Genomic DNA, 72,089 nt, shown 5'->3' with positions numbered 1-72,089 from the left:
AATCCACCACAACTTGTGATAAATTGTTCCAGTGGATAATTACTCTGACCATTAAAAATGTATGCTTTTTTTTCTAGTCTGAATTTGTCTAGCTTCAACTTCCAGCCATTGGATCATGTTATATCCTTCTCTGCTAAATTGAAGATTCCATGAGTCCTTGAATTTTGCATTTAGTTCTGAAAATGTTCAGGTCCATGGTCAATCAAATCTCCTGAGGAGATGGATTCCATAGCTCATCTTTAAATCCGGTAAAAGTTCTGTCTTCTGCACTCTGTCTTCTGTCTTCTGCACAACACCCTCTGGGTGGTTGCTAGTTTCATCATTCTAATGGACCATAACTGTCATGCAAAACTGATCTACAAATTTGGAGAATTTTTTGATGTTGAAAAAATAGACATCAGCCTCCACAAAAGGCATGTTAATGTTATGATAAAGATGATCAGAGTAGTTTCCAATATTATATGAAAATTGCCCTACTAATCCAGTCTGAAGGCAGAATTTAAATTCTGTGATCACTCAAGTCCCCTCCTAAAGCATACAGTTAAATAGGATGGTGAGCATTTCCAATCCTGGTTATTTTGCTACCGTGGTCAGTAAAGAATAAAAGGAAAATGGCTTTTGGCAGCCTACCCAAATTGAAGATTAATTAAGCTGTTTGGGGAAACCTGATCGGTGACTTTCCATAGTTACTAAAGAACAGAAGTTGATCAAGCAGCCTGTTTTGCCAGCTAGAGCCCAATCTTACCAGTGTTGAGCACCCTCATATTCTATTGATACAATACCATATAGTAGAGGCTAGACATCATGCAGGATCAAGCCCTCAAATTAACAGGTACCTTCATGATCACATGGCCTGGCTACATCATTTGCTGATCAAACTGCATATTTTAGGTTTCTCAGCGTTACTTTCTTTATAGGTCAAAGTGTATGATTTGCTGAATAAGTTGCATTGCTTAATAATTGTTATTATAACTTCTGGCATATTTCATTACTGAAAAATTCTATTATTCATGCTGATCTGCTTTCATATTTTAATACCAGGGTACTGTGCAACCTGGCTACTTCAGTCTGCATGTCATGATGATTAGCTACTGTGCTTCTAAGTCTAGCACATTACTGATCAAGTAGCATATTTCAGCAGATGGATGATTTTCATAGATTTCAAGGCCAGAAGGGACCATTGTGTTCATCTAGTCTGACCACCTGTATAATACAGGCCATAAAACTTCCCCAAATTGATTCCTAGAGCAGATATTTCAGAAAGACATCCAATCCTGATTTAAAGATCACCAATGATGGTAAATCCTCCACAACTCTTGGCAAATTGTTCCAATGGTTAAGTACCTTCACTGTTAAAAATGTGTGCCTTATTTTCTAGTCTGATTTTGAGCAGCTTCAACTTTCAGCCATTGTATCATGTTATAACTTTCTCTGCTAGATTGAAGGGACCATTATCAAACATTTGCTCCCCATGTAGTTACTTATAAACTAAATCAAGTCACCTCTTAACCACTTCTTTGTTGCGCTAAATAGATTGAGCTCTTTGAGCCTATCACTTGAAGCATGTTTTTAAGATCTTTAATCATTCTCATGGCTCTTCTCAGAACCCTCTCCAGTTTTCCAACAGCCTTCTTGAATTGCAGACATCAGAGCTGGACACAGTATTCCAGCAAAGTCACACCTGTGCACAATACAGATGTGAAATAACCTCTCTAATACTTGAAATTCCCCTGTTTATACATACCAGGATCACATTAGTCCTTTTGATCACAGAGTTGCACTGGGAGCTTATGTTCAGTTGATATCCACCACAACACCCAAATCATTTTCAATCACTGCTTCTCATGATAGAGGCCCCCATCCTGTAAGTATGGCCTGAATTCTTTATTCCAGATGTATACATTTACATTTAAACGCATATTGTTCACTTGCGCTCAGTTTCCGAAATGATCCAGATCACTCTGCATCAGTGACCTCTTCCTTATTTATCACTCCCCAAATCTGTGTCACCTGCAAACTTTATCAGTGATGATTTTATGCTTTCCTCCAGGTCGCTGACAAAAAATGTTAAATAGGTCCAAGAACCAATCCCTGCAGGACTCCTCTAGAAAACACCCCTGCTCAATAAAGATAAACTTTTCTTTTTAAGATTTGTACTTTACACATTAAACTGCAGCAATACTATAGTATCGGGACAATTTAAGTCAAGAGTTGTAGAATTCTACGAATAAAACTACTTTATTTAGTAGTTTATCTTTTATAGTACACACTTGTGTTTATACAATGTCATTCATTAGTTGGTCTATTAAAGAGCCACTGCATAAGTATCAGCAGCAAGTTATTTTAAATATTCTTTCTTGATGAAACTACTTTCTCTATCCTCTGAACATATGAGTATTTTTATTCCAATTGCATATTTTAACTAGTGAGCTATATACTTGAGTGGATGAGCCTTCAAATGCTTTTTGATGAAAGAACAATTTGGCTATTGATTCCATACTTGGCTAACAAGTTATGATTATTTGTCCTCCTACATATATTACAAATACGAAGTCAGAGCTATAGTTTACGATTTTGTTTTAAGTCTGTTTTTCATTTTAAAAGCAAATGATGGGAGAATTTGCTTCTTTAATAATCCTTAATAGGTGTTCAGAGGAAATAAAACACACTGGTCCAAACAATATCAATCATTTACTTTTATAATTGTAAGGATCTTATTATAGTTAGCAACAAGAATTTCAGGAATTAGGGTAGATAAGATATATCTAGATGAGACAGAGAAATAAGTTTTCTAGAGTTTAGAGCACTGGCCTAGGAATCAGGTGACGTGCATTCTATTTTTCCTTCTACCACTGACTTGTCATGTTACCACAGGCAAGGCACTAAAGCAATCTGCCACAGTTTCTTTATCTTACCAACTTCACAAGGATTTTGTAAGGCTTAACTAAACAACATTTGTAAAGCACTCAGTCTCTGATGAAAGGTGCTAGACAAGCCAAATAATTTAGCACTGTGTAGGTGTTATGTACTTCCGTTAAAATTTTTAAACATGGGTGTCTAAAATTAGGCACCTAAATACATATTTAGATATCTATATTAAAATAGCTTGACTTTCAAAGCTGTTAAGCACTGATAGATCCCACAAAACCTTGAAAACATCAGCTTTTGTATTTATGCTCTCTTTTCTTTATATAAAATTTTGTTTGTAGCCATTGGATGAAATTCTCTGCTGGTGTAAATTGCTGCAGCTCTACTGACTTCAGTGACTGTGAATTTGGCCCTGTGTTGTTGGTTTTTTTTTTTTAAGAAAAATATTCACTGATGATTATTAAATATTTATATAGGACCAAATTCTATTCTCACATATACCCATGTATTGCTGCACTACACATAGGTTGCACATAGGTGCAAGAGTGAAATTTCACTAACAATACGTTAGCAACTCAGATTGCAAACTCTTCTGGGAAGGGACTGTGGCTTAGTGTAACACATGTCATCAAACTGGGTCAATAGGTCAGATGTGAGAGGGTGTGGAAATATCTTTGCTGAGAAGGTGCCATAAAAGAAATAGGTCTGAAGGAGCGAGTTGAAGGAGGAGAGAGAGAAATTTATGAATAATTATCACCTCCCCACCTTTAAAAATTGCTTTAAAATACTTTGTAGGAGACACATTATGATTCATTGTAGTTTACAGAGTTTCTTTCCCCAATGAAAACTTCAAGTAGCAAATATTTTATTACTTATTGTGAATAAACATTTAGGGCTGAATTCTTCCATTGGATACACACATGCATCTCCTATGATATCCGTACAGGTTGCATGCTACTATCTGAGGACAGTGCTAAATCCTGCCCTTGGTCCCAGTGCAATGAGGATGACATGCTCCCCTTACTGCTCCGCTCATCTGCCACCAACTAGCCCACGCTGCTGATCACAGGATATATGCTAGTTGTCCAAAAGGCTGGGTACACCCCTTTTCCAGTGGGTCACATTCCCTCAGGTATACAGAGGCACATCAGCCTGGTGAATCTCCCAGGACACTATGGACATATTCTACCAGTCTGCTTGCATGTGAAGTAAAGAGACTCCTTCTGTCCCCTCCACCCTTATTCACAAGCGAAGCAGAGAACAGGACATATCCCTTAGTGGAAGATTACATACAAATCAAATAAGAGAGCACTCAGCTATTATGAGCCGACCATATTGCGGAGGTGTGTATTAAGACTAAAAGCTAGAAGACAAGTGTCTCCAGCATTCAAGAAGTATAATGATCTGATGTACTCTGTTCCATTTTTAAAATACCCTAATTAGTATTCTAAGATATGTGATAGTTTACTCATAGCAACCCAATTATTCCCTTTACCCACTGTAATTTTATGTATCTAGCCATTTTACATTGTTGGATGAATAGCAGGGTGACTTGATCATTCATTTGAAGAATACAGTTCAATTTAGTGAGTGAATTACTGAGGCCATCATCTTTACTGCACTATTTTTTTCAGTCCATTTTAGAAAGTACAAAAAGGACAACAAAACAGTTTGTGGTATTAGCAGGTACACGTGATATATTACTGGCACAAAATGTGACTGTTAGTACAGATATTAAAGTGTTAAGATAACGATTAGATACAATACTTCAGTGAAAATAATTACTCTTCGGTGGATCTGAAATTTGCTCTCTCAAATGTACGTTAGGAACAACTCAGAAGATAAATTAATCATAGAACTGCATTAATGTTTCCATTAGGAATTTTATGTGCTTATGTCTAACTTGCTGTTGCAGTACTCTGAAGAAACCTATCATTATTATTATATTATTTTTGTTTGTTGTTAAACATCAGGAATGTGCCTGTTATTGCAGAAGACAGACGATAAGCAATCTCTGCACCAAAAGCACTGCAATCTAACTGCAGAACACACACACACAAAAAAAAGACCACAGAAGGAAATAGTGAGATTATATGACCAAAATTTTCAAAAATGTCTAATGATTTTGGGGTGCCTCTTTTGAGATGCCTGAAAGGGGACTGACTTTCAGAAATGTTGAGTGACTCCACCCTCTGAAAAGTGATGGAGAAAATGGCAAACAATTTGTTAGGAACAATGTTGCATAACCAAATATTCTATGTGAAGTTTCTTTAGTTTCACCACATTTTCATGATGTGAAAGAGTAGGTAACATCTAAAATGTTCCATGCTGACTGAATTGCCTTCACATTGCACTGGTTCGATAACACTGGAAACTGAATCCTTGATCCAACAAATAACTTAAGGAAAGGGAATAGACTAATCAGGTGCCTGAAATTAAGCATGTGCTTTGCTGGATCAGAGCCTCTCATTATCCACCAAAGAGATAGATTGGGATTCTGCTAGCACTATATTTTCCTTATTCGTACTCTGGAGGGATCACCTCTAAGGACGATCTATTCTCTGTTGTCATTTGACTACAGACCGCTCTGCTGAGATTGCCAAGGATACTAATGGGCATCAGTAATGATGTGGACACTTGTCCAAAAGAAACTGGACATAGTTGCTGGACAGATAGCAGTTGGTAAGAGCTTTTGTCCACTGACTATGTGTATTGGATCTGAACTAGTGTTGAAAAAATCCATATCCCATTACCAGTCACTTGAAAACTTGCAGTCCTCCTCAAGTACCAATGTAAGAGGCTGAAGGGATGAAAGTACAGTATATATTCCGTTTATGCTATATTATTTTCCTGGAAGATCAGCTATTGAACATATATGAAACATATAGCTATTTTTAATTCCTTATTTGATTCCTTGTAATGACATTTTCTTATTGCCAATAAGTAGCCCCTGAAAACCTTAAACCTCTGCATTATGGATTAAAACAAATGAAAAAAAAAAAGCAGCAGCTTTATAATCCTAAAATCTATTCATCCAGTTACTTACATGGCCCGATCAAGACAGTACTTAAGTGCCTGATGCTGAATTTCTGACAAGTACAGAACCGCTGTCGCCTTCTAGTGACTTTAGGCCACTTTGCTTAATAAAGTGCAAGAAAATGACTAATGGCCTTGAACTCATTTCCAGTCACTGTATTCCTTTAGGAAAGAACAGAATAGACTGAAGACAGTTCATCAAGGTGGGAAGGTAATGAGACCTAATTATTTAGTTATCTTTAATAAAGAGATACTGCCAGATTTTTTTCAGAGAGCTTTTTTCCCCTTTTACTTTGGAGTCTTTGCAATATCTTCTCTGCACTGAAAGAAAAAGTATAGTTGTAGTTTTTACAACCCTTATCTAATATTTCCCTGAAGTAGCCATTTGTCAACGGGTGAAACTGCTGACAGGCTGGCTAAATGCATGTGTACCTCAAGAATTCTTCCCCTCATGTGTGCTACCTGTTGCCAAACTTCCTTTTTTTCCCTTTATCACAAGCCTTTCCTGCTTCCCCAATGTAAGTTCTCCTCCCTCAAGACTATTCTGTGCACATCTCCCTGACATTCCACCATTACTGCCCTTACAGTTGCCCTCCTCTTGCTAGTTATCTTGGTTGGTCACTGTGATAGTCTGTACCCTTATGTTCACTTTTTTGACAAGACTGATACATTTTGTACGAAGTATGTCTTGTGAGGAATCATTTGAAAACTCATAATCTGCTGAACATTATTGTACTGGTAAATATGTATGGTGACATTGTATGTAAAGTTATACCTTTACTGATACATCCTCCAAGTTTAGAAAAGCAAGCACAAATCAGTTCCTCAGACACAAAAGGCAAACTGACATCTCAGTCAGTTGTAACAAAATGAAATCTATCACCTGATTAAGTAGCCATTCTTTGGCAGGAAGAAGGGTATGAGCAAGAAATTTACATCTTGGCAATGGAACAGCTGTCACTTGAACCCCAACTGTAGATGATTCTCAAAGAGGAGGAAAAGATATAAAAATGAGGAACAGAGCCCCAAATCACCTCTCTCCCCTCGTCTCTACTCATGACGTCAACAACATTTGAAAGACAAAGGAAGCATCATTAATTGGGAGGGAGATCCTGGCTGGAAAGCATCCAGCCAGTCAGGCTGCAAAAATCACATGTGGTGAGAGAAACCCTTTTGCTTCAAGTTTACTGAGCTTGTTAAATTGGGTATTCGTTTGCATTTTATCTTTTATTTCTTTGTAACCAATTCTGAGTTTTATGCTTCTTACTTGTAATCACTCAAAATCTATCTTTCTATAGTTAATAAACTTGTTTTATTGTTTTATCTAAGCCACTGAATTTGGATTGAAGTGTTTGGGAGCTCCATTTGAGATAAGGTTTGTGCATATCATTTTCTATTAATGAAATTATGGACTTTATATGAGCTTATATTGTCCAGGAGGGCACTAGGCAGTACTAGGCGCACATTTCAGGGGGAAAGTCTGGGACTGGGAAGTTGCTGGTGTTGCTCTGCAGTATAATTCAAGGGTGGCAGGCTGGCTGGCTGAAGTACTCTTGCAGTATAGCTGGGGGTAATTTATATGTTGAAGGCTATGTAAGAGTAAGCCAGGAGTGGTTGCTCTCACAGCGAAGCAGTGTAATAGGCACCCCAAGTTGGAGAACCAAGGGGACACACCTATCCAACAGTCCAGATTGCACCCGAGGGAATGTCACTGTCACGTTGAAAGTTGGTCACCCTAGACACGATGCACACACACATACATCCATCAAGGCAGAAATAAATTTATCAACTTAGTTTTATTTTAGCTAAGAACACTAATGAGGATAAGGTTGCATAGGAGAATAAATAAGAAATAAGATTGTTTGTGCAGGAGACTCAACCTTTTCACTTATTTCAGTTTCTACCAGAGGAAAAATTAAAAGAGCCACCATGCATTCTTTGGCCAGTTGAATGATAGAACATTATTAATGTGCCTAAAACAAGGTTAGAAGCCAATGGGATTATTTATGTGCTAAGGTTCTTTGCTGGATTGGGGTCTGAGTACTCACCACCTTGCAGGTAACAAGCCCTTATTCACTGTTTACGGAGAGAACATACAGTCATCATGATTATTAACAGAGAAGGGAATTGAGGGATAAAGTGGGCCACCCCTCAGAGAAGCAGCAGCATTGCCCATATTCACATATCCCAGGATCACCCGCTGACAAACATCTACACTGACTCCTGGGATAAAATCCTGGCTCCACTGAAATCAATAGGAGTTCACTGTTGAGTTTAATAGGGCCAGGATTTCACTCTTGGTCTTTAGAAACCATCTCTGATGGGCAGATCCTTGTTCTAAGCAACCACTTGAAACACTGGGGATACTTTAAAATATAATTTTGTTTGGCCTTTAGTTAAAATCCAACCTCTACTAGGCAACTGACTGTTACTGATCCCTTTCGATTGCTTAAGAAACGTTTCATTGTATGTATAGGCAATGGTCAAAAATAAATTACTAGGGGACAGATTCTGATACCCTTACTCATGGGGAATAGTTCGTTATTCTACAAGTAGTACTTCTAACTTCAAGTGGTTCTACCAGAGTCAGGGTAGTAGAATCTGGTATTTTCTACCAGACTAAGTAGTAAAATACATTAAAAAGTTTGAAAGATGAGACAAATAGGATGATGTGATTTCTAAAATATGTATAGAACATCTACAAAAACAGTATGTATTCCCACTATAAATTAGATTTTATATATAGTCTATCAATTCTCTTGTGTTCCCTTACTTTTTGTATTAGTCATCTTCTTTTATAACACATACATGAGAAAATAATTTCCTGTTATTATTCCTGCATTGTGTTTAATAAAAATATAGCAACTAAAAATGTAGGTAACTTCATAAGTCAAAATCCATCTGGAGTGTTCAGACAATGATGTTTAGCTACTTTGCTTGTTTGAAAAAGCATGACAATTATTATTTTAATCCCACTGTTAATTATTTTCAGTTTGGTGAATGGATGTGTCTGCAGGAGCCCACAGGACAGCCCAAAGCTGATAAAGTAATTTGAAAGAGATATGCCTGGCAAGCTACAGCATGAGCGTCAGAATGCGAGAGTAAAAACCCCCCGTGTGTGCACATGCACTGGTTCACAAATAAAATCAAACCATTCCAGAACAGACTGGAGAACAAGTTCTAAGAAACTCGTAGAAAGGAGGATATTACGTTGTAAACAGAATGTGAATATTAATTATTTAATAAATTTGTCATAAGAACACCTTTTATATTACAAGGAATGTCATAGAAAATGGCAATGCTTCTGTGTGTGTCTCAGTTCCAGGAGATCATCTCTTCACTTTGCCTTCCTAATCCTTTGTTATGTTTGCACAAAGAGAATCATCTGCTTTCAACCAGAATTACTTTAATCTTAAATCAAAAAAAGAAACCACAACAAGAAGGAGCAGACATACAATTTCCATGTGTGCTTTGCTTCTATCACCTCTCAGTTATTTTACTAACATACAGTGAGGCACATGTGGACTGGTACCACCATTCTACCAGCCTCACTGTCTGAGGACTGGGTCGAGTGACTGGTGCAGAGAACACCACAAGGAGATGGAGTGCCTATTTCCCCTATCACAAACTTCCGAGGCCATTCATTTACGCTCCTGGTTTGGAATGAGCTTTGCAGTCAGCTGGATTTTCCTTACACTTAGAAGAAAGCCTTAAAACACTCATGTTACTCAAATTATGGTGTTGGGCCAGATGTTAATTCTTCCATTTGCTGCATCCCTGCCTGAAGAGCTAGATAGTGGATTCTTTTGCATTCCAAGCACTGGAGGGGGAAGGGCGGTCACAGCATGAGCTAGGCCAGCTTACTCCCATTCACTCTGCCTACAGTTGGAGACCTGGGGGCAGATTCACCACTGCGATGTACTGGTGTCTGTCAGAGAAACTCAGGGCTATGGCTACCCAAGCAGCGGAAAGGCTGCACAAAGTGAGGCTCTAGCTGTACAAATCACCTACAACCACTGCTTTACCCACATCAGCCAGTGCAGCCCCCAAAGTGCAGCATTTGTTGGAGAATGGCATAGCTAGGAGTCTGGGGAATGCATTGATTCATTACTTCCCCAGGCAAGGTTCTGTGGATTCCCAGCCATAAGCTAGAGCAGTTTCCTCTGTTATACTTCCAGGGAAGGGAGAAGCAAGGACCCGACCTGCTCACTCTCCCTGGCACATCTTCACCTGCAAAAGGTGCAAGTGGCACAAATATTGTGAACCAGCAGGAGTGAAGCAAGACTCAGGGCTGCAGCAGCACAATCTAAAAGCAGCAATGAACTTACGCATGCTGTGACGTGCATTTGAGGATACTTCCTTACCTGTCTCTTTAGGGTTTTATATCGTGCTTTTGTTCTCTGCTTGGAAGCACAAGGAACTTGCTGGCTGCTCAAAGCACGTAGCATCATCCAAGTAGTTCATATGATTATCCTAGAATGTACAGAAAAGGGGAGGACTATGGAGTATCTAAAACCAAACAGATGCTGGTTTTTGGTTTTTAAATTACAGCCCTTGACAAACACATTTTGAGGTTAATTGACTTCCTATGAATGTACAGTATGGGTTAAAATTTTAATATTATTAAGTTGTGAATATTTTGGAAAAAAATAGACCTAGTGGTAACTAGATGCTTATAGCCACAAAATGAGAGTCTAAGATTATAATTCTCAGAGTGAAATCCACAGGATGCACTGAAACAACTGAATGAGTATATAATTAGCTGTCCACAGGCAGGTTATTTATAAGCAATACTTTGTATCACTTCCAAAAAGGGGTAAAAATATGGTGAGATTCTAAATCACTGGTGTGTAGTTAGCATCCCAGAAATTTAATGATGCCTCTTTAATTTCTTGACATTTTCAAATGAATGCAAAGAGTCAGGTTGGTGACTCATCAGTCCTGATAGGATATCAGATCCTGTTGGCAGCAGCAGCAGCTGCTGCTGCTCCATTAGTCATTCACAAGAAAATTACTGAGAGAACTCAGGGGAAATGGTGGTGTAAACTGTCATTCAATTTCCAGTTTCATTATCAGCATTCATCTGCTTTGCTTTTTCTGTCTGGTGTTTGTGTGTGTCTCCCAATCCTGATGCTGAAAGGGATTTTTCTGCCATGATGATCTCTTTCTACAGAGCTATCTGCCTATCTAATGTAGATTGCATGAGGGGAAATTAAATTTTGTGGATCTGATTCATTAAAAGTAGATCAGTAGATGTGAATTATATATTTTTGTCCTCCTTATATTATTAAATTCATACTTCCTTATGCTACTATAGTCTCACACAAGGATACATATTAAAAATAAAACAACAAAGAATGGTATTTGTGTGAAAACTCGTACAATTCCTTTATAATTACTACACCATATAACAAAGTACTGGTAATTAGAACAGACATCTTATTGTTTCCTATAGGTTTCTGTTACTGTACAATCAGAAGTATTTTTTCTAGCTGCTCATAGGGATTTAGATTCATGACTCTTGTTGATTTATATGGCTGTTGTGCCGCTAAATAAAAGCAAAAATCTGGAGGAGTGCTAAGCATTTATATCTCAGGATTTCCATAGCTTCACATACAGCTTTGTAAATGTATCCTGAACGAATGCTTAGAAATATATTTCTATATACGCATAATATTGGCTAGTGTCATTGGTAAAACAATCATGACACAGTAGAGTTCTTTCTTTCATGATGCTATACTCAGTATCCTTCCCCTGTATTTTTATTTCACAAAGATATTTATAACATGGATTCTAAATAATAATGGATTCTACTTAAAGCACTTTATACACTTTTGGCCAAATTCTGTTCATTTGAATACAAGTGGAATTTGGCCCATTAATCAAACCTCACTATGTTATTTTGATGTTGATTAGGATTTGAACTGCTTGAATTATTCATTGTGAATGACATTCAATGCAAATTTAAACCCTGTTTTCCATTCACAAAATCTTCATGGATGGATTCTAATTTATGACAGTGTGTTAGTTATTCTGATCCATTATGGCAATTCTCATATGAAATAGAATATTATGTCACTTATTGCTATTTAACCATTGCTTTTTGTTCTGCTCTCGCAGAACTGGATTTAAGAAGAGACAGAACAAAAGTAAGGTCCCCTAGGAGAGCACAAAGTGTGTCTGTCTCTTCTATAGCTGGCTGCACAGGAATACTATCTTGAGACAGACATCTCTCCGTTTTGATTAAAAAATTAGAATGATATAAAATTAATGTGGCACACATTAAATAGATTAAAAACTGGCTAACTGATAGGTCTCAAAATGTAACTGTTAATGGAGAAGTGTCATCAATGGGGTGTCTCTCCAGTGGGATCCTGCAGGAATTGGTTCTTGGCCCTATGCTATTTACCATTTTTATCAGTGATTGGGAATAAAACAAAATGGTCACTGATAAAGTTTGCAGTGGTAAATAATAAAGAGAACATGTCACTGATTAAGAGCAATGTGGATCACTTGTCAAACTGAGCGGATGCAAACAATATGCATTTTAATACGACTAAATTTAAATGTATACATCTAGGCACAAAGAATGCAGGCCATGCTTACATGATGGTGGACTCTATCCTGGGAAGCAGTGACTCTGAAAAAGATTTGGGGGTCATGGTGGATAATCAGTTGAACATGAGCCCCTACTGCGATGCTGTGGCCAAAGGAACAAATGCAACCCTAGGATGCATAAAAAGGGGAATTTGGAGTAGAAAGAGAGAGCACTGTGCAACTGCTGCTGGCATATTGTGGGCGCCAGAACTGGACACAGTTCAAGAAGGAAGTTGATATATTGGAGAGGGTTCACAGAAAAGCCATGAGAATGATTAAAGGATTAGAAAACATGCTTTAGTTATAGATTCAAAGAGCTCAATCTATTTAGCTTAACAAAGAGAAGTTTCAGAGTAACTTAATTACAGTCTATAAGTATCTATATAGGGAACAAATATTTTTAATATATTTAATATATTTAATAATTCAGTCTAGCAAAGAATGGTATAACATGATCCAATGGCTGGAAACTGAAGCTAGACAAATTCAGACGGCAAATAAGGCATACATTTTTAACAGTGACAGTAATTAACAATTGGGGAATTTACCCAGGGTTATGATGGATTCTCCATCACTGGCTATTTTTAGACAAGACTGGATATTTTTCTAAGAGACATGCTCTAGGAATTATTTTGGGGAAGTTTTATGGCCTGTGTTATACAGGAAGTTGGACTAGATGATCACATTGGTACCCTGTGGCCTTAGAATCTATGAATTTACAGTGCAGTCCACAGACAAAAAGTCTTAACAGATACAAACTCCTTAGACTTTCTAGATAATGAAGAAAAATAGACACTGCTGGTTTTGGAAGCGGGTTTGTGAGTGAAAGCAAATCAGATGTTGGAGCACTTAGAATGATATTTAGCAATTATATTTCATTAGATTGTACACAACATTATTTGCAGCCAGAGCACACAAGATTATTTATGAAAGGAATTTACTGTTAGAGATAATGAGGTAGTTTTCACCAAATTATAAATCTGCAGGCTGTTTGTTGAGTCTTCTGCACAGTGTGAACACAGATCATTGTTATTGTGAGAGCTCTGTTAATAATGTAAACAGTGGTGACATTTAGAATACTTGTTTAACTGAAGGAGGAGATTTATGCCACTTTTGGAATATTATCTAATAGGAAAATAAATCTCTGCAGATGTTTCATCACAACTCTGCCAACTTTTTTTGATATTGTCAAATTATGAATAATGTCTAAGAAAATTATAGTACCAGTGTTTGATAAGCTTCTAAAAGAAAAGACAGTGAAATAACCAGTCAAGCGCAGCTCCTGGTTGCAGGGACTACCACCAAGGAACAGTTTACAGGACTGGGGTATAAGTTGTATTGGTTTATAGAAATAAAGAAATATAGAAATAATAGCGCATTCACAGTGATCCAAATGAGTGACGTCATGGTTGCCATATACATCTGCACCTTATATGTATTCATGCTACTGTGATACATCTCAGAAATGGTCACTGAGGTATTGGGGAACGAATGCTTGGGGGCTTCACTAAAGGCCAATCACAGCCAAGTAACAGGAGTCCTCAACTCCTCAACATAGTCAAGTAACAGGAGTCCTTAACTCCTATAGTCATCTTGAAGAATGCTAGGATGCAAGTGGCAAATCAGATAGCACCCATTATAAGTAGCCACTCAGCAAAACAGCCCTTAGGCAGGAAGGCTTAAAATAATGTTTTTGTTATAATTTTCAGCTGATTTGGGACCTAGAAGATGATAACTAAAGTCTCAACCCAAAACATGTGAAGCTGCGCCATGACCTGGTTGACCTTTCAAAGAGTTGTGAACAACTGGTGCCATTCTTGAGTGAAATAGCCAACACATAATTCACAGAAAGAATCTTCCCTTCTGTCTTCAAAAGGCACAACAAGTCAAACAACTCTGAAGAAACCAACTCTGGCTACATCTATTTTAGCCAACTACTACCCAGGGTCAAATCTCTCATTCCTGGGCAGGCTCATAGAGTAGCTAGCCAAAGGCCAACAACTAATTCATCTAATTGAAGTTAACATTCTAGACCTGGCACAATCTGGATTCAGGCCAGGAAATGGAATTGAAACCACTTTAAAGGCACTCGTGGATGATCTCCTACTGTCAATGGATAGTTGACAGACATCCATTCAGGACCCCCCAGTGGCATTAAGCACTGTTGACCATAAGATACTGCTGTCTCGCTTGAGAGAGGTTGCAGGGGTCTAGGATAATGTACTAAAATGGTTTGTGTCCTCCCTGGAGGGACAAACCCAACAAGTAGTGTTGGGAAACTGCACCTTCATCACTAGACCACTGGTGGGGATCTACAAGGATCAGTTCCCTCTCCAGTCTTTTTCAACATCTACATCCAACCACTAGGTTAACTGGTCAGATAATTGGACTCAAGTGCCAATCATAGGCAGATGACACACAGCTCTACTTATTCTTCACCACATATAGCCACACTACTGTGCCAAGGTGGCACAGTGCTTGGATGCGATCAGCTCATATATGAAGAACAGCTGACTGAAGCTGAACCCAAGCAAGACAGAAGTGATGCTGGTGGACAGAGGGAAGGACGTTGAAGATTGTGCCCTCTCCTTTGGTTGAAAGTACAATTGGTCCATTTGGTCAGTAGTTTAGGAGTACTCCTGGATTTCTTGCTGATGCTAAGCTTTCCCATAGCAGCATCTTCACTTTCTATCTTCTCTGGTTGGCTAGGAGACTCCGTCCCATCTTGACAAAGGATGACCTGGACTCATGACTGTCATTTCTCAGCTGGACTACAGAAATGTGATGTACCTGGGCATGAAGCCTTCAGTGCTTGGGAAACTTCAGCTAGCACAGAACACTTCAGCACATTTCCTCAGCAACACAGACTACCATGAAATCATCACACCTGTCCTCTGCTCTCTATAATGGCTTCCCATAGAATTTCAAATCAAGTCTTGGTTTTTATCTTCAAGGCACTCCATGATCTAGGCCCAGCATATCTAAAAGACTGCCTAAAGCTCCAGAGCAAAGACCAGGGTTGATAATTCCACTCCTCTGTCACAACAGAACTCTCTACAATAAGGATAAATCTCACCTGTGCAGGAGACAGAACTTTCTCAGGGGCAGTCCAAGACTATGGAATAAACTCCCCTGGAAAACAAAGGGCCATCACAAACCAGAGCACTTTCTATTCCAAGTGCAAGGTGCATTTCTCTGACCTTGCCTTCTATAATGTAAATACATAGCGGCATGTACATTTAAACAAACAAAAATAAAACCACCCCATTTCTGAAAAAAAATCTTCCTCTATAAACAACCCAAAAGAACAGCTCCTAACCCCGCCAACAAGCCATTCCACTGCACACACTTCTGACCCTGAGGAAAGAATGAGAGACCAAACAACGTGTGACAGATAATATAGTCATGTTGCTTACTGCACCACTGGAATGGGGCTCAGATACTATGGTGGAAAGTGTTGTTTAAGAAGCTGAATAGAAGAGATGAGGAGAAGTAAATAAAGCTTCTTGGAAGTTGTTTAGCCCCTTTAACAGTCACTGAAGTCAATGGTACTGAAGGATCCTCAGCACTCCACAGAAGCCATTCAGCACCTTGCAAGATGACACTTTTAATGAGGTTACATTATCACTTAATATTTTATTTCAATGTCACATTTGACCAGAAATGACAGATATTAAAAAATTATCAATATAACAATTGCCTTTGCAGACAAAACATCACTCTCTGCAGTGTTTTCTAAGAGGGTAGCCTTTCTTTCCTTCAATCCGATTCCATCTGAAGAAGCCAGCTGATATATCAAATTCATCTGTTTTGAACATTTACTCTATCTAATCCTCACTTACTTGATGGGCCTTTGCCATAGTAACCTGCCTTAGCAACAGAGAAGCCCAGTAACAAGAAGAGCAACAAATAGATTTTAAAAGACATCCTCATCACCTCTGCATGGTGGGCATGTGCTGAAAGGAGCACCCTGTCTCTTATCTTAGCAATGTATTACTAATAGAACAGGTGTTTATAGAAGAAGGGGTGGGGAGCAACGAAACATTGGTGTCTGCAAACGACTCAGCAACACTTTGAAATCATGCGCATTTAGTGCAAATAATCCAATTCCATATGCAATTCAATAGAGGGAAATTTTTGCAACTCTACAGTTTGAAATAAATATAGTGATATTTTCTGGCTTTTGTTTCCATGGGCATACTGAGGAGTCACAGGGTGAGGGGAACAGGAGGGAGGGGAACAGAGGTCTCTGGAGATATTGTGCCTACATAGGAAGGATGCAACGTGGATGGTGCAGGACAGCTGGAGGCTGCTTTTTGGAGGTGGGAAAAAACCAAAAAAACAAAAACAAAATACAAATCACATACACTGCTCCCAGTGTTGCCAGATACCAACAGGCATCCTAGTACGAAGAGAGGGATAAGATTCTGGTCATTTCAGAATGAAATACTCTTTGAATTTTCCTTTCCAAAGGCATTTTGTTTTGTATACTATAGCATAAAACAAAGGAGTCAAAATCAAAACAAACAAAATGTTGAAATGATTGTGTCACATGCAACATTTTGATTGACCCAAAGTGGAATATTTTTCAGAATTTTCTTTTGAAGCATTTCAAGATGTTTGGCTTTCATTCCTAACTGCAATCAAAACAAATTTTGAATCTTCTGTGAAATGGAATTTCCACTCTCCGCACAGCTCTAAGCACTACCACTTCTGAGGCTGCAATATCTTGGCACGACAGACTCTAGTCTCAGAAATACAAGAAAATATATATTTCAAGATAACAATAAAATGTGGCTCAATTCCTTAAAAAAAAGGGTAAAGGCTCAAGGAAAAGATTCTTATTTTTCCAGAATCATTTGTCCTTTTGGGACTGTGTCTCACTCTTCCTATCTGATTACCAGCTTTTGATGCCTTTACTCACAGTGGATAGTGTGTTACTCCTTGAACAGTACCATTGATTTCAGTGTGGAGTAAGCCACAACTGAAAGCCAGTAAGGATATCGGGAGCAGGCCCTAAATATCTTTGTAAGCAATAAACTTGGAAAATTGTAACTCTGTTTCCATCATCTGACTCATCCAGAAAGTCATAAACATGCCATGCACTGAACTCACTGGTACCAGTGAGATGACTCACTTGTAAACCTGCACATTTCTCCTATTAAATCCTCTCTGCCAGCTTTCTCATTATCAGCCTGCTGTCTGTGGAATAATCATCCACAAAAAGAGCACAGCCAGCCTAGGCTGCATTTCCAATCATCTTTACTTTGCTACCCTGACAACATCAGGCCTTAATTAATTGCTAGTACAGGGGTTGAATCTGCAAACCTTCCTTGCAAGGAGTAGTGTTTACGCATATGCATAGTTCCATTCAGTGTAAGTATTACTTATCATAAAGGGTCCCAGAATCAGCCCCATATTTATCATATCCAAAAAATACAACTAGGAAAAGAAAACCCTTCTTTGAATTTTATTGTTTTTTAAGTATTATTCAGAAACAAATTCCTTTCACAAGATTAACAGATATTTGCTTGTGGTTATGACCCCAGGTCTTGACCAAAGAGTATATAGATTACAATCCGTACCCTTTAACACAAAGGGGAAAGGCATAGTGTTAACATATGATTTGTTGTATAGTTCTGAACATGAAAACATTTTGAAACTTGAAATAGCTATCAAAGGGTAGAATTTATCAAGTTAACTATTTTTTCCCTTTAAAATGCTGGCCTCACAGTTTTGAAATAAATATTTATTGAATTTCAAACAAAGATACATACAATTATTTATATATACATATGCACAAACAGGAGATGTTTGTGCAAATATTAATAGGAAAGTCTATAGAACAAGAAAACACAAGCTATTAACTGTAAAGCTGTCTGTCATTTAAAAAAATCTGGCTACAACATTTATGAGATAAATGCAAAAAAGCATATTTCCCCTTAAGAAACAAATCATGCCCTAGGCAATAAAGATGAGAAGTTCAAACTTGCCATGTTTCGCAGGTCAGGGGGAATGCACAATTCCCAAGTATTTTATACCAGCGGGTGCCTATGTAGCTCCATTCAGGAACAATTAAGAGAATTTATTTGGCTTTGAATTCTGACATAATCCCTTGTGTCTTCTACATGCATCCTAGGTAACACCAGACCTTTGTTTACGCTGAAGAAAATGATGCTATTATGCTGGATGTTGGAAGTGACTAAGGACCAGATTTTTAAGCACCTAAAGATGCAGAGAGGCACTGAATAGGATTTTCAAACACAGCTAGGCTTCTAACTTCCATTAATTCTGATGGGATTTAGGCCCCTCTCTGCATCTTTAGGCACCTAAATACCTTTAAACATTTGTCCCCAAAGTTCACCGACACGACAGCAATGTGAGCCACACAAATACCTAGATAGAATTCTCCCTAGTTCCTGTAAGAAACATTAGCTCCAAAACAGCCCAAATGTGCTGATCTCAGGGCATGCTGCAAAGCCTTTCCCGGTCATGCGGAGAGGGTGGAGGCTTAGAGGGAACAGAGCTCTGAGGCACAGTGGGGAATCTCGCTGTTTATTCTATTCCTCTCCTTGACCTGGTGGATTTTGTGAGGCAGGCAGTCTGGCTTTTTTTGCATGAGATATGTGGACCATTGTACAGGATTGAACGTTCCCCCTCCCCCTTTTATTTTAGAAATTGCAATAATTACAGCCAAAAAAAAAAAAAAAGAAAGAAAGAAAGAAAGAAAGAAAGAAAGAAAGAAAGAAAGAAATCAAACCCAACTCAAATCTCAGGAAAAATATAATAATCAATAATCTATTTGGCAAACTCCTTTCAAGTGTCTTTTAGGGACACAAATACCAGCTCAGCTGTTTATTAGTATGCTGCTCCCCCTTTCACCTTGTGCCATTCCTTAAGCAGGCTGTTGACCTGGAGGCTGTCTAGACGGTGAAAACTATAACCCCAAAGAACACTTCAAAGTTGGGTCTGACTTTAAAGAGCCAGATCTTGGTTCTCTTGTACCTTTTAACTTTTTATTGTATGTTTGAGTATTCATCATTTTACTGTTAATTTAGCCATTGAAGAACTGACAGCTCTGCACATTAAAATCTTTTATGGATTCTCTGCCCAGTACTGCTCAGCCCACAGACAGAGAACATAATTTGTCTTTTCCAAAAAGAGCTTTATTGTATCTTAAAGGTACCATCTTTCCTGAGAAATCAGGTAGTTCAATATTTAACTTTTCCCCTCCCTTGGGCTTTTCAAGAGCTAACTTCACAGCACACTGCTGAAATTACACTCAATCCACTAGGATCTATTGCATTGGGCCCCTAAGAATGGTGTGGTGGGGGGAGGGCTTTTGGACTTGGATCTCTCACCTCATGGACTTGAACAAAAAAGAGGTGTAATTGTGTAATTGTTGGGGTTACGCTGTACCACAAACCCTTAGGGTGCCGTGTCTTGGAGGCAAGCACTGTAGCTCTTCAAGCAGTTAGGTTTTGTAGCGCTAAACTTGGTGAATTCCAATAACCACCCAAACATGTGGCAAAGGGAAAGGTTCTTACTAGGGTTGGCAGGAAGGGCAAAGGTTGCAAACATCCTAGATAGCAGTGGCTTAAACAGTTTTAGTTCAAAGTGACCCAATGTTGGGGTCTCTGGAACAGTCCAACAGAGTCAGGATTCTTCAGACCTGGTGCCTAGGTTGCCCTCTTCAGTCTAGTCTCTGTCCAAGCAAATAAGCATATGAAGGTTTCCAAGCCAGGCTCAGTCAGGCTCTCACATTGTGACCGCTTTGCACTGGTTCCCTGTCTAGCTGCTGTTGTTCCCCCATAAGTCGCACACAAACCTATGCACAGCTGTAATATCTAGCAGTCACAGCCTCTTCCACATACAACTTTGTTCACAGTTCCTGAGGCCTCTCTTCAGCTCCCACTCCCAAACAGAGCCCAGCCACTTTCTGGTTCAGGACCTTTCCCTGGCCAGGGGAAGGGGAAGTGCCATGGGAAACATAGACTCTCTACTGACCCAGGAAGAAGGGAATGTGCAATAGGGAGGGGGCTGATGGGAGCTGTAGTCCCCGGTTTTGCAGATCTATCACAGTGGTATTTGTAACACTTAACAGACCAGATGCTCATTGAAGTCAACAAACCCCGAGGTCACATAAAATCTGTAGAAGAGGAGGACTTGAAGCTAGATTTCTCAAATCCTAGACTAGTGCCCCAACCTCCTTAGAAGTGATTAAAGGGTACCAGGGTCTGACACTACTAAGAAGAAATTTAAAAGTTCAGAAATATGAAAAGCAGTCAACTCAAAGCATCCTGCTTTGGATAAAATGGCAGATCCAAGATCTTTATTATACTGAAAAGACCCAATCCAGACCACAAGAAAGTTGGTGTTTTTCAATTTACTTCAATGGAGGCTCAATAGACAGACCATCAAGAATAATATTTTAACACTGACTTACCGCTTCAGACATTGGGTAGGCATAAATAACCGGAAGTTACAGATGAAAGGGAAATTATGTGGTTGAAGTGGAATTTGTAGGACTGTCACATAATGGAACATTTTCTCCAAGTAACTGCACAAAAAGTAATTTTGTGGGTTTTTTTGAACATCACACAATAATTTAAGTAATCATAAAAGAATAATAAAAATAAAAAATAACTGAAAGAGGCATCCATGCACAAAGTATATTAGAGGCACTATGGATTATAAGCATGATTAATTTTTAATTTTATTTATGATTTATTATAAAAAATCATCATTGGTGTATGTGCAATGTGCCCGGCCATTTAATGGCATCATCATTAGCCAGGTGGAGAGCTGGTAGCCTGCCGTCAAAATAAGTCAGTGAGCACTCGACAATAATATGCGACAAAGTCTGAAGTTGACTGCAGCTGCAACATGGGCCATTAGAAAAACCCCATTTAAAGAGATTGGCCACACAGTTGCCCTGTCCTGTTCAAAACCAGTTCAGAGATGACCATAGCAGTCTTGGCAGATCAAAACCAGGTGAACAGATGTTTGGGTCAATGACAAGAGAGTGATTAACAATTGTCATTGTTGACTGCTCGTTGCACCAAGCAGATTCCACCATCATGACCTGTGGTGGCATAAAAGACCAGAAAAGGCATCTAAGATGACAGGCAAACTGGTGAGTGGTCGAAGAGATCGGTGTACAACAGCAGACCACTATTCTCGCAGATCTTAGCCAGTATTGAGATAGAGGCCTCTTCATTGTGATATGGGGTGGTGCTATGTTGCTAAGTATCGGTAGCCATGGCAACAGAGTTGCCCATAAAATCCTGGTAACAATATGCATAGCTTTGTTAAGCTGCCTCTACTAGTCTTGTGTGAGATGAGTGACACCAGAAATCCTCAAATGGTAAGGGACAAATTCTGTTTGGCATGATTATTATTAGCTATTTGTATCACAGTAGTTCCAACAAAGATCAGAGTCCCATTATGCTAGATGCTGCATACTATACATTGTCAGAGCCACCCTTTGCCCCCAAAAGCTTGCAACTGAAGACAAGACAACCAAAAAGTGGTAGAAGTGAAGAACTATTATTCAATTTTTAAGAGAAGGAACAAAAGATATTAAATGATTTGCCCAAGGTTACACAGGAAATGTGGCAAAGCTGGAAATTGAATGTGGATCTCCTGACTACCAGTCCTTTACCTTAACCAAGCAAGATCCTTTGGAAACCCCACAATGAACAAAATACTTGTAAAGTCAATAAAAATTAGTAAAACTCTGGAAACAAGCCAGAACTGCAGTATTCTGATTTAGGGATTGTTTGGATCTGGGGTTTAGTCTGGGACCATTTTTAGAAGGAAACTGCAACATCACATTATTTTTCAAGGTGAAGATTGTATCAGCAGTGTTAGAGCACTATAATTAGGAAAGAACTTTAATTAGATCACTTCTAGGAAAAAACTCAGCCTTACGCAATGACAGGGAGCCAGTTTCTGATCTCAGTTACTTTGGTGTAAAGTCAGAATAATCCATGTTGCTTTCCAGGGAGGTAGAGTCCTCTAGCTCATCAGTAACCCTGACGTAAATGAGGGCAGAATGTGGCTCATTGTCTCTTAGAACAGTTTCAGTGCTGGGTATACCTGCTCTCTTGGGAAAAGAGAAAGAGCTGGTTTCAATAAACAGTGATACTTCGTGCATTTTCAATAGGTTATTTTTTGCCTACAATTTAATAGCTTTGTGGACGTCATGTTAAGCTTTTCAAGCAAATCATATAACATCTGGGTAAATATTTTGATTCACTGTAACACCTTATCTTTTGTCCTATTAGAAGATATCACAAGTTTGTTCCCAGTGTCTATTATGCAAACAGTCCCTTATTCAGCAAGGCACTCATGTTCACACACAGCCTTAAATCAATGGCAATTTGGGAGTCACAAGGTATCTAGGCTGACATCAATCTATCATACGCAGCATAGCTGCTAGAAAGAAATAGTTACATTTATCAGGCCAAGAAACCAGGATTCATACGGTTGCTTTTAGATTCAGGGTGTCATGACTTCAACATTACTTTATGTCATATAGCAGAATTTAAAGTCAAATCACACATAGCTCTTGGGAATAAGACAATGAAGAATTCTGAATCATATTCTAAGACTGAGAAGGGAAAAGAATGAATGAACCAATATGAATGAAAGCATATTCTTTCACCCTTATTTTCCATTGTCTTCAGACTAAAAGAGAAAACTCTCTTTACACCTCTCCAGATGGCAGTTCAAAAAGGTTTTAATAAATTAATATTTCAAAGCACTGCTTTTTCTTCTTGGCCTTTTTATTATGGCAATTTCATTCTTTGTTTTATAAGACTGCGCTCACCATTTGTGGCAGCAACATCAAGAACAAAGAGCCACTGGAAAAAGTTTTAGCTGTAAAATAAAACCTTCCTTGGTGGGTGATGAGGCTGGTTGGTTGTAAGAAAAGTGAAGAATTACCAGGATACTTCTGATTATAAAGTTTGTTAAAGACACTATCTGCAAACAAAATACAAGACCAAAAGATTAAAACAAACAGAAAAAAGAAAGTGAAAGGATTTCTATGTGGAAAAAAAAATGCGTAGCCTATGACATGAGCTCAGTCCTAAGCCTACCTAAAATAGCTGTACCAACATATATTGAACATACTATCATATCGAGGTGGGATATCAATCTGGCATCATTTCTTCTTCCATTGTCAACTCTGGGGTGAAAATTCTCTCACCCAACTGCTGATGATCAAGCTTAGACTGAGCATTAGAGATGTGTGAAACATTTGATGCCAATGTAGGACAACACAATTAAGATAGGCCCACAAGCATCAATTCAAATTGGGTCACAACCATAAAACAGGGAGTTTGTGGATTCCGAAATCAGAAATCCAACGGGGTTTGTGTTGTTTCAGGCATTCATTTCATGGAGTCACATTTGACTCAACAGATCTGCCTAACAATGTTAATATATTTAGTACCAATGAAAAGATTAGCTCTAAGAACACAGTATTCTGGAGTGTGAGCTGATATTTTATCAGCTTCTTCATCCCTCGGTCCTTTTGAGCAAAGCCTGCCAATTGGCCTCAACTCATCATCTGAGGACATAATAAATGTTTCTAAGTGACCTGTGGGGAGATCATCAAAATTGTTTTATTCCTGTTCATTTACAGACCAAAATGATTTTCAGTTGCTCTTTTGAAGAGTAAATCTAAACCATGGCTCCAAAGGTAAAAAGCATCTGGCTAATTTGTGAGCTAACTGCATGCAGTTACCTTATTTTACAATTTCAAGCACAAAGAAGCAGCACTCAGTTATAAATAGAGCTTGCTGAGATATGGAGTGCACAAATTTACATAAAGGATCAGAGAAACTGATGAATCATAACTGGTATTAGAGTTTGCAGAGGTTCATAAACAGCAACCATTTGAACAGCTAAATTTTGTAAGTTACAAAAGTTATTCAGTATTGCAGGTTTATTTTGGGAGACAGAAGGGGTCAAATTCACCAGGACAACTTATTTTGCATTGAAAACAAACCAAGCCTATAAATCTGAGCCCATTTTCTGTTTGCTTTAATTTATCTCCAAATAAAACTATGTATCTTAAAATTACATGCATTGTTGCTTAGAAAGTCTGATAACTCATATGCATAAAATTATAGAAGCGGTTGCAGCTCAAACCAAGACAGGAGTTATGTTTGTAGGGGACAATGCTCAGAATAGTCTGAAAGGTTGGGAGTCTTCTAATTAGGAACTTACATTACTCTCATCAGTGTAATATCTGCAGGCCTTTCAACTATTTAAAATAGAAACAACAGTTTCTCCCTTCCCTGGCAGAAAAGCAACCTAATTAGTTCTCAGGTTGTTTTGCTTTTTGTCTATGCAGGTTTTTTGTCTAGGTAGGAATAATATAGGATGGGATAATAGAGGGATTTTCAGCTTTCTTTGGCCGCCAGGGAATTAGATGACTAAATGATATGTGAAGCTTGCTCTACTAAATAAAGGCCCTAATCCAAAACCCGCAGGGTTTAATGGGAGTCATTTCATTAATTTCAATAGGCTTTGGATCAGGCCCAAAATAAAGATTAAATTAACATTAATAACAGGGAAAAATAATTTTAAGACACTGGAAAAGTAAGTCAGGTCCTTTAGCTGTAGAATGGACATTAATTATCTTTATCCAATCCAAAAGTGTACAGAAAGGTACAGAAAGCAGCATACAATAGGTAGAGGACAAATATCTCAACAGGAAAGGCTAGTCTGAGGAACTATGAGCTCCTTATTTTATCACCTCCAGGTTAGACTACTGCATTTTCCTCTCTCTGGGGACTGAATGCTACACAAAATCCACAATGAGTGCAGCACTTAGCAGTGTGCTTCATAAGTAACGAAGACTGACACAAACATCTCACGGGTGCTATGCGAACTCCTGCAGTTCTCAGGATTCAATTCAGAACCTCATTAGTCTATACAAAGCTCTATAGCTGACCTATCAGTCCACATCCTCAAAGGAAACCTGAAGAATGCTTTCAAAAGCCAAGCCCAGGACCTTAAATTCATAACTTTGCTTGACACTAAAAATCACGATCTTAAACACAGTGGATTTATGGCTTATTACAACAATCTGTAACCCACTAATCCCTCTTTTTGTCCTATGACTACACGGGTGTTCCTTTCCTTGGACTGTTACCTTGTTCATGGTGGAAAGGTTTGTGTGTCCCAAATACCCTCAGACCTATGTTGTCTGGAGTCTTGTACTCCTAGTGGGGCCACCCTTGGTGACCAATTCTGAGGTGAAGTTCCAGACGAAGCACAGTCCAAATTTCCCAAGACCCCAATGGTAGAACAGGTGCACTTGAGTACCTGCTAATTCTCTATGGCTGTGAAGGCAGAAGAGGGCTGCAGCAGGACAGAGACCTCTGCTTGTCTCAGGGTTTCCTGCCACCAGGTTCAGGGCCTCTTCCTGTCAAGTTTTGTGAGGTTGCCGCCAACACACCAGCTTCCTCATGTTAAAAGATTTTACGCATAGGCCTCTGCCAAAAGAGTTAACATCTCCCCATTAACAAAACCTTGCGTTGAAAGATGAGTGGTCATGGGGAAAGGAGCAGTGATCTCTGGGAGTCTCTTGTCACAAATCTGCATGCAGGCAGTGGCCATGTGTTGTTCGTTTTGTGCTTGGACTTGTGAGATAGAAGTGCAATTTGGCAGCTGTGGCCATGACTGAGCAGTCCTTTTTAGGATCCCCTCTGCTCACCCTGAATGGGAAAGGGGCTGGAAAAGGTGCCTTAAATATAGACCGTCTCAACCACCCCCAGCTGAATGACTGTGTCCAGTGGGTTCCCTCTTCCTACGGTCAGAACATAAAAATCAAAGTAAGGAAGTTCACCACTTGGGATGTTCACACTCTCGTGGATTCCCTGAACAGTGACTGTCCTGAAAGAAGAACTGCCATAATAGCTAGAGATCTTGTAAAGATATGACATCAATATTGCTGCCCTAAATGAGACTCATCTGGCAGATGAAGGTTAATTGAAAGAAGATGGAGGTGGCTATACCTTCTTTTGGAAAAGAAGGTCATCTGAAGAGAGGCGTATTCATGGGGTTGGTTTTGCTATCAAGAACAAGATTGCTAGCCAGCTTTTAAAACTCCCTATGGGTATTAACGAATGTTTCGTGGCTCTGCATCTTAAGCTTAGCAACGACCAGTATGCCACATTCATTAGTGTGTATGCTCCTACACTTGATAATGAAGAGAGCAAGGAGTAGTTCTACTGTGCTCTTAATGCAATTCTGACTGCAACAGCCCAGGAAGACAAGCTTATCCTCATGGTGACTTCCGTGTAAGAGTTGGGCGACACACTGCACAGGCACCATTGGGAAAGAAGGGATGGGGAATGTCAATTCTAATGAAGTTCTTCTCCACAGCAACTGGGTGGAGCATGATTTGCTTATCACAAATACCATCTTTAGACAGAGGAAGAAATATAAGACATCTTGTAAATATCCACGTTCGGAATACCGGCATCTTCTTGACTACGTCATTGTCAGAGCCCGTGATCATACTGATGTCCATATTACATGAGCCATGAGAGGTACGGATGACTGCTGGAAAGACCATAATTTAGTTAGATCAATTATGAACATGCAGCCTGCATTACAACATCATAAACAACCAAAAGGAATGCTGAAGAGATTTAACATCAGGGCACTTCAAAATCACGCTAATCATGAGACTCTTCAGTAAAGCCTCACTGAGAGGCTCTCTGATCTACCTGACATTATCAGTGACATCCAGACACATTGGGAGGAGTTCAAAGACCATTATTCACGAGGCATGTGCTGAATAGATAGGATACTCCACTCACCACCATCAACATTGGTTTGATGAGAACAACGAAGAAATCCTAGCATTTATTCATCAGAAGAGAAGCGCATTTTGCACTTGGCAAAATGAAATCTCTAACTAACAAAAGCAAGAGACTTACCATCAACTTAAAGCTGTAGTTTAAAGCAGACATCAAGAATCAGTGATGGCAAGCAAAGACCATAGAAAACCAGAGCTTCACTGATCAACATGGCCTGAGAAGCTTTTTACAATCAATGAAGCCATCTGTGGGCCAAGTTCAAACAGCACCAACCTATGTGATCCCAGCTCCTTCATAAGGACAATATAGCCCTCAAGAAATGCTAGCAGGAGCATTTTGAGATTCTATTGAACCATGAATCTGAAGTCTCAGCTGCCGCCATTGAGTCCATTCCTCAAAATTCAGTAATAAAACCTCTTGCTGACCCCCTCATCTTCTGAAGAAGTATAGTGTGCCATCACTCAGGCTAGGAACAACAAGGCGCCAAGCCCAGATGGCATCTCCGTGGAGGTCTTCAAAGCTAGTGGAATAGCACTTCTGTGACCATTCTTAAGAAAAGGGACAAGTCAATGTGCAGGAATTACTGAGGCATTGCCCTTCTCTCCATTGTCAGGAAGATCTTTGCTCATATCCTTTGAATTATCTCCTCCCTCTTGCTGAAAACATCCTTCCAGAATCCCATTGTGCCTTCAGACCATCTCAGGACACCACTGACATGATTTTCATAACACGACAGATCTAAGAGAAGTGTAACACTAGCCATTGTTAATGGCATTTATTGATCTAACTTATTTATTGATCAATACATTTATTGAACAAATTTATTGATCAATCATGAAGCATTATGGAAGGTGCTTTCTAGGTTTGGTTGTCCGTTGAAGTTCATTTGCATTCTCAGGCTACTTCATGATGGGATGACTACCACCATCCTCTGTAATGGGTTGGAGACAGACCCATTCATCACTCATATTAGTGTCAAGCAGGGCTGTGTTATCTCTCCAACCCTTTTTTCCATCTACCTTGTCATGATCATGATTCTTATTTGTGACCACCTGTCTGCGATTGAGCATCGCATGGATGGACAGCTCTTCAACCTCTGGCATCTCCATTCTATAACTAAGGTCACCAGGACTGTTATTACCAACCTTCAGTATGCTGATGACTGTATTATCTTCGTGCATGCTGAAGCTGACCTGCAATCCACTTTAGATCTTTTCTCGGGCACCTATCATAATTTGGGACTCTCCCTCAACATTGGGAAGACTAAGTTGCTCCACCAACCTGCCCCAGCACAAGTTGCCCTTCTCTCCCACAAATCATCATTGGTGGTGAACCCCTAGAAAATGTTGATCATTTCCCTCACTTTGGTAGCCACATCTCCCAGACAATCAACCTTGATGTGGAGATAGAACATAGGCTCTGTTGTGCCACTACATTCTTTGGAAAGTTGCTTTGTCATGTCTTTATTGACAGAGATTTGTGGATGGAAACTAAGATCCTGTTCTACAATGCTGTAGTCAACCCCACTCTTCTTTATGGGTGCAAGACATGGGTGACATACCAAAGCCATTTTAATCATCTGGAGTGATACCAACAGTGCTGCCTTAGGAAGATTCTCTGTATCAGATGGCAAGACCTTTGCACCAACACCAGTTTTCTCTCTGTAGTTAACATCACCAGTGGTGAGGGGAAGATTATGAAGCATCAACTTCGCTGGGCTGGCCATTGTTTGCAGATGGCTGATATCTGTCTTCCAAAGCAAATCCTCTTTTCTCAACTAAGTCATGGTAAGACGACCTGAGGAGGACAGAGGAAACACTACAAGGAAAAAGGGAGGCATTGACCCCCATGAATTGGGAAGAGCTGGCTGGCAGTAGACTGCCATGCCATCGCCATTATACATCAAGTCTTAGCTCATTTTGAAGAGAATTGCCTTGCTCAAGAGGCTGAAAAACAGCAGAGAAGGAAGGAAAGCGTATAGGCTCCTGGCCAGCAGTTGTGCTGTCTCAAAGCAACCACATGTCACATGTTCAGAAAAATCTGTAGAGCATGGATTGGACCCCTCAGCCATCTTAAGACTCATCAATGACTTTTCCCCCTGGCAGACATCATCCTCCTTTTTGATAATGACAGGGGGTTAATGGGCCACTTCACCTTGAATTATCCTTTAGAATATGTTCTAACTACTTATGCTAAACTATCTGTTTCATCTTGTATTAAGTGGTTACAATCTGAGAGCAAATCTACACTAGAAAAATGAGGTCAACCTAAGTTATGCTGACTTATAGCCATTGCAGTAATTAAATTACTTTTGCATGTCAACACTATGCTCCTTGTGTCAGTGGTGCACGTCCTTACCAGGAGCTCTTACACTGACTTAACGGTCAGTGTGGGGTATTGTGGGACAGCTTCTGAAAGACAGCAACCATCGATGTAAGCAAGGCAGTGTCTACACTGACACTGCATCAACCTAACTACATTGACTTAAGCACTATGCCTCTCGTGGAGGTGGAGTTATTAAGTAGGTGTAGTGGGCAAGTTACATCAGTTGGCACTGCATTTTAGTGTAGACTCTTACAGAGTGTAAGCATAGACCAGGGCTGACTACCTTTCCCAGACCTGAGGAACAGCTCTGTGTAGCTCGAAAGCTTGTCTCTCTCACCAACATAAGTTGGTCCAATAAAAGATATTAGCTCAACCCACCTTGTTTCTCTAATATCCTGTGGTCGATACAGTTATAAGAACAATGCATATATAAAACTCAACATTCTGGAACCTGGTAAACTTAGAGACTTCCTCATCACCCACTTTAATCAAAGGCATTTGAGTGGAGTGCCATAGAAAAAATGGTAACTGGAGAGACCCAGGAAAAAGGCACAAGTCCAGTTCTCAGTGTATTTTCAGCAGGGAGTGAGAGGATGCAAATTGATGGAGCCAAGCTTGAATCTATTCATAATGTAAAATATATCTACATGACACAGCCTTTCTCCAATAGTGATGTCCATAAAAGAAATCCACACACAGCTGGGGAAGGAGAATGGAATCATCTCTTTTTTTAAGTCCTAAGCCTTCTTCATAACTGTTGTTTGGTGCTTAATACATCTGTGTGAGGAACTCAAGTTCCATTTTGAGGAATTTAGATATTTCAAAACTTGACCTCACTTCAAATCAAAACAAAAACCACAACATTTTGAAATTCTCCATAAAGGAAAATTCCCCCCAAAGTTTCACTTGGGGTCCATCAAAATATTTTATTTCAACAAACCAGAAATGTTTCATTTAGATTCTGACTTAAAATTCTGAAGAATACAACATTTTAGAAAAAGTTGAAACAAAAAGTCATTTCCAAGTAGGAAAAACAAAACAAAAACACTTCACTCCTAAAATGTCAAAATAGGACACTTTAACATGGCCAAAAATTTTTTTATTTTTCTCCCTAAGCGAAATTCTGGCATTCTGATTTTGCTAAATATTTCAATTTCAACAGAGCCACATATTTCAATGTAGGGCAGGAGAGAAAGGTGAATGCAGGGTATATCACAGTCCCAAAGTTACAAAGAAACCACCTCCCTTTACAAACATTTACACATCTCAATGCATTTACTATGCATTACATCACACTTTTTTGGACTGGCTTGGTTGTTTTGCAGGAACCAATCCCTGTGCAGTATACTCTGTTCATGCATTGTCCGCCCTCAACCTAGACCTTACCTCATCTCTACATTCCTAATTTATCTTGTCCATTGTTGTTCTTGCTTATAGCGACTGGTTCCCTGTGAGTTCTTCCTCTTATCTTAGCTGGCTCAGACATTCTGTCTTTTTCAACCTAATATGTTCTTTACCCCCCTAATTCTGTTTTCCAAGAAATGAGACCTCCCTCCAGGTGATAATTACTTATGTCAGGCCAGACCTCAGCTACAGCCAGCTAGGTAATCATCTTTTCAGATATATGGAGAGTGTAACTGTATGCATAAAAAGGCTTAGTTTATTTTGGAAAGGAGTTTTAGAACAGATAAGACGACAATATGGGGTTGCATGGGTGCATGTGCTCACTTGTATTTTTTTACATGTATATTATATATAAATAGGTAATTGTATTACTGCAGGAGACTGAATTAGTGAATTTATGATGCAGTAGCATATAGCAGATAAAAGAAAAAGCATACTCTCTCCTCTCTGCATGCAAAAGATAATTGGTGGGGGGGAAGCAGAAACAAGAATGTAATACATTCATCTTTTATCAAAGCATTTTGTTGCAGAAATTCCATTTTCTTCTCTCCAAAGGTGGTACTCTGATTAGATTTCCCAATTTTCTCTGTAGCATAGTAAACCTATTTATGTAAATGTTAGTAATAACCAGGCACCCGTTCATGTATGATTCCTGTCTGCTAAAGTCAGATGAGTGCCTTTTCTTTGTTCTACTCATAGAGCTAAATTCTGCTCCCAGATTACATAAGTGTAAGGATTTGTCTACAGGGAGAAATTGATCAGGATAGCTAGTGTGGAATAAGCTATTGTTATTCCAAATGAGCTTCTTATGTAGACACTCTATTCTGGAATGAAGTTACTTTTATTCCTGTATAATTAAGGTACTTCCAAATTGGAGTCATCATTCTGAAATAACATCATTTTTATTCCAGAATAGAGTGTCTGCTATTACAGAATAGCCTATTCCACAATAGCTGTTCCAATCAATTTCTCCATGCAGACGAATCCCAGGTCTGCAATAACGCCACTAATTTCAGTGGAAATACTCAAGATTTGTGTTAGGCAATTTCAATGGAATTTCTCCTTTTACTGTCTTCAGTTTCTTTCTATTGTCTATATTTGGTCTTATCCTGTATCTGAACTAGTCACTGAACTTGTCAAAATTGACATGCATAGTACAGCGAATATATCGATCAGCCAGGACAGGGGGAACTCTTCAGCTGTTGGGACACATGGCGGCTTGCACATACATGGTGAGGTTGTCTCGCCTCAAACTCAGGCCTCTCCAAGGTTGGTTGGCCTCTGTATACGCCCAGGCCAGACATTCGCTATCCAAGGTGTTCACAATCCCAACACAGGTACTAGCATCCCTCAACTGGTGGACAGACCCGAGGGAAATGCTGAAGGGGGTTCCCTTTACAGAATTGACCCCCTCCATAATGCTAACAACAGATGCTTTGGATGTGGGCTGGGAGGCCCACATGAGCCGCGACCTCAGCATGCAGGGTCTCTGATCGCCACAAGAACTGCACTTCCACATCAATGTCAGGGAGCTCCAGGCTATCCGGCTGGCCTGCAAAGTGTTCCTCAGGTTCCCAAAGGGCAGGGTGGTGCATGTCCTCACGGACAATACGTCAGCCATGTTTTATATAAACAGGCAAGCGGGGGCACGCTCCTCAGCCCTCTGCCAGGAAGCCATACAACTGTGGGACCTTGCGGTGAGGCATGATTTTCACCTATCTGCCTCTCACCTCCCTGGGGTCAGGAACGATGAGGCGGACCGCCTCAGCAGGTCGTTCTTACCCCGCCACGACTGGTTGCTTCACTGGAAGGTGGCAACTTTTCTCTTCCACAAGTGGGGTGTTCCCCAACTAGACCTGTTTGCCTCAGCATGGAACAAGAAGTGCCCGAGGTTCTGCTCGCTCTGGGGTCGTGAACAGGGCTCCATCTCAGACGCTTTCTTAATAGACTGGACGGGGCCCCTACTGTATGCATTTCCCCCCGTTCCACTATTTCCCAAAGTACTTTTGAAAGTCAAGAGAGACAAAGCGGATGTCATCCTGATTGTGCCAGCCTGGCCCCAGCAGCACTGGTTCAGTATGCTGCTGGACCTGTCCATAGCCGAGCCAATACCACTTCCGAAGCGCTACGATCTGCTCTCCCAGGACCAGGGTCGCCTTCTGCACCTGGACCTGGACTTCCTCCTCCTGACTGCATGGAGGCTCTGTGGTTGACAGAGGGGGATAGAGCCTGTTCAGCGCAAGTTCAGCAGGTCCTGCTGGGAAACAGGAAGCCTTCCACTCAGGTGCCGTATAAGGCTAAATGGAAGCGCTTTACTATTTGGGCGGAGTCCCGGGGCATCCTGCCCAGCTCTTCTCCCATTCAGGTGATTCTAGAGCACCTGCTCCACTTAAAGATGCAGGGCCTGGCACTGGCCTCCCTGAGGGTACACCTGGCGGCCATCTCGGCCTTCCACTGGCCAATGGAGGGGAGGTTGATCTTCTCTCACCCTATGTCCCATAGGTTCCTCAAGGGGATAGAGAGGCTATATCCGCAGGTCCGTGACCTCTCTGGGATCTGAATTTGGTCCTCACCGTCTTAACAGGACCCCCCTTCAAGCCCATGGCTACATGCCCATTCTCATCCTTTCCTGGAAGGTAGCCTTCCTAGTAGCCATTACATCGGCTAGAAGGGTCTCCAAGTTAAGAGCTTTGACCTCGGAGCCCCCCTACACGGTCTTCTACAAAGACAAAGGCATTCCTACCTAAGGTGGTGTCTCAGTTTCACTGTAACCAGGACATCTTCCTCCCTGTGTTTTTCCCTAAACCACACGGTTCGGAGGTCGAGCAGAGATGGCATTCATTGGACGTCAGACGGGCCCTGGCCTATTATATCGATCGCACAAGGCCATTCCGGAGATCAACCCAACTGTTCGTGGCAGTCGCAGACCGGATGAAGGGCTCACCTGTCTCCACCCAGCGCATCTCCACCTGGATCACCGCCTGCATACGTGCCTGTTACGACCAAGCGAAGGTGCCACTTCCAGGGACCGTGACGGCACACTCGATCAGAGCCCAGGCCTCATCGGCGGCCTTCCTGGAGCGTGTGCCCCTGCAGGACATCTGCAAGGCAGCAACCTGGTCATTGGTCCACACCTTCACATCTCACTATGCTATCGTGCAACAGGCAAGAGAGGACGCAGGCTGAGAAGGGCTACTCGCCAGTGACTCCTACCCACCTCCAAGGTATGGCTATTTAATCACCTATATTGGAATGCATATGAGCAATCACTCGAAGAGAGAATTAAGCATTCCAATTCCTGACCAAGGTTTTCAAAAACAGAGATCTGATTCTCCATTGCCCTGCTCCTGAGGTAGTCATTTGAACCAATGCCAGGTTGTTTTTAGGGACCTTTCCCATCCTGTTTGCACAGGTGTAAATGACTGCACAAGGTGCAGAGCTACAGAGAATCAAGTCCTGGGTACCTAAATTAAATGGGAGTTCTTTGGTGCTCAAAGAAATTCAGTCTATTTAGGTGCCAAAATGTGAACTCAAGAACTTTAGAAATCTTGGTCTTTGTCTTTCAGTTTTTTTTTTGCTTTGAGGTTTGCTAGTCTAGTCTAGTTTACCAGTTTATCTCTAAATTAATAAAAGCCCTTCTCGTATTGTACCATTGATGTAGTTTTTTTTCCTGTCACCTTTATTCTTAGTTCTGTTATTCTGGGTTGTCACACAATTTCAGAGGGATCCTGGTCATCTTACTTTTTTCCCCAGTTTAAGGATGTCTGTCTATATTTCAAGCATCTCTCTCAATAGAAGAGTGTATCCTAGATTAACTTGGTTCTTGTACAGCAGTTGTTGGGTAAACATACGGAATCAAAAACAGTTCCACAATTTAAAGTTCTTCTAAACCACCACTTTATTGCATCTCATCATATCCCCATACTACAACACACTAGAGATGGGCAAAAAAAATTGAATGGATTTTTCATTGAAAAATGGATTTTTCAGTGCTTCATGACTTTTCATGTATTTGGGTTATTTTTCATTTCAAAGTGGCATTTCAAATCTAAATTTGGCCAATTAAAACACATACAAGGAGGAAAAACATCCAAAAGGGGCAACATTGCAATGAAAAGCCTTGTGAAAAATCAAGTCAACCAAAATGTTTGTCAACTCATAATTAATTGAAAAACAAACCAAAAAAAATTAGTTTGAATTGATCCAAAAAGTTTTGGTTGATTCAAGATGAAATTTTTTCAATGCAATAAAAACTTTTGAAAAGAGTTTGGCTTTCATTTCCATTGGTTTTGGGGTTTGTTTGTTTGTTTGTTTGTAGAATTTCATTCTGTACCCAAACCAAAAGATCCATTTTTGCTCAGCTCTGACTAGCTCTTCAGAAATGAGACATCTGGCCAATATAACAGCAATTGAGATACCTACTACAACAGACAGCATGTATGGGAGGCCAGCAGTAGTACATTCACAGCTACAGCTATCAGTTAAAGCAATGCCTCTGATCTGAAATAAATGAAAAATATATAACTGTCAGTCATAGTGCACAAACTCATGCAATCGTCAGTGAGACGAATGCAAGGATTTGGGAAACAGGCAGTGTTTTTTGACAACTAGGAAATGTTCTTTGATTCAGCAAAAAAATTTAAATAAATGATCAGCCACAAACTTCAGTTAAAGATCCAGTAATGAAGATGAGGACAATAAATTACAAAGTGTGGGCATATGATGCTAATGTGGTAGGCAATGCTTTTAATAGAGTCTAGAGGACATGCGCGGGTAGGGCTACATCTTTTTATAGTTTCAGTCCTGCTCTTGAAAAACATTTCCAGCTGAGAACTAAAGACAAAGGGTGTGGAATGATATTCTCTGCTGGGTTTTTTGCACCTGTTTGAGCTCCCTTTATTTTCCCTTCCCTGCTTGATTACTCTGTTTACTGCTTAAATACAAATTAAGGCAAGCACACATTCCTTTATTTAGGACTGACCTGTTTGCCGACTTCTGCCTGAGCAGGGTCATGGGATTTGGAACAAGTGTTAATAATGTCTTACAGGGGAATATTATAATTTCACATACAAAGTTCCCACACACATTTTATCAGGATACTACTGATCAGCAAGTTACGAGTTTTCAACTGATACCTTAGAAGGTACAAAGACTGTACAAAGATTATTACAATAGTGTGTAGGGTGTGAATACAGCATTGTATTCCATCACAGATTGCCATAATGAAAAAGAACAAAAAGTTAATTTAGTCTATCATCTTGCCTCCAGTGGGGATTTATACCAATTGTTGCAAAGGAAGGCAAAAAAAACAACCCTCCAGCAAAGCACCCGGCCAATTCTGAAATACTATACCCTGATCAAACGCAGTCAGAATTTGCCCCATTTTATATGGACAAACTCTTGCAGAGGACTGTATAGGCAAAAAAGGATTTTGCTAATATGAGCTATATATTAGTATTAGCCTCTTCACTGTTCAAATACTTGGCACATATATCATGATAAGTACTGATTTTTGTAGCTTCTTGTAACTGAAAGAGGTTAAAAAAATACCATGCATGCAGTAAATATCAGTGTGGAGTAAAGCTACATCAAGTTCCTGCTCATAATTTCCCACCATTTTCAGATGTCTAAGTTTCAGAAGAGAAAAAAAAAAAAACAAACTAGAGCAAGAAGTATGATTTTGTTGGTTTTATGGGAAAACGTGAACTATGTTTTAAAAGTCACAAGTCCAATGCTCAGTTCAGAACGAAGAGGCTATGAGAAAAACACGAGCAAAATAAAAGACCATCCTGCTGAAATACTAATATGTCATGTGATTCAGTTTCACTCAAACGTGATAGCGCTTAAATGAACATTGCATCATGTGAGATTGTCTTGGACTATTCAAAGTACTGTTTTTCTCCTTTAGGCAATCTGTAATTCTAATATTACAATGCATGCCACTCTTTGTTCCTCTACTTTCCCTTCAGAATCGGAATGGTGTTGCTTGCTTTAGGAGCGCTTTTATCATGCTGATTAAGATGCAAACTAAAAAATGTTGACTTGCTTTAATTTAATTTGGAGAATTGGCAATTAAAATACTTGCAAGTGCATAGAGAAAGCACAAACAGCACTATTTTGCCACAGTCAGATAAACACAAATAAAATATGAATGTAGGTGGGTCAAAATGTATCATTTCTGAAGTGCCAGCAAATAATGGATTTTTCAATTTAGGGACTGAACCAAAAAATGCACACACACACAAAAATTCAAACCAAAGCTAGTTCTTTTAAAAAATTGTTCATTGCACACAAAAAAATTTATTTAGAATAAATGCAAACTTTTTGGATTGATATGAAAAGAAAATTTTGGGGATTGAGTTCATTTTGAGTTGACAAACATTTTGGATGACTTTTCATTTCAATCATCAGGTGTTTTTCACCCTTTTTGTGTTTTTTTTTAATTGGCTACATTTGAATTCAAAATGCTGCTTTGAAGCAAAAAGTCAGAACAAAATATTTCAAAATGAAGCACATTTTGTCCTTTAAGACACATATTCCTTCAATTACTGGCAGATTTTACACTGGTCTGTGTGGAAAAAAAGTGAACAACTTCAGGTTAATAAACTTCCACCTCAAGCGACACTTGTAAAATGGTGGATTTAGCAACTAGAAGAGCACAAGATATTCCGTCTTAATGGCCTGGGTTGCTATAAAATCACTTGTAAAAATCACATCACTTGTAATGTTTGGGACAGGAAACTGATCTCCACAGTTGAAAACTGGGAGTAGAGAGGAAAATTCTTGTATTTCAAATTCTAATGCAGCTGATAAATGTGACATGCCCCTCAAAATCTTTAGCATTTGTCTCCGCCACACCTTTTACATTTAGATGATGAATATCAGTTATAAAAGGCTTGATATTTATATTTGTTATTAAGGTGGAGAAATAGGGTGATCAGATGGCAAATGTGAAAAATCAGGACAAGGGGTTGGGAGTATTAGGCATATGACAAAGCCCCAAATATAGGGACTGTCCCTATAAAATCAGGACATCTGGTCACCCCAGGGGGAAATGAGGAGATAAGGTGCTGCTTTGGGGACTGCTAATATCGACAAGCAGATCACCTGATATCTGAACAAGGCTAGAAATCCCATCAAAGCTTAGCTGGTGTAATTTCTCACCCACTAGTCAAGAATAGTCAATGCTGACTGAAGATGTTATAAAGAGCCATGGTGTTCTACACCATGAAATCTATTCTCATCTGACTGCTTATACAAATCCAGACCCTAGCTCTGCAGTCAGAATCTATGCAGGGATCCATAATATTTCCATCGCCAATGTGGGAGAATGGATTCATGTATATACTCCTGCATGGCATGGAACTAAACTACCATGCACAGGGGCTCTTTAGAGAGCAGCACATGAGAGTAAGGTGGTGTGACACCAGCAGTGGGTTGGAACCAGAGAATCAGCTGCTGCATGGTTTTTCTAGTCCTTGTTTCCATTGTGAAACATTAGGTGATTGGAGAGCTATTCCAGCCTGTGGGCTAAAGAAGCTTCTGTGGAGAACTGCCTCCTGTCTCTTCCCACCATGCATCTCCCAAGCACCTAAGCCAAGACAAAAAATATATTGCAAGACTGTACAACATCTGATAAAGTTGCATTGTCTAACATGATAGTCCCCACATAAGATGATTTCACTGGAGGTGACTTCCACTGTACCACATGTACCATACATCCATATTTACAATCCCCAGCAGACAAGAATGCAATCCCAGCTGTTCTTAAAAGTCATAGCTTTTGCATTGTGTATCAATGTGTTGCACATCTGCATTTTCACCTGCCATACTGAACTTGGGCTTTATGAAGTTTGGATCTCTGCAATGACATAATTTGCATTGTAAAGGCAGCCTTTTGTGAGACTAGCTCCAAAGAACCCTGTCCCCTGGTATGCAGAGAGCACAGGGAAGAGTTCTGTCTTAGAACTCTTGAACTCTTGAACCTGCTGAATTTCAGTGATCCCTGAATTCACTTTTTTCCAGCTTTGGCCACACCTAACACTACTACTCTTCACTGACGACTGAAACCACACTTTTACAGGTTTCTCGATTGATATAAAAGGAGCACAGTGTTTAAAAAGGACATCATGTCAAACTAAAAAGAACAATTTTTGTTTGACTTTAAATCATCCAGTGTGTATTTCTTAAACATCTTTTAGCTGAGCTACTGGATTGTGTTGAGGCTGCAGTCAGAGGACATGAAAGTATTAAAAACCCTTCTTGAAGATTTTGATATTTAGAATCACAGATCTGTCACCACAGAATATTCTGTGGCAGCTATTCCTTTACTGAGAAAACCTGAAGTAAGTATATCGTGATAGTGCCAACACATACGCAAACAATCCCCGTAATTTATTGCCTGGTCCAAAGCCCACTGAAGTCAATGGGACTCTCTCCACTAACTTCAGCGAGCTCTGGCCTTTACTTCTGGAAGCAGACTGGGAATGCACTATTCCAGAAGGGAAATAGATCAGACATGTAAATAGGAATAATCAGAATGGAGGTGAATTGCTCCTTCAGAACTTCATTTTGGGGGGGAGAAAGGGGGAGAAAAAGTGACAATCTGCTCAGGTTGTGTGCACACGCATGAACTGTTGTCAATAGTTATCCAAGTATCTGATATACACACACAAATGCCTTTTTGTGTACATCATCTCTGCCCCACCGCCCCCCCAATTACTCAGACATAAGCTAGGGCGCCAGGTTGTGTGTACACATGCTACAAGCTACAGGAGTGATTCCCCTGCCTATATAGGTGTACTTGTGCTCTCACTCTCTCAGTGAGCTAGCACAAATATAAGCAGAAGTGCTGCCGTGGTTCAACGGATAATGGCAGCAGAGGCCTGACTTAGCCACGCTGAGTACAAACCCACCTGAAATCAGTGGGCATGTGCTCAGCATGACTCAGCAGTGCCTCTGCTGCTGCTCCCCTGCTACCTCAGCTACACGGTTATTTATGCTCTCACTAACTCGAAAGCTAGCGCGAGTATAAGTACCCAAGCAGGGGGATCGCACCCACAGCTCATAGTATAGTGTAGATGTAGCCTTAGACAGCTGTGCACATGCCCACTGTCAGACGTTTAGGAGCTATGGGGTTTTTACCAGTGGAAACGTAGGGGCCTAGGGAACTTAGGCACCTACAGGTTTAGGCAGCAGCTGAGTGGAGGGGTTTAAAAATCTAAATTTTGGATTTGGACAGTTAGGCACCTAAATCTCTTTGTGAGTGTAACCCTGATTGTCTTTCGTCTTGTGCACTTGAAAACCGCCATCATTAAAGAGGTGTAAAAAAATAAAGGCCTTGAGAGAAATCCTGGCTCTGTTGAAGTAAATGAGACTTTAGTCATTGCTTTCAACAGGCTCAGGATTTCACCTTTGTTTAAAAGAGATTTTAAATGGCTTTGAAAATATACATCGGTTTTCAAGAGGGCTTGTGCTCTATCTGTGCTAAGCAGATAGACTTAAACTGCAGTTCTGGGCTTTTCTGCATATGCTGATTATCTTCACTGTGAAGTTCTGAAAAAGAAACATTTGACTAACGTTTAAAGTGCTGACATGAGAGAAAAAGATCTGCTATCCTTTATTTTCCATATCTGCAGCTTCAGTGACTTCAAGAGATATGTGGCTGTGTAACTCAGAGCAGAATTTGGCCTAATAAATTTGTTATAATTCCAGATTGGGAACATTTTGGATGACCTTGTTCTGCTCGGCAGTGGTATGACAAACATAATAAATCAGGGCTAATTTTCATAAAACTTTTGCATAAAAGTACAAGGGAAGTTGATAGGAACAGGAAAACATACCTTATATTCTTATAATGCAATTTAAATTGTTTTTCTTCATCCATATTAATAGGTCCTTGTTACACTCATGGGATTCATGAGCTCCCTCTAGTGGCTAATTATAGAATTATTTTTTTCCACCACAGAAAAAGTGTGAGCTAGCGGATGACACACAAGTCTCTGTAACAAGAGAAGCAACAATCAGTTCTACAGGGCTATAATTTGATTTCAAATCTCTGTTGGGGCTAAATAAATCATAAGCCCTTTGGACTAAATTATGGCTTCCTTACAAGTCAGGCAGCATGTTTTTTTCACTGCCCCAGCAGCAGGTGTGGAGTCAGATTGCAACTCAGACAGCTCCCCTTTGGTCTGGTGAGGAAAGGGCCCAGTGCATGCCCCCTGATATAGCAGCACAGCTATACTGACCAGCATGTTGGATGAGGTACAGGGTAGCACGTGCTCTGCCCATTCCTTGCTGCTCACTTCAGTGGCTCCCTGAAGGCTACTCTCCTCTTCAGCTCCCTTCCTCCTAATGCAGCTACCCATAGTAAGAGTAATCTGATGTACAGTATTTGGTTGATGTAGGTTTCTCTCTCTCGCTCTCTCATATACACACACACACGAACCAATTTCTCCACTAGCATGAGTGAGTTCAACAAGTCAAACGAAAGATGTCAGTAGACTTGTATCCAACTACTCCGAGAGTTAATTTAGCCCCTTTACTAGAGGAAGCTATGTGTTTATACTGTATTATGTTTAATTAAAACCAGAAAATTGAAAAAGCAAAAAACACCCAGGGTTTGTCTACATGGTGAAGTAATGCACTTTACAGGGGTGTAATTTCCAAAGAGCGCTAATGTGCTGCATGTTAATTGGTCCATGCAAACCTGCTGGTAAGAACTAAAGGTTCCCTAGTATGTTTAACATAGTGCTGTTTCAAACAGCTCTATGTTAAAATGCACTAGCATAGGCTGCACAGACAATGTGCAACATGTTAGCACACTTTAGAAATCACATACCTGCAGAGCACATTAGCCCACTGTGTAGACAAGCCCAAAGAGAGAAATACATATTTATAAAACAGAAAATTGCACTGCTGAGAGATTATAGAATTGAGTCAAACAGATACATCTTTGGAATGAAAATACAAATTGCACAATTACATTTTCTGATTTTTTTAATGCTTGCTTTTCACATTAATAGAGAAGTTTCCAAAGGATTATGGTGCCAATGTATAGATTGATTGAAAGCATGCAACTATTGCTTAGGGCTTTTTAAAAAAATATTGTTTGATAAATATGAAGTCGAAAGATGAAAAATATGCTCCTTTTTTACATTAATTCAGGCTTACCCTAACAAGCTGATTATCTCAGGAAATCTTGTTCAGTCACAAAAATAAAACACTTGACTGTAGGTATAATGACTGACAGATCTAGATTATGGGAAATGACACTAAATGAGCTAGAGTTCTCCAAACCCTTGCCATTCTCCTGTTTTGCATTTCCTCTTACTGAAATATATTGCAAACATTGTGCTAGACTAACTAGTATAAATTCCTACAGGAATTAGATTTATAGATCCTATCAATTTTTTAAGAACAATACGGAGGAGTGTTAGAACATGTGTGCCTAGCCAGTTCACGTAAGAAACGCAATAGCTGTCATTCAGTGAAAAAACCATTAACATACATCAATGTCACTTATTTTTATTGCAGATTAATACTGATTAGTAACAAGGAAGACAATCTGAAAGAAACTCAGGACCACAATTTCCAAAAGGGAAGTTTGAGGCTTGTGCATAAACGTGTAGATGTAATTTCATACTTTGTGTGCTCAGTTATCATAATTGTATATGGAAGTCATGTGTTTATGTACACTAATATGTAGTTCCAGAGGGGTAGCCATGTTAGTCTGTATACAGCAAAAACAACGAGAGTTCTGTGGCACTTTAAAGACTAATATTAAATTTGTTAGTCTTTAAAGTGCCACAGAACTCTCGTTGTTTTTACTAATATGTAGACAACTAGCCATTTGTATACACCATTACCTGATGTGCATGTGCAATTACATTAATTGAGCATGCAGATGTAGACATGCAAGTATATCCATCTCTTAATGCACAAACCTTTTTGAAAACCTATTCTGCTCCACTGTTCCTTCTTTATTAACTTCTGAATGTTGAAGGTTTCACTTACAGAAAAGGGATGCAGATGAAAAGTGATCATAAAAGCTATATTAAGCAGTTGTATAAAACAGTGGCTGGAGGCATATTTTGTTCCTCTTTCCAATAATTGCTTCACATTTTGCCAGCAAAATTAAAAGGTCTCAAAAGAAAAAAAATGGGAAGAAGCCAAGACCTCAAGGAAGTTTAGACATTCTGTAAGAGAATGTACTGCATTTGATGACGTGCCGTGCATGAGGAGATGACCATGCTATCCATGACCATAGCACAGCTCTCCCTTGGTGTTAAAATACAACCTAGTTAGTAATTGTTCACAAATATATTATTCAAAACCCATATGGGCAGCCCACCCACCCTCAGTCCCCACCCTCTCTGCCCTGCAAGAAATCTTTACACTTTCTTGCCCTTTTGGGTGGATGCATATTGAACACGTGGCTTATTAAAATGTGCATAATTCAATGATTGTCTTAAATAGATTATTTCAGTCAGACTCATTGGTTATACTGAACAAAGGTCCTTTGTCTTTAAATAAAATTGTGAAGTCCCTGTTCAAATGGAAATAGGGTTAAGAAAAAACTAGTACAGCATTGGTATAGTGAGCAAAAGGCTGAAGGATGCCCTCACCCCAAAACAAAATGAACAAAAGTTCTGCTTTATCCATAGATGGAGAAGGAACAACGGGGGTATGTCACAGGAGGGCCTACTTCCACTGCAGGTTTCTTCCCCTGGCAAAAGCCTCAAGGAGGAGAGAACAGTATCATCACTTTCCCTTTCACATAGATAAAATGTCCCCCTACAGTGCAATTGTACCCATTGGCACAGGGGATAAAAATGTCAACCTCTGGAGGAAATGAAGCCCATCTTGCGCATATCCTGTAGAGTTATTCAAGGGTTGACGTGCATCAGCACTAATGACAAAGGTACTTCTTTTGATAGCTGTGAGTCCACTGATTCCATTCTTTCTATATGAAGTGAGTAGTGAAGAGGGGATAACTGATTTTGGAGTTAATTCCAGCATCAGAGATTAATAAACCCAGTTCTGGGCTGAGGTTGAGTCTTGTGTTGAAATTCATAGAGCAAAGAAGAGCAATTTGATTCCTGAATAGTGTGTTTTTTGTTTTTTTTTTTAAAGACAGACCCACCATAAAATACCAAAAGTCACTAATTTCAAGACATTGCTTTTCTAATTCTAACTTGTGCTAGAAAACACATTCTGCAGAACAGGCACAGCGCAACAAATGAGCTGTATAATGGATGGCACTAAGTATTCAAGTAAGAAGAACAAATGCCAGATTTTCAAATTCTCAGCAGCCACAATTGTGAACAGATTTTGAAAATTATCAGCAAAGTAAAGCTCTTAAAATCAAACCATTTGCATGCACATTAACCAGACTGTAGTTTCTTTTGGTCAGGGAAATTGAAATGATTTTGCTAGGGTCATCTATAAATTTATTAGATATTAATAATACATACTTGGTAGAGAAAACTTCTCAAATGCTCAAGGAGTTAACAATACATTCTAGTTCATATACTAGGTTGAGTAAGCAAGCTTTTTATCTGCTAACAGAAAACATGGTGGTTAAAGATGTTGATTCTACAGTTTTTGGTTTTTTGCCAGACACACAAAATGTTGCAAATATCTAATTATGTATAGGTGCTGTAAAGTATGGCTTAAGAATAAAGTCTGTGTAATAGTTAAGCCTGTTGCTATAACAACCACATTTCAAGGGCACAAATATAAGAGATGCATGCAACATCTGCATTGACAAAATGCTTCACTAACATTAAACTTTACTTGGAAAAAAAACGTATTAAATCTGATAATTTTTTGTTAAAGAATTTAAAAAGAGAGTTTTCCATTACCATCAGCAGGACTCAGGTCTTTCTAGGCCTGATCCAAAGGTCATTTAATTCAATGGAAAATTTTCCTCTAACCTCAAAGGGCTTTGGATCTCTCTCTAAGTATTTTCCATCAATTTAAAGGAATTCAAGTCTAATATTTTCATGTCCGTGCATCACAGATTTAGCCATGAGGATGTTCCCATTTGAGTCAATAGAAGTTTTGCCTGTGGTATTGGCAGGATTGGACTCAGACTGTGTTACTTTTTTTTTCAATTTTTGCTTGCAAAGGTAAGAAGTAAGAATGAGATACAATGAAGTGTAAATTAAGTGACCAGTCAAGGAACCAATCAAAGTGGCTATTTGGCAAATCTTATTACCTGTTAATCAAATGCATTTTATGTGGTATTTTTCAATTTACCAAGAGACCCAAACATGTCTATGTCCAGCAGTATACATTCCTATTTAAATCATTAGTTAAGTGGTCCATGATAGGAGATGGCCATAGAATAGTAAAGTCAAGCTGAACTCAATGGAGATAAGCGGGAGATGGTGTTGTGATGTTCTGAATAAGTTTGAAAGATTTTTACAGCATAAGGAACTTCTACTGTACTTTACTGTATCTGAATACAATAATACACAAAAGACTATTCTATAATAAGCACCGTAATTTCCACTGTGTGGTTTTCCAAGAATTGTGATTTCAAAGTAAAGGATTTAACAGAGTAGAAACCCATCATATGATACATGATAAAAAGTAATTTGCTTGTTTGAAATGGCTACATTGTAGAGAAGTAGGTCTCAACCTTATATAGTAGTTATTTTCACACTATCAAGAGACTTCAGTCCATATTCCAAAGTCAGCCTTTCACTGAAAGCAAAAGATACACAAAAAGTTCAGGGGGGAAAATGGCCAAAGTGATTTTCACAAATTTAGGAAATAATTCTTTCTATCATAAAATAATAGATTTAATAAATAAATTGTAAATGATCATGATGGTAGTACTGTAAAAAGGGAAATTACTTATAATTTTGACTGTATAAAGAGTTAGATATGAATTTATCCTAGATAAAATCAGTTTTACAAGTCCTGATATATACGACTGGAAAGATATTCTTCCCCTAAATTTTAACATTGGTGACTATTAGTAGACACTTATTTTCACAGTGACTTGGCATTTATATATACTATTTCTTTGCTCAGTACTATTCTCAATAGTACAAACCAAATAATAAACACTATTATTTTCAGTTACAGTGTTTCCTTCTTCCCTCTTTCAAGGCCCTGTTTTAGGGGTTTAAAATAGTCTAGAAAGTCTAGGATCAGATTCAAGATTAAATTTAGCATAGCTTCACAGTGCTTTCCTAAACTGTAAATCCATCAATACTAAACTGTAAATGTGGGTATCTCTAAAGAGACCTTTTAAACTTGTCTTGAAAATATTGACTGTGGCTTTTAAGCAGCATTCATTGTTTTCCTTTTAAAAAAATAAGTGCTGGAAGCAAATGTCGATTACTGTGTGTTTCTCTTACCTTGATTAACTGTCTGGGGTTCCTGGTTAAAACACAGATCTTGGAGTACTAAAGCAGTCTGCCAAAGTCATACCACAAAGATATTTAGCAATAAAATTCACATTTAAGTAAATACTTAGAAGTATTTAAGTAAACATGAGCTCTGACATTTATTAGAACAAAGATTATTCAAGATAGAAAATTTCAAGTGCATCATATTGCTGGAGTATGGAAGAATGAAGAGCTCATATAACCCTCGCAAGAAAAACTAACTCATTCCGTGCAAATAGGAATCTACCCCCCTTTGAATGGGAATAAATCAAAGTGCACTAGGGAACTGATATGTGCAGCAGGCTACCACAGGGTAGATTTACACCCCACCTTGCCATAAACTAAAATGTTCATGTAGACAAGCACTAAATTACTCCTACCTGTGGTGTATTGACCACGGTGTTAAATTACAAGCTATCACTAGTTGTAAGGGCTTTCCTGGTTCTACTTGCAGGTTAGGGGGCACTGTAAGGAAGCGTGCAATCTGAGTTGTCAGCAGTCAGTCTGTAAAACAGCCACTCTGAAACAAGGTGGGTAGTCTTAAATGGCAGCTCAAATCTTTCTCAGTATTTGGTTGTTGTGTACTAGAGTTCTGGGTTCTTAGAAATAAAGTAGTGTTAGGTTTCAACCTTTCAGGAAGAGTATTTATGTTTTGTTTCTAACACTCTGTCTGTGTGTATGCTGGGAACATAACACTGCCTAATAGCTAGAATAAGGCCAAAGAAGGGATTATTTAGAGCTAAGTGTTTCATTTATATGCTTAGGGTCCTGCTGTTACAGGGTGACTGCCTCTTTAAGGGGAAGCAGTGTCCAGAGTACCTGTGACTTGTCAGATGCCTTTCAATTGGGCTTAAAAGAGGACAGCTGGGCCCTCAAGCAGAGAAGACTGGGTAAATTGGAGACCTGGAGTCAAGGCACGGAAGAGGGGTGCAAGGAAAGGGGAAGCTGAGAGCTGCCTGGGAGAGAGAGGGTCACTGCAGAGACTGGAAAGCTCTGGAGACCCTCCCTGGGAATAGGGGAGGAACTGGTGAGGAAGCCAGCAGAGGGTCTAGCCTGCTGACCTTCCTGAGCTGGAGAGAGCTGAAGGCAAAAGAGTAAGGGAGGGGCTTAACCACTGATGTCTGCCTGCTGGAGAGCTGGAGTCCAGGGAAGAGTGGAAGGGTCTACCTATTGGCCTGTCTGTGACATCAGAAGTTAAGAGAATGGGGGACGTGTTGGATGCTCCTCTAGTAAGGACACACTATCAGCAGAAAGGTGGTGGTGGTGGGAGGAGGGTGGGCTTTCAGATGAGAAGAGTGGGACTGCACTCTAGCTGGAAGGGCTGGATTGGTCACCATGGCCAAAGGTCAGAAGAGAACCAATGAAGAGCTCAGCTGGGTGGATGCCAGAATATGGATTGTGGGTCACAGAGGGACTAGATGTGAGATTTTAAAGACTTCATGCACTGGAGATAATAAATGGACTATGTTTTGGGACTTCTGTTATGGACTATTTTGTAATAAACTGGCCCCAGAGAGGGGCATTATTGAGGCAAGAGAGCTTGCATGGAGTTACTGGAACCTATGAAGGAAGGAAATTGAGGCAGGCATGCTTGTTCGACCATAGCTTGCCATTGGAGGGTGCTCCAGGCAGGGCTACCCTAAGACTTCCATTAACCCATCTCCTTAGACATGCGCATTTTCTCCCTACACCTCACACCTTACTCTGCAGCCTTGAGTGAGGAAGCCAGAGCATGACATTCTTGAGTCTTACTTCCACTCAGTGCAGGAGACAATGCTTGTTGCATCTCTTCAGGTAATCTTCATTTATATTTCCACTGGATCACATCCATCTTGCACGCTCTACTGACCTTTGCACAAGCACTTGCAGGATCAAGGCTGGAATTCAAGATTTAAAGTTATTTCCTCCTGTTGAGTCATGCCTTGTGTGTTCTTGTACTTGTTCCAATTCTTAAGTTACATTATTCTCCGCATCTGCATTTTTATATCACTGAAATATTTCCCTGTGCTCCTGCAGTTTTCACAATTGGTATGAATGACAACAATGAGCATCAAGCTCTCTCTGCTAGTTCATATCATCAGTCTCTCCTAAAAAAGCTTTCCATTATCCAGCACAATAGCTGTCAAGAAGACAGATAACATCTTGTGTATTTCTTCAGATTTGATCTACTATTCATTATTAATGGCCACTTTTAGTAAGAAATGTGCAACACAGACCATTTTTCAAAGTTTCTAAACTGAAGCTTTTTAGTACTGGATTCAATAACAGCTGAGTGATGAGATAAGACATGCTAAATGTTTTGCTCCTCAAATCTTTCCCAGAATCAAATGAAGCTAAGCTTAATTTGTTAATGGGTAATGTTATGGCCAACGTCCTATTCTACTCTGCAGGCATAGTGCAAGGGACTTGGTGGTGGAGAAGAACATTGGAATGATCACATCAGAGCAAACCAATAGCCCGTTTAGTCCGTTTCTCTTGTCTTCAACATTGGCCAATGCTACATGCTTCTTAGAAATAAGACACCCAATTGTGCGATGTAAGAGGTTGCTGGAAATGGGCCACCCCCCCGAAAGTTATCACTTTTGGGAAAAAACTTAAATCCAAAATATTTTGAGCAAAAACTGAAATATTTCAATTCCAAAATTTTGCAGCAATGCTTCATGGGAATTGTAGTTTAGGTGTTTCCTATTCCCATTCTTCTCTATGGACTAGGCTCCCTGGTTGGACATCTCTCAAGAGGGGAGGTGATGCAGCATGGGAAATGTAGTTTGGCCCATAAAAGAGAATGGGGGCATGAGACAAACGAACTACAGCTCTTATGAAGTATTGCACCAATGCATTCAAATCAAAAGCATTTTGTTTTTTGTCTAAAAACAAAAGCTTCAGTCTTCAGGTGTTCATTTGGACCCCCCCAAAAAAGAAAAAAAATCTAAGTTTTCCACGGAAAGCAGATACTTTTTTGCAAAGACATTAACTTAATCCAAAAGCCAATTTTCCCATAAAAAAAAAGTTTTCAACCAGCCCTAAGTACTATACAATGAGAAGTAATTTATGAAACACTCAAGTCTGTGTAGTTATAGGACTGTACCCGGGCCAGATCTTCAGCTGGTGCTAATTGGGTGTAGCACCAGTGACTTCAATGGAACTATGCCAATTTAAATCAGCTGATGATCTGGCCCTTTATCTTCTGTATGCTTCAGTCATTATAGGTCAACAATCACACTTTAGAGAGGTTAGCACCAAAAGTGGTGCAGTATATTTAGGCATAACAGGTTGAAATGATCTCTTGAGCAGGCTTTATGCATCATCCTGTAAATGTAGGAATACACAAACATTGTGAGAGGACAGACAAAATCTGAATACTATTAGTAGATGGATGTGGGGTTTTGGCACATTAGTAGAAGGATGTGGGGTTTTGGTTCTGAACTCCAGCTGGTGATCAGTTTACATCCTGAAGCATGAAGACTCACAATCTGTGCCCCTTTTACAAAGATCAATAGCAAATATGCTTCCCCCCCAAATCCTTTCATGTTCTCCATGTTTTTCAGAGATGATCGCCAGTACTTATTTCAGTTCATGCATGTAATTTATCTATCTATCTTAGGGTTTTGTATCAATGCCCATCATGGTAGAATCTGACAGTATAACAAACTCAATAGAAAATAGTTTAAACTGTTCAGCAAATTCTCTTGAATTAGAGACATCTGATAGGCCTAACACAGCTGAATGTTGTTATATGACTTATTTTCCAGATCCTCATTTTTCTCCCATCAATCTGATAACTTATTCATTAATTTACCATTTGTTGCTTATTGCTCACTAGTAATGTTCTACATTCCACGGATTTGTCTTCATACCATCAAAATGTGTGGTGTGATATTCTTAACTTTCTGTCAAACGCTGTTTACATTTACATTGATTTTTCCTGAAACCCCAATTTTGTCACCTTCTTTTATAGCTTTGAGCCATGGAAATATTAGAAGGTGCTGATTCAGCCTCATTTTCACTTCCTTCATTTGCTGCCTCTGCAAAAGGAATGTCTTCAGTCGCTGAATACATTAGAGGAGATAAACCCAACTCATATTTTAGTAAAAGAAAAACATGCCAACAGTTGTTCGTTTTAGTCATTTCTAAAAATTAACAAACTTCCTTAAACCCTTTAAAAATATAAAGCTTTGTATCAGAGATAGCTATTATTATCAGCAAATTCTATTTTTCTCCTTACTGATGTACCAGTACTGGAGAGGAATTGCCTATAAGAATTGCAAATTATTTCAGAATTGCAACTTATGATCTGTGATGAGCTTCCGGATTCCTTTTATGGTAGTAATCACATTTTCCTGGAGTCATTTTTAGGTATTTTAGTATACATCGCAAGTTGGAAACTGTTTTATAACTTTAGTAACTTGCTATCTCTCAGTTATTAAGTACAAATTTGCAGTTCCAGAAATCAGAATCCACTGCAAAGACATGCTATGTTTTCAGCCTTGAAATGTACAAGATATAGTATCTACAAATACAATCATAAAATTCTTGATATTACTGTAGCTACCTAATCAATCATAAACATCTACAAAAGATCATGGTGATATGTAAGAAAGTCTAATTGATTTTTGCATCACGTCTATCCCATTATTGCCCTCAGAATAGGCAAGGATAAAAAGTAACATTTCTGGTAACTGAAGGAAGACTCTTTGGGTGGGATTTTCAAAAGAGCCTAAATGACTAAGTCACTTTTATGCTTTTGACAATTCCACCCTAGTACATTATTTCCCAAAATGCAGCCTTACACAGTTAAAGGAAATGCACTATAGCTCACGATATTGGTAATAGTTTATAAAGTCTTTTAACTTATAGTTTAAATCTTCTGCAGGACAGGCAGTTAGTGACCAGTGTTGTAACTTCCTAGTGGCTAAACAGAAAACCATGTTCCAGGGTTGTCACTCTACTTTCATAAGCACCATTTTAAAATAAATCACTTAAATGCAAAGATTTTTAGAAAAAAGATGCATAATTTGGAATTTTTTAAAGCATTCCCTCCTTATACATTTTACTGCCATGTTGTCTTGTAGTGCCAGTAGGATTGCAATACTGACTTTGTACTGGTACATGTTCAAAGATTTCCCATGCAGTTTAACACTATGATTGCAACTGGTATTTCTCAATATGCACTGAACTGAACATTTTCCCACAAGTTCTCTCTTTCCGATAGTCACTTCACTTCCAGTCCTGGGAAAAACTGAACAAATAGACGTATAAATCATAAATGATTTAGATAATGGTATAGAAAGTACACTTACAAGGTTTGTGGATGATACCCAGTTGGGAGGGGTTACAAGTGCTTTGGAGGATAGGATTAAAATTCAAAATGGTCTGAACAAACTGGAGAAATGATCTGAAATAAATAGGATACAATTCGATGAAGACAAATGCAAAGTACTACACTTAGGAAGGAACAATCAATTGCACACATACAAAATGGGAAATGACTGCCTAGGAAGGAGTATTGCGTAAAGGGATCTGGGGGTTATAGTGGATCACAAGCTAAATATGAGTCAACAGCGTAACACCGTTGCAAAGAAGCGAACATCATTCTGGGATGTATCAGCAGGAGTATTATAAGCAAGATAGGAGAATTCTTCCACTCTGTGCTGATAAAGCCTCAGCTGGAGTATTGTGTCCAGTTCTGGGTGCCACATTTTGGGAAAGATGTGGACAAATTGGAAAAAGTCCAGTGGAGAGCAACAAAAAATATTAAGATCTAGAAAACATGACCTATGAGGAAAGATTGAAAAAACTGGGTTTGTTTAGTGAGAAGAGAAGACTGAGGGGGAACACGGTAACAGTTTTGTCACAAAGAGAAGGGTGATAAATTGTTCTCCTTAACCCCTGAGGGCAGGACAAGAAGCAATGGGCTTAAATTGCAGCAAGAGGGGATATTAGAAAAAACTTCCTGTCAGGGTAGTTAAGCACTAGAACAAATTGCCCAAGGAGGTTGTGGAATCTCCATCACTGGATGTTTTTAAGAACAGTTTACACAAACATCTAGTCTAGTTATTATTGAGTCCTGCTTTAAGTGCAGGGACTAGACTAGATGATCTGTTGATATCTTTTCTACTCCTATGCTTCTATGATTCTCTGATGTATGTTGCACCTTTTGCTAATTAATTTCTGCAATAGCACACTGAAAATAATGGGTCCAAACCAGTTTCAGCAACAGGAGGTATAAGCATGTGTTGTGATGTGGTATGGGTAAACCTTTGCTTCTCATCTGTCCAATGTTTACTGTATTTTTGGCAGTGAGTTAGAAATCTGCTCAGACCGTATGAATCATTCTGAAATAATGAGGGTAAGAAGTGAGTCACCTATCAAATTCATTTAATTTTCTGCACCTAGCCCCAGGGTATGTGACTATACTATTGAAATTTGCTAGAGTAAATAAGCCAAGTTTTTCCAGGCTCCTCTCAGAAGTTATTCCCTCCATTGCCCTGTCATCTTAGTAGCTCTTCTCTGCACCTGTTTAAATTAATCTTTCTTTAACATGGGTGATCAGAATTGTATACAGAATTTCAAATGTGGTCTTATTAGTACCTTGAACACTGGCATTGATACTTCTCAGTCTCTAATGAAAATGCCTCACCTAATATATCCTAGGATTGCATTTGCCTTTTTCACAGCCGCATCACATTTGAGGCTCGTCATGGTCAAACAAAGAATGACTTAGACATCAGGTCTCTCTCTTCCTTATTGCTTCCAAGGGATTAATCCACAGCTTGAAGCAGAAATTCTTGATATTGGACCCTAACTGCTTGATCTTACACTTTGTATTACTGAATTTCTGTCACTCATCTTCAACCTCATGAAGATCTCCTTGCATAATATTGCAATCTTCCTCAGTATTGATGATGTCTCCCAGATTTATATCAGCAAATTTCATTAGCACAATCCTACTTTTTGTGCCAAGGTCATTAATAAAAATATGAATAAGATTGGTCCAGAGATTGATGCTTGAGAAACCCTACTAGTAAAATCCCTCCAGTCTGATAATTCACCTTTCAGCACAACCCGTTGCCTTCTCCCCTTCAGCCAGTTCCATATCCACTTTATAACACTTGTACTGATCTCCATCTTCCCTAATTCAACTAATCATTTCCCATGTGGTACTGTGTCAAATGCTTTACTACAGTCCAACTGTATTAGATCCACTGTATTTCCCTTATCTAAAAAAAAGAAATCAATTATTTTCTCAAAGAAGGAAACCAGGTTAGTCTGGCATGATCTACCTTTGATAAACCCATGTCCCATTACATCCTCTTTACCATTTAACTCTGTGAATTTAATTATTCTTTCCTTCACAGTTTGTGTTAAATCCTTGCATACTATGGTGGTCAGACTAACAGGTCTGTAATTTCTCTTCTCTTAATTATAAACCTGACATTTGCTATTCTCCAATCATATGGTACCACCTCCAAATAGATATATGTAAAATGTTTGCTACTTGACTAGTTACTGACTACACAGGCCCAAGATGCATCTGATATTCCGTCATCCCAAAAGACCTTCTCTGTCACCTATATAGTAAACTTTAGGACTGCTCCCACTGAAATCAGTGGAAAAATCTCCTAACGGGTACAGTGGTGCAAGATCAAACCCTTTGAGAATAAGGCTGCTAGAGAAATAATTCACCATGTTTCTAAAGAAACAAATGACAATCACAGTATAGGTAAACCTGCAGCACTTATTCACACAAAAAGCCTCATTGATTTAAACAGACATGCTGACGTAAGCAGCAGCTGCAGATCTGAGCTCACTATTTATTTTCAGAATTAGCAAACATTGCAAAAGCAACACAAATCCCTTAAATTCCCTCTCCGCTATACTGATCTTTAGCTGTGTGGCTACAGAACTAAGTCAGAACAGAACATTTACCATTTTTGTATTTTCTTTCCCCCTTTTTATTTTCTACCTATAGGCATCTACTGAAAAAAAACTGGAATGTTAAAATTGAAGTAAAGTCAGAAGAAAGCTGTGGCTGCAAGAGACAGCTGGCTTGTATGTGGGCATGGGAAAGGTGCATCATCATGCTGCTAAAGGTATGGTATGCCATATCATCAAAATGATGGTCAGTAAGCTGCAAATACATGCTGTGAAGTTATGGCCTAATCCAAAGGTTCTAAATCATGCAAAATTCCCCCTGAAGTCAGCAGAACTGCTGTCTGAGGAAGGACTGCAGCATCAGACTGTTAGAAAGGAAAGCAAAACAATGCACAAAGTCAATCATAGCAGAGAAAGTTAAGAACCAAACCAATTTTTTCAATTAAAAAAATTTGGTCAGCTGTCAATCTTTGACTGTCTTTCAGTTTTAGCAAACCCTGCATTTCTTAGCTTCTGCCAGAACAAGACGCTCCACACCCCACTCTTCAGATAAACATCTGATTTGGGTAAATGCTGGACATTTATCTGAATCAATATGGGTAAAATAAATAACTGAAATACACAACATAAATACAATTTATGGGCCGTAATTTCCAATAGTGTCTCAACCAGGCCATGTTGTGTACAAAATGATTGCATACTGAATACTCTCTTTCTCTCTCAAGTGAAGTCTTTGATATGGATGTTATTGATCACCAGCAATTGCAACAGAGTTATAAAGCTTCCACTCTCCTTTGGATGCCAGTCCATCTGGCAAGGTTTCTGATACAGCTGGCTCTCCTTCCTCTTTCTGGTTTGCCTACAATCTTGCCTGCCAAAATGAGTGCTGGAATCAAGTTACTCTGTGATCGCCAAGAAATGCGTTCACAGAAAGAAGTTAGTGTCTCCAGTAATTGCACACTTTTAAATTCACCCTTCTTGTCATCTCAACATTTATAGTTTTGCTATCACAAGTGATTACTTATCTAGCTATTTTTAAAAAATATTCTTCTGATTCATTCTGTCTCCTTTTTAAGAGTCATGCTCTCAGATCCATACAAGAGGACTGACCAGATGTTAAACTGTTGACAAAATACAAACAGTACACATGTAAATTTAGGTTCTATTTTTAATCCTTAAAATGTAACAGCGTCAGTCCTAGAGATGTGAACAAAGCAGCCATCCAGCATATATACATTCAGAATAAATAATTGTGAACACTTCAGGGCATGGACTTGACAGTGTTTAGTTTGACTGAGAAGTATCGTGTTCAAATGGTACATTTTAAATATAAATGTATTTGACATTTTCCAATTTGATCTGTAATGTTTTTAATTCACAAAAGTGTCCAATTTCATTGCCCCTTCCCCTAAGAACAAGAATATGTATTGTTATTAATTTTTATTATTACTATTCATAGCTGTTTTCTGAAAACACAGCTATACAGGTTTCAGTAGAAAAGTAATTAACCTTTTATGTTTTTCAATTTCGGTTACTGGAGATGTTACATTGAAAGTGCAAGATCTGCTAGTTAAAATATACAGACATGTGAAGATAAGTTAAAGCTGGTCAAGAAATGGGGTTTCCCCTTTGTGGAAAGTTTCAACTTTTTGGTTTGCGGTGTGGGAACCTGAAGTTACAATTCAGAAAATGTCGTTGTGGTGCCTCACACCCACATTCTCCTCTGTGGGTTGGGCTCCTTGCTGGATTACATCTCCCATGATATACCATGACTTCCCCTCCTGGTAAGCTACTAGAGTGCATCATGGGAGTCCCAGGCCATATATTGAGAGATATAGTCTGGTTGGAGAACTCAGCCCATAGAGGAGAATGGGAGCCTGAGGCACACAAACTACCAGCCCTATACGGTACCACTGCAGCATTGCTAAATCAAAATTTAGGGGAGGGGGAATTTTTTTATTTTTATTATTTAAATCAAAAATCAAAATTTTCCATTGGAAAGAAGATATAATTTTGTGAAACGTTTCATTGACTTGGAACACAATTTTCCACCAAAAAAGTTGACAGAAAAATTTTGACTAGCCCCAGGTCAGATACTTATGTATGTCTTTCAATATAGAATATTCAGAAACAGTCAAGATTTGTTATTTTATATGCCTGTAAATGCTTAAATTCCAAATTGTAGTTACTTGGGGAGAAGAGCAAGCCCTAAAAATGGCTATGATCACTTTGAAATCTAGCCAATTGCAGGAAAAAATTAGTTGAATGTTGTTTCAGGTAACAATCTGCTCGAGTCCCCCCGCCCATTTATTTTATTTTATTTTATTACCTTTCACCTATTCCTGTGTGAATGCCCCATAAAAAAAAGGGCAATTAAAAAAAAAAAAAAAAAAAAAAACCTCTACAACTCCTTTCTGCCATGATGTCTACAAAGCACTCAACAATGAGTAGGAAGTGGGTGTGCCCTGATGGATGCTTGTTGTATTTAATCATTGTCTGCTACTTGGTGCTCTGTTTGTGGTATCCCTCTGTTGTCTCCTGTACCCTTCTGAGATTGTGAACTCTTTGGACAACATTCCTCTTTTTATTATATGCTTGATCCTAGCACTTTTGGGCTGGTGCTACCCCAATACAAATATTAATTATAATGAATAAATTAAATAGCTATCCACAGGAAAGAGCTAAGCCAATTGATTCCATACTGCCACGCAATGCTGAAAGAAAACAAAATGAAAAATATTTTTCCCCTAATCTTTCTGGTATAGTCATCATAGATATTGCTTGTAACAATAGCATATTAAAAAAAGTCCAGACAGGTTTTTTGGGGGTTTTTTGAAGCTGACAGTGTTTTAGTAGAGAAGACATGCGAACAAACAGGTTCTCTCACTTGAGCGACAGAAGTATTATTGCAGTGACTTCAAGGGAATTTGCACAGAAAAAATTATGCTGCTGTTTTGTAGCTCTTAATGTTACTTTGTGGCTTTTAGCAATTGCTGCCTCTCCTGAGAGCTGCCAGTGAAGCTTATATTCATCAGGAAGGCAATTGGTGCAGAACATTAAGCAGCCTGCAGTCCACTTGTTTACAATAACAATATTAACTGCTCACTATACTAGATAGAGAGAGAGAGCTAGAGCTAGATAATATAGCTTTGGGAGACAGGACTGTCTGCTACCTGTCAAATCCTAGACATCTGAGTAAAACAATGTAGCTGGGATGGTTCAGCCCCTTTGAGAAGAGGTGATGCACATATTCTTAACAAGAACATCCCTGGATGATGAAGCAAGCTCAAAGGTTCACATTAAAATATAATGAAGGGAAATCATTCTTGCAGCCATTTTAGCCACCAGATTCTTTCTAAATGGTGCAGAAATATCAACTTGAATTAATCCATGCTCTATGTGGGCAATTCTCCTGCATGAAAAAGAAGAGTTTGCTATCCCCAAAATAAACTAATTAAGTGGAAAAGTTGGATTCTTTAGAGGCCATTAGTTAGATTTCTACAAAAAACAGCTATTAAAGGTCATTGGGCCAGACTGTGCTCCATAGGCCAGGTCACAGGTCTGACTAAGGCTGTAGAGAAGAGGATAGGAGTGTTCAGCCAAATCTGTAGCACGATCATTGAATCACAGAGGTGTAGGACTGCAAGGAACCTCAAGAGGCCATCTAGTCCAGTGCCCGGCCCTCAAAACAGGACTACGGAATAACTAGACCATTCCTGACAGGCTTTTGTCTGACTGGTTCCCCTCATCCCAGGACCCATGGAAGTCTCTCTCCAGATGCTTGTATCCACAAGTAGGAAGAAGTGTGACAGAAGCAGGAGGATAGAGGCTGATGAGGTACAGGGAGAAATGTAGAGTCTGAGACTGAATTAACTTTCCAGTCATATGTACTGCGTGCCATTTCCCCACATATACGCCTCCTAAAGGTTCAAGTAGGGAAGCAGGCTGCCAGGAATCTGATGAAAAATGAAACAGACAAAGATCCAGTGCAGGAAAAGCTGGGCAAGATTTTGGACAAATAGTTTATTCACTGAAGAATGTAGTTTTGATCGACCCAAAACTATTTGTGAATTTGATGTGAGATGGAGGAGAAGGAAGTGGTTCCCCCTTATAACCATTAGTCCAGTGTGTAGGCCTTGGACCTAACCCACCCATCATTTTAAACTAGTCTTGACCAGACTTGGGTGAAACTCAGGGAGTTCACCACTAAAATTGAAAAGAAAAGAATGCTCTGTTGCTGATAAAGCACCTCCACCTGATAAATGTCCCTAACAAGAGTTATAACCACCAAGGGTTGTAAAATAGAGACACCTAGGTACTGGGAAGTTTTAGGGAGGATACAGAGAGAGAGAGAGACCCAACAAATGGTAAATAGATAAGATAAGCTCTGACCAGCGAATTTATGCTGACCATTTGCACAAACAGAGAAGGTCATAAATAAGTTACAATTTGGACATGAGATAAAATGAAAAAGATTCGGAGTGGGAGGAGGAAACATAGGTGCCAGTATGTGATTGGTTAAATTTTTGTTACCTATGGGCTTTGGACAATGTGAAAAATTTGGTAGAGTTAAAGGAGGTAGCTAATTTTACCTATATAATGTAAATGAAAAACAGCGCTCTTTGGGAATCAACTCTGTACTGCAGTACAACAACAATCTGGGAGACATCATACCCTGCACGACCACAATGTGTAAGGGTCCCAATAACCTCCAGACGAGTGGTTCCTGACTGGCCGTCAGGTGAAATTTGTCTGTATATTGGGAGTGGTGAGCATCAGAAATTTGCTTGGCATATGTATCCTGTATTTGTGTTGCTAATAAATAGATGTTGAGAGATCAGCTATGTAAAGCTCTTTCACTGGGAAAAGGTCCCATAGACCCATAGAGCCCTGAGACCCGGGGGTAAAGATAGGTGCCTTACACCCCAAGCCCTCAGAAGGGAAAGGATGGGGGTGCCTAAATTAACTGGGTGACACCTTAAGCCTTCAGTAGGATGTAGATGGGGGTGCCCTAAATTGTGTGGGTAACAACCAGTTAGGCACTAGGGGTTAAACGAGTGTAGGGTGTAGAAGGAGAGATAGTACCACTAAAAGTCAGGGCAGTTGCATTCTGAAGGTTTTCTTTCATTGGTCCTCACTTTGCACCCAGCTCTCACCTGTGGCTCCAAGTAGCTCCTAGTATGCGGCAGTAGCCACACCTTGGGACATCGCTTTAACTGGTGGGCTAAACCACATAGAGGTTAGCCATGAGAGAAAACACCTATTCCAGGCATACTAAGGCCTGGTCTACACTTAACACTTAGGTCAACCTAGCTCCATTGGTCAGGGCTGTGCAAAATTTCACACCCTATGCGACATAGATTGACCCAACCCTACTGTAGCACCACTAGGTTGACAGAAAGAGGGGGTGGATTACTACAGTGATGGAAAAAACCCTTTCAGTTGCTTGAGCATCTACTTTATAGCAGCATAGCTGCAGCTGTGTTGCTCTGGCTCTTGTAGTGTAGACATCTGCCAAAAGAGATTTAGGGTACCAGGCAGAGGGGACCTTTTGGTCCAATGGCTAGAAAGGCACTGCAATGATGTATTATTGAATACGTAAAGCTTGACAAGGCATAAAAGATGTCAATAGCAATCCACTGCAACTAATGAAGTTCAAATGGCTGTTTCGTGCCACTGGTCTTCAACTTCAGCAGCTGATAGAATGAGATTGTCCCAGTGCAATGGTCTTCACACTTAAAAAGTCTTATGCACAGGCATTAACACATCACTAAGGGCACTTTCTTGAAATGGGAGAGACTCAGGTTTGAATTCCTGCTCTGGAACAGACCTGAAATGAATGTTTTCACTTCACCAAAAATTCTGAAAAATTTCTGGACGGGTAGCCATGTTAGTCTGTATACAGCAAAAACAACGAGAGTCCTGTAGTGCTTTAAAGACTAACAAATTTAATTTCTGCAGGCATAAGTGGGTTACAGCCCACAAAAGCTTATGCCTGCTGAAATTAAATTTGTTAGTCTTTAAAGCACTACAGGACTCTGTTTTTTTTTTTTTTTTTTTGGAAAAATTTCTGATTCAGTGTGACCTGAACCATTTTTTTTGGGCGGGGGGGGGGGGGGGGGGGCGGAGGGGCGGAGTGAAGGAGGGGGAAAAACTGCCTCCAAATTAAAAATTTGTTATTGGCACAGCTGTAGTCCCCATCAAATTCAGAGTTCTGCACAGATCTTAAAAGGCATCAGGAGGGTTTTGGCACCAGAGATTGCTTACTTTTGGGTGGTTGGGGAGTGGGCGGGAGGAAGAGAGAGGGTCTATTCAAAAATGGGTGAAAAACCCACACCCACACACGACCAAAAAAAGTACATAGAAGAAAATTAACTTTCCTCTTCCTATGGGATTTCCTGCCAGGACCTGCCCACATTAATCACCTATCATTTGAAGAACAAAAGTTGCTTTCTAAAAAGCACTACTTCTCTATTTATGAAAACATCTATGACCTACAGCTATTAAGGAGATGGAAAGAGGGTGCTTATTATGGGGCGTTAGTATAAGTATGCAAGTTGTTAATGTAGTAATCAACTTCCATCCTGAATAATCCCGAAATGCTTGATAGACTATATACATAGATAATGCATTCACTTCTGGGACACAGAAGTAGCAGCCTGCCAATCTGGGAGATTTGTGCTGAAGTATTGTATTGTCCTTGGGTTCTACAAAAACACGAGGAAGAACAGGCAGCAACCTGTACCACTGGCAAATTTGTTCTATTAGGAGAATGTGAGCCCTCCCGAAGAAAGAACAACAGTCTCCCTCCCCAGCTCTTAGGTTATCATGGGTAGGTTCAGAGTTATTCTTGGAACACCATGGTAACTTCATTCAAATTCAGTGCAGATGGTAACATTAGCATTACAGGATGTCTCATGGCCCCACAATCAGAATCAGGGCCCCTACATTAAGGGCTGGACACACAAACAAAAGCATGGTTCCTGCCCCAAAGAAAGAGGTAGATGCTGGAGACAGTCAATCTGAAATCTCTTCAGTGAAAGAGGGCAGCCTCTCCTGGATGTTCCCCTATGTCAGAGCAACAGCAGATACTAGAATTGCCTGGGTGTGCTAATGTAGGTGGCAGTGGCTGCATCTCCAGCCTGGAATATAGCTTCTTTCTTTGACAGCCAAAATTAGAACAAATATTTCTGGCCTTATAGTACATGAAGCCAGGGCAGTAACAAAGATAATATAGACGTTCCAAGATCATCATGGACCATGCCAATGTCATCTATCAGAAAATCTCTAAATGATTCATGGACTGATTGTGCTCTCACTCCCATGTAAATCACCAGCTATTCCTATGAAGTCAACGGAACCTGCAAGTGCTTGGCTTTGTTCACAATCAAGCCACTATTTAGGTACCTAAACATGGACTTAGGGACCTATCAATAGGTACTCATTTTTGAACACTCCAGACAACATTTTTTATGCCCTGAGTAAAAGAATTAAAAGTAATGTGAACTGAAAACTAATTCACTGTGAATAATAAGGCAATAAATGAAAAATATCAGCACATCATTTTACACACTATTTTAATTAATATAATAAAGAGTATTAAGAACCAGCGTTCCATTCAGTCTTTACAGAACAGCAGCCTGGTGGGTCCCAGTGGAACTTACCAAGGTTGTAACATCACCTATTGTGCCTAAATTAAGGAAGGACTTTTGGATGCTTGTTCCGTACAAAAGTGAATTTGTTGACCATTGTCTCTGGGAACACCGGTCTTGTCAAACTGGGATACCACTGGGGACCCATTTGGGAAAGGTGAAATTGTATGCTTCAGAACTGGCTATATTTCCTTATGATTACACCTATCTTTGGGAAGAATAAATGAAAGGTATTCTGCACCTTGAGCATCTTCCATCTCAGGATATCCAATGATCTTACATACATTGTTGTTATATTACAACATTCCATTATTTGCCATGTTGTACATGAGGAAACCAAGGCAACAAGAAACTAAATTACATGCCTTCAATCAGACAAAGTCAGAGAGAGAACCAATAATGGAACACAGGTAATCACAGTTTGTGTCTTCACAAGACCTTCCCGCCTTATATAAAATTTGAATAATGATTTTAAAAATTGAAGAGTGTTGATCAAAAGTATTTAACAGCCTTCTAGTTCTGATTTCACTCAGGATGGGGTGTCTGTTACCAAAGAATGAAATGTACAGAAATCCCTGGGCATATAAAGCTTTTATCAGTCAAAATAAAGTGTTTTAAATTGCAGCTGTGATTTCAAAACAGACTCAGGCTAAACAGATATTACAAAGAAACCATGAAGATAGCTATTTAATGCTGCTCAAAGTAATAAACTGCACAGCAAAGCTCCAAATTCAAATATAATTTGTAATGAGGAATTCATAGGGAGAAAGCAAATGGAATAATAATCTCAGCATTATGCAGCTGTATGGTAAAGTTTCAGGATTCTAAAAAGATTATTTCCGAAATTATTTATGTTTAGCAAAAAAACAGCTATACATTTGGGTAAAAGATACCATAATACATTCTAGTTCCTATATGCTGCTCTTTCTGTGAATCAAATTGGGGGAGGGAGGAGAAATGAACCAAAATGGCGAAGAAGGTTCAGGTTCTCGATTTTCCCCAATAGATGTTAGGTTTTGGGGATTCCCATTATCTTGGGGGCTTCCGTTGGGAGAAGAAATGACTAGGGCCGTGCAGATCACAATCCAGGTTTGCTGAGGTTTCATAGAACTGGCCCAGCATTCATAGGGTAGGCTAGAATCAGATCCCACCCTGATTTCAGGTGGATTATAGGTTGCAGTCGATCCTCTTGTGCAGCCCTTGTGCCACCCTCTGCCACAGAAGTAGTTGCATGTCATTGCTGTTATGAGTACACAGTTTGTGGGATCCTTTTTTAAGGTGAAAGGCACCCATGCTGTAAAACAAAGCACAATATTAACTATGTAAAAGCACTGGAGACAAGAGGTAGACACTGGTGCCATTTAGTATCTATTACTGTAGTATAGACCATCCTGGCCTCCCAGTTCAGATCATTACTTAAGGTGTGGGCTAACAGGGAAAATAACCTCTTGTGGATAATTCTACAAGAAAAATAGCAAGACAATGGAACCATGAGTAACTCTGCATTTAAATAAACTGGGAAGTGACAGGAATATGGAAATTAAACTAATTTGTGATGAACTAGTGCAAGGCAATTTTTACTGTTTCTCACATTTTGAAAACGTACCTTTGAAGTTGCTGGTGAGGGCTTTTAAAGCCACGATTGCTTTCAGACTAGAAATATAAAATCATGACACAGTAGAATGAAGCACACCTAGATGTGACAATGACTTATGGTTACATAGTAACTTTCATCTAGAAGGAAACCATGGTGCTTTCCAAACTATGCACCTGTTGGCCCAGATTTTCTCTGTACACTAATCTTTAAATTTCTAAGGACTCTGCCAGCTTGTTCAGAGTCTCCTCAACGTGGAGAGCAATTTCAGTACAAAATGGATGCTGTCATTGAATCAAACATACACTATCCTCTCATGGAGTGCTTACATTTGTTCTTTGTGGTGTTTCCCCTAATTTAAAAAAAAGTAAATGATTCCTGGTGAGCTGCAGAATAGCAAATTACTACTTAAAAAAAAAAAAAAAAAAAGGCAAAAATCTAAAAACAATACTGAGAATAAAAGTGGGGACTATCTTTGTTCAGAGCCTCTGTACAGGTACAAGCAAATTAATTGCGAATAACCCATTCCCACCACTTCCAGTAGGAATAACTGAAAATCCTCAACTGCAAAGATCAGGCGCCTTTTAGACCAGGGTCTCTGGTCTAGTTCAAGACATGAACTTGAGTCAAGTCAAAGATGCATAAACAGAAAGGAAAGTACCATCATCTTTGAAGGGACAGCGCTGGAACCAGCAAAGTCATTTTACTGGTTACTAATGGCCAAGGCTTCAAGCAAGTGAAATGAGCGTTAACCCATTAAAGCAAAAATAAATAAATAAATAATAAACAAACCCTCAAACATTTAATTTCACATTAGTGACAAAATAAACTATTCTGATTTGTTTATAAAAGGAAAATTATTTCAAATACCTCCCTATTAAAACAAAATAGGGTTTGGCAAACTGAGGTCTGTTCTAAGCATAAAACATCTTCCCCCTCCACTCCTTTTAATATAGACTTAGGGATTGTTTGTGCTGCTCTGAAACTCCGGAGCTCAGCTGTGATTAAGAGCAACTGTAAGAAATGAGTCATAAAGGTCTGTTTGCTGACTGAATTTGAGCAGCCGACTTATTTACCCAACTGATGCGCCTTTCCACACCCCCACACCCCCTTCTTTTTTATTAAGCAGGGCCTAAAGAAGCAAGTGTTGAATTCCATTAGGATTTGTTATTTTTACCTTGTGGCCCTGCTGGACAAGTCCAGGTATAAATCACTTGGTTCCTGCCAAGTGCTCTGTCAGCCTTTGCACTGTTGGGGTGACTGGTTATGGCTAAGATGAATCTCAAAATACGATATCTCAGCCAAGGAGAGAGGTTTATGTTTTGTTTAAATGTATTGTGTCAAATCTCACCCTGATTTACATATGGGAATCAGTGGCACAGAAGGCCCTCACTTTTATTTAATGGGACTCTGCACCAACCTAACTATTCGCACCACGGGTCATGTTGGTGTGGACGGAAGCATGAAGGAGCTCCCTTGCCGCTTTGTGATGGACGTCCAGCATTATCAAGGGGGCAGGGCTAGGTAAGGGACATTCGATGAGCTCATCAAGCCCTTATCTGGGACACCCCGGCCTACCCCGCCTTCCCCAAAAGAGTCCCACAGAGACTCAGTAGTGCAGAGTTCCCGGCTAGTGAAGAAGAAATGCAGAAAGGGGTTGGCTTGAGGCACTGAGAAACACGTATAGTCCTGATGTGCAGGCAGCACAAGGACTGGGACAGGTTCACCTTTGTTCCAGAGGGCACAGATGGGGGAAGCTCTTTGTGCCCTCTAAATTCTGAGGTTTACTCCTGTGGGACCAGCTATAGTTTGGCTCTGTAGCTAAAAAATCTGTGGTTTAAGAATAAACTCTCTCAACGCACAGGAAGGTGTTACACCAAAGCTCGCTGATTATGGATGGTATTAGCCAGAAGATACAGGAAGGTTTGAAATGCAATCCTTGTGCTCACAAGATCCCTTTGTTAAGATGAGCACGAGAGATTTGCAGTGCCATGGTATAACTCTGGGCATTCCTTAAGCAGTGATACTCAGACTGAGGCGCAGGAGCTGCAAGTGGCTTATTAATGCATCTCCTGTGGCTCTTTGCAGCACATATTAAAACACTGTGATTTAATTATTAACCAATCTAAGTTATTAACTAATCAAGTGCTTTTACTAGGTTATTAACCAATTGTAGTTGATAAAATACTATTACTTGATCAGCCATTTTGCTGTGAGAATAAATATATAAACTAAATATGAATATATAATACTATAGTAAATGAAACAAATTCACACTCCTGTGGCGCTTTTGGGTAATGTTGATCACTAATTGGCCTCCAGAACCACTGAGGTCTGAATACCACTGTGTTAAAGGTTCCCGTGTGTGTCAGAAGGCAGGTGCTGAAAGGAAGTGGGGTCCAGTCATCAGGGACAGAGACTGTACATACCTGATTAAAGTAAATTAGCTGTTTTACAGTGGAGGGATTTGATGTTGAGAAGCAAAGGAAATTGTATAGCCAGTCCCAACAGGAATTCTGTTATTTATTAATAGGGACTTGTTATGGTTGACATCTCCTGTATTGGAGGAAATCCAAAATGACTTGGTGCGTGGGTGAGATATCCACTGCTGACTAAATGAGCCAATATAGCCAATAAACCTAGGCAACCTTCCCTAGCCAGTCTTGAGCAAGAAGTAAGTTAAGGATCAGAGGTCAGGAGAGAAATCAGCCTATTTGTACTTCTGACTCAGTGACAGAAAGTACTTTCCTTTGATTCTCTCTGAAGTTTAAAATGTATTAAACTCATGAATATAGTACAGTGGCTAAGAAGAGGAGAATTCTGGCTCTGCTCATATAACCTTATGCATGCTTTTCTTTTCTTTCACTGTAATGAAGTCTCTTCACTAACCTTATTGCTGCAAACCTATTTAAAGCTGGTTGAACATTAAAATAACCTGTTCACAACTGAGTTTGGGTCACTATGTTTCAGTGTTGTAATGCTACTCAGTCTCAAGTATCTGAACAGCAGACAGGTATTTGTGAAAACATCCGCAGATCCCAGAAGAAGTTTCACAAATTTTAGCTTTAATACTTATTCATCAAAACATTCCAACTGGAGCAGAAGGTTCATTATTTTCTCTTATTTTTATTTTTTACAAATTTTAGTCACTCAGCTAAGAAGCAAGAAATGCCACCATGTGGCTCACCAGCCAGTCACACGATTACCAAATAGCAATCAAGCAAAGAGTTCATAAGCGTGACTCCACAGCCAGCAAATGCTTACAAATAACTAATATAGCTAAAGAAAACAGGGATCAGTTCATGAATAATTTGCTATCCCCCAAAAAGGAGCTAAAGTAATAAAATAATATTTGTAACAAATAACTCAAACCAGCTCCACTCCCATTTCACTGGAGTCCTTGTAATCAACACACCAAGACTAGAACTGCAGTACAGCTGGATGTTTAAAAGACTGACAATGTTTCAAAACATCCTATGCCAGAAAGTCCTGGATATAAATAGATACATTTTTAGGATAAGACACTTCCTTGTGCAAAGGTATCTCCAATTATTCAAGATGAGGCATGAGACAGAATTGGGTAAGTATCCACATTGGGGTGCTTATGGGTTGAGTGTGTGGCAAATACAGTTTCAGTTACTGCTAGTCGAGTAATGCACCTACAAACAATTCTCCACAGACCATTCTGAATACTTGCACCTCTGGGGTCAGGGGGAGGGGAAGAGCTTCTTCTAAGCTGTGGATGCAGAGCAAAATAGATTTCTTCCTTCTACTACCACTACTTAAAAGAGTTGGGTTACCTTTTCCATTAGCCATGAGCCTCGAATGACACCTGTGGACCTGGCAAATAGTCATACTCCCCTTTTTCCTTGCAGGATGTCTGATGCATTTGCTGGGACATGCTCAGGTAGTCCATCACTTCTATGTTTTCCTCCATCCAACCTCTCTTCTCCCTCCCCAAGCATGGTAAAATGGCCGTGATCCCCTCCCCAAGGCCCTCTAGCAGATAAATTATGTATATTTACAATTTGCAGGAATAGGGACTAATCAGAACAGGTAAATCTATGTGAATATGGAATTTACTGTGTCAGAGAGGTGACTCAATGAGATAGTATCTAGGGTGATTGCTATGCACAAAAATGAAATCCTCACCAGCACTGCCAGATTACACTAAGAGCAATCCAGCCACACTCAATCACCCGTACAATCATTCATTAATAACTTGATCTTAACTAATCTGCCCATAAAAATCACCACTTCCGGCATCTTCTCTAATGCTTCCAATATTCTTCTAATTACACAGGATAATATATGGAATATAATAAGGCAGGCAAATTCGCCCACTAGCATGATCCAGATGAGACACGGAAATTTATGTGTGAGGGTTGTTTAAACTGACTTGAATATGATTGATTGCCTACATTTCCATTTTATTCCCTGTATTAGGTGTGTGGTTGGTGTTTTTCAAGGGAGGATTTAATAAGATTTGTGACATGCTTGCTCCATCTAGAATATTGGGGCTGAAAGCTTTCAATTGCTTTAGATTTCTCAGAATTAGTTTAACAGGTTTTAAACAAGAGATGAGTTGGAGGAAAGGACAGGGGAGTTCAGACAGCCCAACCAGGGCCGGATTGAGGGGCAGGCAACCGCCTGGGGTGCTGGCTCGGGGTGCTGTTTTTGTTGTTAGAGACAAAAGGAAAAATAGAATGTTTGAAGTAAAATGTTTCAGGTATTTTGTATGTGGATTCATTTTTCACTAACCTCATAGAATGTTTTGGCCTTTGTAGAATCTCGTGGAATGGCACCCAAGACTTTCTGAGAACTACATTTTCCTTGAATCTCCTAGAATGTTGTTCAGCCATGCCTTTGCAGGTACATTTGCTTATATACAGCCTGAATAAATACAGATTTACAGATCCTAGCATGCAAATTTATTATCTTGTATGACAGGGATAAATCATGCATGCAAATCGTGCATCAAAGTCATAAAATGGGCTACAAATGCAATATAAAAAAGGTATTCAAAAGTTTAATAAATGAGCAGGGGGGTGGGGTGCTGAAGACACTCTTTGCCTTGGGTGCCATTTTGTCTATTACCAGCTTTGAGCCCAAAGATACTAGGTTAGAGCTATACATTTTAGAAAATATAAGAAAGGAGTATAAGTGCTGAGGTGCTGACAGAAGCAGTGTGCACAAAGGAAAAATATTACCCTGTCCAAGTCTGTGGACTTCTTAGGGGGGATAAGATTTAACTATCCATTTTCAATTGTAATTATGTATTCTTTTAATTAAAAGAAGAATGTCTTTTGCGCAATTACACACAAACAACCTCCAACGGACTTCAGCCATTTGTGCCAATGGAAATTCCATATGTGGTTCAAAGATAGTGTCTGGGTCAAACTTCAGTCTTGACCTTCATGGACAAGCATTAAAATGTTGCAGCTGAAAATGATGAAATTGTACAGTAGCGGGCCAAAGCCTGGAACTACACAATAGCCAACTCTTATCAGCAGACCCATGCATTCCCCATAGCAGGGGACCTGCTGCAGAAGGATTGTCAGCCCCCAATATTCTTTCCCCAGATTAGGTTTCCTCAGCACACAGTATCCACAGCATTTTCCATATAGGCTCAATCCCTGATCTCTATGGGTGCCTAGGGCCTGAACAGCAGTGGAAATGGTGAGGGACAAGAGGCAGAAAGCTTGTAGCTGCTTGTGGATCATGGATTTCTGCTCTGCTGGGGTGCAATTCATAGTAGCTTAGAGGGCAGGGTCAGAGTTGGGAGTGAACAGAGTGGGCACTGGGTTACAGGCAATGGTCTAATGCCTATGCTGACAACGGCCCATACCATCCCACACCGGGGAAGGAGGGAAGTACTAGCTGTGCAGTCTCTAAAAGCCCGTGTCCCTTGAAATTTCTTGGGAGAAAAATGTGGCAAATGACCTGATTTTGCTTCTTAAATTAAGATTAAGCCCTAAAGCAGCCAAGCTGATGAAGGCTGTGAAGTCTCCCTGGCTGAACAGTGAATTTTTGCTGTACAGAACCTAGTAAATATTGTACTGCTTGAATTAACTTTGCAATATCTATTACATTAGAAAATTACTCCTGGAACATTGGCATAGTAGTCATTACAGTGAGTAGTGCAAGAAAATGATATGTCCAGAGCAGAGAGGGAAGCATCAGGTAGGAGAGTGAATAGCTGTGAAAAGGCGTTCTGTCCTAGATCCGTACTTTCCATTCATAACTTGGATGACATGTAGTCTCGACTTAACCACTTATAAAATTTGCACATAACACCAAGCTGGGAGGAAGTGCTGTCACTTTGAAAAATAGGATTAGAATTCAAATGACCTTGATAAATTAGGGAATTGGTTTGAAATCAACAAGTTTAAATTTGAGAGAGACAGGTATTACACTTTGGGAGGAAAAAAAGAAATGAAATGCACAAACACAAAGTGGGGGGAAACTGGCTAAGTAACAGTACCGCAGAAAAGGACTGGGGGGGGGGGGGGGGGGGGTGGTTATAGTGGATCACAAAATGAAGATAAGCCAAGAATGTAATGCAGTTCTGAAAGAGGCAAGTATTCTGGAATGTACTAACAAGAGTGTTGTACATAAAGACATGGGAGATAATTCTTCCACTGTACTTGGCACTGGTGTGGCCTCAGCTGGAGTACTGCGTCCAGTTCTGGCTACCACATTTCAGAAAGATGTGAACAAATTGGAGAGAGTCCAGAGAAGAGCAAAGGACAGTGATAAAAGGTTTAGAAACCATGACTTATGAAGCCAAGTTAAGAAAACTGCACGTTTAGCTTTGAAAAGAGAAGGCTGAGGGGGGACGTGATAACAAAACATAAAAGATTGCTTTAAAAAGAATGGTGATCAATTGTTCTCTATGTCCATCATGGGTCGGACAAGATGTAATAGGCTTACTCTTCAGCAAGGGAGAGTTGCTTATATATTAGAAAAATGTTTCTAACATAAAACAGTTAGGCTCTGGGAACAGATTACCTAGGGAGGTTGTAGAATCTCCATCATTGTTGGTTTTTAAGTACAGATTAGACAAACATCTGCCAGGATGGTCTAGCTATACCTAATCCTGCCTTGGTGTGGGGGGATGGACTAGATGACTTCTTGAGGTCCCATCAATCCCTACACGTATGTTGCTATAAAAGAAAGGCTGACAGAGCAGGAAGGAGAGAAGAAGAAGAAGCTTGGAAAAAGTGAGAGGCGCCTGACAGCCACTGAAGGAATGAGACAACAGCAGATGTAGCCTTATCAGACAGGAACAGATTTGAACAACAAAGCAAGGGGACACCTCGTGGCAGAGTTGGATAAAGCACTGTAGCAAGCTGACATGGAGTGAGTCTGGCTGAGAAGGGAAACAGCTCTGGGGATAGACAAAGGAGGAGCTTGCCAGCTCTTAGAGAAAGAGCCAATGCAGATGAAGGAGACACGGAGACCCTGAGACTATGGTATATTAAGAGGGCTGGGCTGGAACTGCAAGCTATCACTTTAAGTGTGGAATAGTGACAGAGGGGAAGGCTCGGCATCCTGCTTTCATGCCAGGAGGCTCTGTAGTGAAGGGTGGGGACCAGAGTCGGTAACAAAAGAGCCATTTTAAGCAGGTGTGTTGAGTTGTACCCCTCTGCTTGAGGGAGCAGGCTTTATTCACACACTGTTTTTGGATTCTTGTGTTATCGTTCTGAATCCTAAGTAATAAAGTAGTGTTAGATTGCAACCTGTCAGCAAGAGTATTTATGTTTTTATCTAGCTTTTCTGGGTTTATAATGTAAACATAACATGGACCTAGAAGATAAAAAGAACAAAAAAAATCTAGAAAGCAGGAGGAATTGTTGTGCAGAAGAGAAATGAGAATAGAGGACCTAACTGATCTCAGTTACTCTTGTGTAAGTCACCATTTCATCAGTTTCTCCAGAGTGACATCAGCAGAACCGAGATCAATATCTGGCCCAGAAACCCTAGGAAGTAACAAATCTGGAATTTTTAAAAAATATATTCAAACATGCTCTGATTGGTTATATAGTAATCCATTCAAGTCCCAGTTCAGCAATGGGCTCTGCATAGATGCAACCCAGGACCTTAGTTTTGAACACCATAATTTTGATTCAGTTTAGTAACTTCTGCTTGGGAAAAAACATTGTATATTCTTTCTGAAAGAATCTAATTGCTCTTCTAACATCTAGAATAAACCATAAAGTGACATTTTTGCCCACTATCCTTGGAGGCTACTCATACCGCCTTCTAACATCTCAGCACCTCCAAAGCTTTTAATAACAATCTTTCCCCCTCCTCCCATCCTGTAAGAAAAATAGCTTGAGAAGTTCATAGGTTCTCACAGCTAATCCCCATGTGAATATTTACATTTAAAAAATCAAGCACATTTTAACAGGAAATATTCTCTATCCACAAACATTTGCGTAACATGGGCATATTGGGGGCAAGAACCGGAGAGGATTACATAAAA

The sequence above is a fragment of the Emydura macquarii genome, unplaced genomic scaffold, assembly GCF_026122565.2.
Source record: "Emydura macquarii macquarii isolate MOO-44397 ecotype Brisbane River unplaced genomic scaffold, CSIRO-AGI_Emac_v2 contig_499, whole genome shotgun sequence".
Classification (NCBI taxonomy): domain Eukaryota; kingdom Metazoa; phylum Chordata; order Testudines; family Chelidae; genus Emydura; species Emydura macquarii.
Note: the sequence above shows the minus strand (reverse complement) of the source record.